Here is a 72089-nt window from a genome sequence, read left to right as displayed (position 1 = left end):
TTCCACTCATGGGCGTATAAATTGGGAAAACTAAAAATCAGCAAGACACAAGCACCCCAAAGTTTAGGGCTGCTCTGTTGACAAGAACCTCCACTTCGTTACACCTTAAATATCCCAGGAAAGAGAAAAATGGATAAAGAAGTTGTGGTCCTTATGTACAATGGAATATCACTCAGCCATGAAATCAACGTCATAAGGCTAGTAGCAGCATGATGAGTGGATTTAGGTACGACGATTCTAAGTGCAATAAATCACACAGAAAAAGACACTTATCATAAGATATCACTTATAGAGGGAATGTAAAAACCGCTACCCTTGAACTGAATTACAAAACAGAACAGAGTCACACGGTTAGAAAACACACTACGGCTGCCTAACGGGAAAGGTGAGGTGGGGTGATGCATAAAACAAGGGTTTCAAATTAGCTCAGATACCGTTCCATAAACCCAATATGTAATAGAGAAGACCTACTACTTGCTCAGGGAACTGGACTCAACACCCCCTATTCACCGCCCAAGAATATATCTGACTAGTAAGAATCTTAAAACCTATGTATTGATATCTCTCTGTAAGTGAGTCAAGTGGGTGTAAAGCTGCATAAACACAGCAGTGAAAAGCAGCTAAACCCCATTATAAAACTCAATTAATTTTAAAAACCCGTGAAACAAAGACAGTGAAAGAGAGAGAAATTCTTACAAAATTCGTTCAGGGGCTGTGATGCCACCTGGATTGACCATATCTAGACCCGCAGCTGATTGAGACATAAGGGTGGACACTCGTGGGGCTAAGAGGTTTGGTGAGGTTCGGTGAGCAAACGCAGACGCTTTAAAGTAATACTGCGTGGTACCCATCTAATGGGTCCCAAATCTCCAGGTTCAAGGGCATCTTCCTACATCAAAAACATGCATGAGAAACCCAGAAGATGGTCCACCGAGTGATCGGGAAAGGTTTCTAAAACGCACCTCATTTCTCATCTCCTTGTGCTCGGGTTCGCCATTCCAGCCGCTTTACTAGCAATCTCCCTCCTTGGAGAATCAGCACCTTTAACCTCCTGTTCCATACAGGTGGCAATTTGAACTGAGGATGAACGGGAAGACGGGGAACCAATGAGAGACTAGCTCTAGGTGTTGGGACAGGCACAGGTCACTCTATTTTCCCATCAGGAAGAAGAATTAACCACAGGCTCATTCTGCCGCCCGGAAGCAGAATAGGGCCTAAAGCAATCCTGCGCTTTTGCGGCCAGCTCCCAAGAGAGCGAGTTGAAAAATGGAGCTCAGGGGCACTGCAATTCACAAACCTGCAGACTTATAAATGATAACTCTCGTCTACAAATATATTGAGGGAAGGCAACAAAGAGGATTTGAAAGCAAGGCAGAATTGCAGGAAACAGATTACAGGAGGCAGATTCGAATCGCCTTTAAAGCACAAGAAAAGCGGCAAAACCTCGACAATGATGCCCTTGGCCAAAAAGGGCGTATGCGTTTTTTGATGAATATATTCAGGAAAAAACGCATACGCCCTTTTTGGCCAACCAAGCAACCTGGAAAGGCAAATCAGCGCTACACAGAAGTCTCGCTTCCCATCGGTCAAAAGGGCCATGCTGAATAAAGGGTCAAAACCAGAAATGCAGGACAGGCCACTGAGAAACGGGAGCCTTGCTACGCTGATGGGCGGGATATAAATTGCCAACAGCCACTCTGGAGAAGTGTACGGTGTGTCCTGAAACATTTACAAAACTCAGCTTAGAGAGCATAGGGCACTTCCACTCATGGGCGTATAAATTGGGGAAAACTAAAAATCAGCAAGACACAAGCACCCCAAAGTTTAGGGCTGCTCTGTTGACAAGAACCTCCACTTCGTTACACCTTAAATATCCCAGGAAAGAGAAAAATGGATAAAGAAGTTGTGGTCCTTATGTACAATGGAATATCACTCAGCCATGAAATCAACGTCATAAGGCTAGTAGCAGCATGATGAGTGGATTTAGGTACGACGATTCTAAGTGAAATATGTCACACAGAAAAAGACATTTATCATAAGATATCACTTATAGAGGGAATGTAAAAACCGCTACCCTTGAACTGAATTACAAAACAGAACAGAGTCACACGGTTAGAAAACACACTATGGCTGCCTAACGGGAAAGGTGAGGTGGGGTGATGCATAAAACAAGGGTTTCAAATTAGCTCAGATACCGTTCCATAAACCCAATATGTAATAGAGAAGACCTACTCCTTGCTCAGGGAACTGGACTCAACACCCCTATTCACCGCCCAAGAATATATCTGACTAGTAAGAATCTTAAAACCTATGTATTGATATCTCTCTGTAAGTGAGTCAAGTGGGTGTAAAGCTGCATAAACACAGCAGTGAAAAGCAGCTAAACCCCATTATAAAACTCAATTAATTTTAAAAACCCGTGAAACAAAGACAGTGAAAGAGAGAGAAATTCTTACAAAATTCGTTCAGGGCTGTGATGCCACCTGAATTGACCATATCTAGACCTGCAGCTGATTGAGACATAAGGGTGGACACTCTTGGGGCTGAGAGGTTTGGTGAGGTTGGGTGAGCAAATGCAGACGCTTTAAAGTAATACTGCGTGGTACCCATCCCATGGGTCCCAAATCTCCAGGTTCAAGGGCATCTTCCTACATCGAAAACATGCATGAGAAACCCAGAAGACGGTCCATCGAGTGATCGGGAAAGGTTTCTAAAACGCACCTCATTTCTCATCTACTTGTGCTCGGGTTCGCCATTCCAGCCGCTTTACTAGCAATCTCCCTCCTTGGAGAATCAGCACCTTTAACCTCCTGTTCCATACATGTGGCAATTTGAACGGAGGATGAACGGGAAGACGGGGAACCAATGAGAGACTAGCTCTAGGTGTTGGGACAGGCACAGGTCACTCTATTTTCCCATCAGGAAGAAGAATTAACCACAGGCTCAGTCTGCCTCCCGGAAGCAGAATAGGGCCTAAAGCAATCCTGCGCTTTTGCGGCCAGCTCCCAAGAGAGCGAGTTGAAAAATGGAGCTCAGGGGCACTGCAATTCACAAACCTGCAGACTTATAAATGATAACTCTCGTCTACAAATATATTGAGGGAAGGCAACTAAGAGGATTTGAAAGCAAGGCAGAATTGCAGGAAACAGATTTTAGGAGGCAGATTCGAATCGCCTTTAAAGCACAAGAAAGCGGCAAAACCTCGACAATGATGCCCTTGGCCAAAAAGGGCGTATGCGTTTTTTCTGAATATATTCAGGAAAAAACGCATACGCCCTTTTTGGCCAACCAAGCAACCTGGAAAGGCAAATCAGCGCTACACAGAAGTCTCGCTTCCCATCGGTCAAAAGGGCCATGCTGAATAAAGTGTCAAAACCAGAAATGCAGGACAGGCCACGGAGAAACGGGAGCCTTGCTACGCTGATGGGCGGGATGTAAATTGCCAACAGCCACTCTGGAGAAGTGTACGGTGTGTCCTGAAACATTTACAAAACTCAGCTTAGAGAGCATAGGGCACTTCCACTCATGGGCGTATAAATTGGGAAAACTAAAAATCAGCAAGACACAAGCACCCCAAAGTTTAGGGCTGCTCTGTTGACAAGAACCTCCACTTCGTTACACCTTAAATATCCCAGGAAAGAGAAAAATGGATAAAGAAGTTGTGGTCCTTATGTACAATGGAATATCACTCAGCCATGAAATCAACGTCATAAGGCTAGTAGCAGCATGATGAGTGGATTTAGGTACGACGATTCTAAGTGCAATAAGTCACACAGAAAAAGACACTTATCATAAGATATCACTTATAGAGGGAATGTAAAAACCGCTACCCTTGAACTGAATTACAAAACAGAACAGAGTCACACGGTTAGAAAACACACTACGGCTGCCTAACGGGAAAGGTGAGGTGGGGTGATGCATAAAACAAGGGTTTCAAATTAGCTCAGATACCGTTCCATAAACCCAATATGTAATAGAGAAGACCTACTCCTTGCTCAGGGAACTGGACTCAACACCCCCTATTCACCGCCCAAGAATATATCTGACTAGTAAGAATCTTAAAACCTATGTATTGATATCTCTCTGTAAGTGAGTCAAGTGGGTGTAAAGCTGCATAAACACAGCAGTGAAAAGCAGCTAAACCCCATTATAAAACTCAATTAATTTTAAAAACCCGTGAAACAAAGACAGTGAAAGAGAGAGAAATTCTTACAAAATTCGTTCAGGGGCTGTGATGCCACCTGGATTGACCATATCTAGACCCGCAGCTGATTGAGACATAAGGGTGGACACTCGTGGGGCTAAGAGGTTTGGTGAGGTTCGGTGAGCAAACGCAGACGCTTTAAAGTAATACTGCGTGGTACCCATCTAATGGGTCCCAAATCTCCAGGTTCAAGGGCATCTTCCTACATCAAAAACATGCATGAGAAACCCAGAAGATGGTCCACCGAGTGATCGGGAAAGGTTTCTAAAACGCACCTCATTTCTCATCTCCTTGTGCTCGGGTTCGCCATTCCAGCCGCTTTACTAGCAATCTCCCTCCTTGGAGAATCAGCACCTTTAACCTCCTGTTCCATACAGGTGGCAATTTGAACTGAGGATGAACGGGAAGACGGGGAACCAATGAGAGACTAGCTCTAGGTGTTGGGACAGGCACAGGTCACTCTATTTTCCCATCAGGAAGAAGAATTAACCACAGGCTCATTCTGCCGCCCGGAAGCAGAATAGGGCCTAAAGCAATCCTGCGCTTTTGCGGCCAGCTCCCAAGAGAGCGAGTTGAAAAATGGAGCTCAGGGGCACTGCAATTCACAAACATGCAGACTTATAAATGATAACTCTCGTCTACAAATATATTGAGGGAAGGCAACAAAGAGGATTTGAAAGCAAGGCAGAATTGCAGGAAACAGATTACAGGATGCAGATTCGAATCGCCTTTAAAGCACAAGAAAAGCGGCAAAACCTCGACAATGATGCCCTTGGCCAAAAAGGGCGTATGCGTTTTTTGATGAATATATTCAGGAAAAAACGCATACGCCCTTTTTGGCCAACCAAGCAACCTGGAAAGGCAAATCAGCGCTACACAGAAGTCTCGCTTCCCATCGGTCAAAAGGGCCATGCTGAATAAAGGGTCAAAACCAGAAATGCAGGACAGGCCACTGAGAAACGGGAGCCTTGCTACGCTGATGGGCGGGATATAAATTGCCAACAGCCACTCTGGAGAAGTGTACGGTGTGTCCTGAAACATTTACAAAACTCAGCTTAGAGAGCATAGGGCACTTCCACTCATGGGCGTATAAATTGGGAAAACTAAAAATCAGCAAGACACAAGCACCCCAAAGTTTAGGGCTGCTCTGTTGACAAGAACCTCCACTTCGTTACACCTTAAATATCCCAGGAAAGAGAAAAATGGATAAAGAAGTTGTGGTCCTTATGTACAATGGAATATCACTCAGCCATGAAATCAACGTCATAAGGCTAGTAGCAGCATGATGAGTGGATTTAGGTACGACGATTCTAAGTGAAATATGTCACACAGAAAAAGACATTTATCATAAGATATCACTTATAGAGGGAATGTAAAAACCGCTACCCTTGAACTGAATTACAAAACAGAACAGAGTCACACGGTTAGAAAACACACTATGGCTGCCTAACGGGAAAGGTGAGGTGGGGTGATGCATAAAACAAGGGTTTCAAATTAGCTCAGATACCGTTCCATAAACCCAATATGTAATAGAGAAGACCTACTCCTTGCTCAGGGAACTGGACTCAACACCCCCTATTCACCGCCCAAGAATATATCTGACTAGTAAGAATCTTAAAACCTATGTATTGATATCTCTCTGTAAGTGAGTCAAGTGGGTGTAAAGCTGCATAAACACAGCAGTGAAAAGCAGCTAAACCCCATTATAAAACTCAATTAATTTTAAAAACCCGTGAAACAAAGACAGTGAAAGAGAGAGAAATTCTTACAAAATTCGTTCAGGGGCTGTGATGCCACCTGAATTGACCATATCTAGACCTGCAGCTGATTGAGACATAAGGGTGGACACTCTTGGGGCTGAGAGGTTTGGTGAGGTTGGGTGAGCAAATGCAGACGCTTTAAAGTAATACTGCGTGGTACCCATCCCATGGGTCCCAAATCTCCAGGTTCAAGGGCATCTTCCTACATCGAAAACATGCATGAGAAACCCAGAAGACGGTCCATCGAGTGATCGGGAAAGGTTTCTAAAACGCACCTCATTTCTCATCTACTTGTGCTCGGGTTCGCCATTCCAGCCGCTTTACTAGCAATCTCCCTCCTTGGAGAATCAGCACCTTTAACCTCCTGTTCCATACATGTGGCAATTTGAACGGAGGATGAACGGGAAGACGGGGAACCAATGAGAGACTAGCTCTAGGTGTTGGGACAGGCACAGGTCACTCTATTTTCCCATCAGGAAGAAGAATTAACCACAGGCTCAGTCTGCCTCCCGGAAGCAGAATAGGGCCTAAAGCAATCCTGCGCTTTTGCGGCCAGCTCCCAAGAGAGCGAGTTGAAAAATGGAGCTCAGGGGCACTGCAATTCACAAACCTGCAGACTTATAAATGATAACTCTCGTCTACAAATATATTGAGGGAAGGCAACTAAGAGGATTTGAAAGCAAGGCAGAATTGCAGGAAACAGATTTTAGGAGGCAGATTCGAATCGCCTTTAAAGCACAAGAAAAGCGGCAAAACCTCGACAATGATGCCCTTGGCCAAAAAGGGCGTATGCGTTTTTTCCTGAATATATTCAGGAAAAAACGCATACGCCCTTTTTGGCCAACCAAGCAACCTGGAAAGGCAAATCAGCGCTACACAGAAGTCTCGCTTCCCATCGGTCAAAAGGGCCATGCTGAATAAAGTGTCAAAACCAGAAATGCAGGACAGGCCACGGAGAAACGGGAGCCTTGCTACGCTGATGGGCGGGATGTAAATTGCCAACAGCCACTCTGGAGAAGTGTACGGTGTGTCCTGAAACATTTACAAAACTCAGCTTAGAGAGCATAGGGCACTTCCACTCATGGGCGTATAAATTGGGAAAACTAAAAATCAGCAAGACACAAGCACCCCAAAGTTTAGGGCTGCTCTGTTGACAAGAACCTCCACTTCGTTACACCTTAAATATCCCAGGAAAGAGAAAAATGGATAAAGAAGTTGTGGTCCTTATGTACAATGGAATATCACTCAGCCATGAAATCAACGTCATAAGGCTAGTAGCAGCATGATGAGTGGATTTAGGTACGACGATTCTAAGTGCAATAAGTCACACAGAAAAAGACACTTATCATAAGATATCACTTATAGAGGGAATGTAAAAACCGCTACCCTTGAACTGAATTACAAAACAGAACAGAGTCACACGGTTAGAAAACACACTACGGCTGCCTAACGGGAAAGGTGAGGTGGGGTGATGCATAAAACAAGGGTTTCAAATTAGCTCAGATACCGTTCCATAAACCCAATATGTAATAGAGAAGACCTACTCCTTGCTCAGGGAACTGGACTCAACACCCCCTATTCACCGCCCAAGAATATATCTGACTAGTAAGAATCTTAAAACCTATGTATTGATATCTCTCTGTAAGTGAGTCAAGTGGGTGTAAAGCTGCATAAACACAGCAGTGAAAAGCAGCTAAACCCCATTATAAAACTCAATTAATTTTAAAAACCCGTGAAACAAAGACAGTGAAAGAGAGAGAAATTCTTACAAAATTCGTTCAGGGGCTGTGATGCCACCTGGATTGACCATATCTAGACCCGCAGCTGATTGAGACATAAGGGTGGACACTCTTGGGGCTGAGGGGTTTGGTGAGGTTGGGTGAGCAAACGCAGACGCTTTAAAGTAATACTGCCTGGTACCCATCCCATGGGTCCCAAATCTCCAGGTTCAAGGGCATCTTCCTACATCGAAAACATGCATGAGAAACGCAGAAGACGGTCCACCGAGTGATCGGGAAAGGTTTCTAAAACGCACCTCATTTCTCATCTCCTTGTGCTCGGGTTCGCCATTCCAGCCGCTTTACTAGCAATCTCCCTCCTTGGAGAATCAGCACCTTTAACCTCCTGTTCCATACAGGTGGCAATTTGAACTGAGGATGAACGGGAAGACGGGGAACCAATGAGAGACTAGCTCTAGGTGTTGGGACAGGCACAGGTCACTCTATTTTCCCATCAGGAAGAAGAATTAACCACAGGCTCAGTCTGCCGCCCGGAAGCAGAATAGGGCCTAAAGCAATCCTGCGCTTTTGCGGCCAGCTCCCAAGAGAGCGAGTTGAAAAATGGAGCTCAGGGGCACTGCAATTCACAAACCTGCAGACTTATAAATGATAACTCTCGTCTACAAATATATTGAGGGAAGGCAACAAAGAGGATTTGAAAGCAAGGCAGAATTGCAGGAAACAGATTACAGGAGGCAGATTCGAATCGCCTTTAAAGCACAAGAAAAGCGGCAAAACCTCGACAATGATGCCCTTGGCCAAAAAGGGCGTATGCGTTTTTTGATGAATATATTCAGGAAAAAACGCATACGCCCTTTTTGGCCAACCAAGCAACCTGGAAAGGCAAATCATTGCTACACAGAAGTCTCGCTTCCCATCGGTCAAAAGGGCCATGCTGAATAAAGGGTCAAAACCAGACATGCAGGACAGGCCACGGAGAAACGGGAGCCTTGCTACGCTGATGGGCGGGATGTAAATTGCCAACAGCCACTCTGGAGAAGTGTACGGTGTGTCCTGAAACATTTACAAAACTCAGCTTAGAGAGCATAGGGCACTTCCACTCATGGGCGTATAAATTGGGAAAACTAAAAATCAGCAAGACACAAGCACCCCAAAGTTTAGGGCTGCTCTGTTGACAAGAACCTCCACTTCGTTACACCTTAAATATCCCAGGAAAGAGAAAAATGGATAAAGAAGTTGTGGTCCTTATGTACAATGGAATATCACTCAGCCATGAAATCAACGTCATAAGGCTAGTAGCAGCATGATGAGTGGATTTAGGTACGACGATTCTAAGTCAAATAAGTCACACAGAAAAAGACACTTATCATAAGATATCACTTATAGAGGGAATGTAAAAACCGCTACCCTTGAACTGAATTACAAAACAGAACAGAGTCACACGGTTAGAAAACACACTATGGCTGCCTAACGGGAAAGGTGAGGTGGGGTGATGCATAAAACAAGGGTTTCAAATTAGCTCAGATACCGTTCCATAAACCGAATACGTAATTGACAAGACCTACTCCTTGCTCAGGGAACTGGACTCAACACCCCCTATTCACCGCCCAAGAATATATCTGACTAGTAAGAATCTTAAAACCTATGTATTGATATCTGTCTGTAAGTGAGTCAAGTGAGTGTAAAGCTGCATAAACACAGCAGTGAAAAGCAGCTAAACCCCATTATAAAACTCAATTAATTTTAAAAACCCGTGAAACAAAGACAGTGAAAGGGAGGGAAATTCTTACAAAATTCGTTCAGGGGCTGTGATGCCACCTGGATTGACCATATCTAGACCCGCAGCTGATTGAGACATAAGGGTGGACACTCTTGGGGCTGAGGGGTTTGGTGAGGTTGGGTGAGCAAACGCAGACGCTTTAAAGTAATACTGCCTGGTACCCATCCCATGGGTCCCAAATCTCCAGGTTCAAGGGCATCTTCCTACATCGAAAACATGCATGAGAAACCCAGAAGACGGTCCACCGAGTGATCGGGAAAGGTTTCTAAAACGCACCTCATTTCTCATCTCCTTGTGCTCGGGTTCGCCATTCCAGCCGCTTTACTAGCAATCTCCCTCCTTGGAGAATCAGCACCTTTAACCTCCTGTTCCATACAGGTGGCAATTTGAACTGAGGATGAACGGGAAGACGGGGAACCAATGAGAGACTAGCTCTAGGTGTTGGGACAGGCACAGGTCACTCTATTTTCCCATCAGGAAGAAGAATTAACCACAGGCTCAGTCTGCCTCCCGGAAGCAGAATAGGGCCTAAAGCAATCCTGTGCTTTTGCGGCCAGCTCCCAAGAGAGCGAGTTGAAAAATGGAGCTCAGGGGCACTGCAATTCACAAACCTGCAGACTTATAAATGATAACTCTCGTCTACAAATATATTGAGGGAAGGCAACTAAGAGGATTTGAAAGCAAGGCAGAATTGCAGGAAACAGATTTTAGGAGGCAGATTCGAATCGCCTTTAAAGCACAAGAAAAGCGGCAAAACCTCGACAATGATGCCCTTGGCCAAAAAGGGCGTATGCGTTTTTTCCTGAATATATTCAGGAAAAAACGCATACGCCCTTTTTGGCCAACCAAGCAACCTGGAAAGGCAAATCAGCGCTACACAGAAGTCTCGCTTCCCATCGGTCAAAAGGGCCATGCTGAATAAAGTGTCAAAACCAGAAATGCAGGACAGGCCACGGAGAAACGGGAGCCTTGCTACGCTGATGGGCGGGATGTAAATTGCCAACAGCCACTCTGGAGAAGTGTACGGTGTGTCCTGAAACATTTACAAAACTCAGCTTAGAGAGCATAGGGCACTTCCACTCATGGGCGTATAAATTGGGAAAACTAAAAATCAGCAAGACACAAGCACCCCAAAGTTTAGGGCTGCTCTGTTGACAAGAACCTCCACTTCGTTACACCTTAAATATCCCAGGAAAGAGAAAAATGGATAAAGAAGTTGTGGTCCTTATGTACAATGGAATATCACTCAGCCATGAAATCAACGTCATAAGGCTAGTAGCAGCATGATGAGTGGATTTAGGTACGACGATTCTAAGTGCAATAAGTCACACAGAAAAAGACACTTATCATAAGATATCACTTATAGAGGGAATGTAAAAACCGCTACCCTTGAACTGAATTACAAAACAGAACAGAGTCACACGGTTAGAAAACACACTACGGCTGCCTAACGGGAAAGGTGAGGTGGGGTGATGCATAAAACAAGGGTTTCAAATTAGCTCAGATACCGTTCCATAAACCCAATATGTAATAGAGAAGACCTACTCCTTGCTCAGGGAACTGGACTCAACACCCCCTATTCACCGCCCAAGAATATATCTGACTAGTAAGAATCTTAAAACCTATGTATTGATATCTCTCTGTAAGTGAGTCAAGTGGGTGTAAAGCTGCATAAACACAGCAGTGAAAAGCAGCTAAACCCCATTATAAAACTCAATTAATTTTAAAAACCCGTGAAACAAAGACAGTGAAAGAGAGAGAAATTCTTACAAAATTCGTTTAGGGGCTGTGATGCCACCTGGATTGACCATATCTAGACCCGCAGCTGATTGAGACATAAGGGTGGACACTCGTGGGGCTAAGGGGTTTGGTGAGGTTCGGTGAGCAAACGCAGACGCTTTAAAGTAATACTGCGTGGTACCCATCCAATGGGTCCCAAATCTCCAGGTTCAAGGGCATCTTCCTACATCGAAAACATGCATGAGAAACCCAGAAGATGGTCCACCGAGTGATCGGGAAAGGTTTCTAAAACGCACCTCATTTCTCATCTCCTTGTGCTCGGGTTCGCCATTCCAGCCGCTTTACTAGCAATCTCCCTCCTTGGAGAATCAGCACCTTTAACCTCCTGTTCCATACAGGTGGCAATTTGAACTGAGGATGAACGGGAAGACGGGGAACCAATGAGAGACTAGCTCTAGGTGTTGGGACAGGCACAGGTCACTCTATTTTCCCATCAGGAAGAAGAATTAACCACAGGCTCATTCTGCCGCCCGGAAGCAGAATAGGGCCTAAAGCAATCCTGCGCTTTTGCGGCCAGCTCCCAAGAGAGCGAGTTGAAAAATGGAGCTCAGGGGCACTGCAATTCACAAACCTGCAGACTTATAAATGATAACTCTCGTCTACAAATATATTGAGGGAAGGCAACAAAGAGGATTTGAAAGCAAGGCAGAATTGCAGGAAACAGATTTCAGGAGGCAGATTCGAATCGCCTTTAAAGCACAGGAAAAGCGGCAAAACCTCGACAATGATGCCCTTGGCCAAAAAGGGCGTATGCGTTTTTTGATGAATATATTCAGGAAAAAACGCATACGCCCTTTTTGGCCAACCAAGCAACCTGGAAAGGCAAATCAGCGCTACACAGAAGTCTCGCTTCCCATCGGTCAAAAGGGCCATGCTGAATAAAGGGTCAAAACCAGAAATGCAGGACAGGCCACGGAGAAACGGGAGCCTTGCTACGCTGATGGGCGGGATGTAAATTGCCAACAGCCACTCTGGAGAAGTGTACGGTGTGTCCTGAAACATTTACAAAACTCAGCTTAGAGAGCATAAGGCACTTCCACTCATGGGCGTATAAATTGGGAAAACTAAAAATCAGCAAGACACAAGCACCCCAAAGTTTAGGGCTGCTCTGTTGACAAGAACCTCCACTTCGTTACACCTTAAATATCCCAGGAAAGAGAAAAATGGATAAAGAAGTTGTGGTCCTTATGTACAATGGAATATCACTCAGCCATGAAATCAACGTCATAAGGCTAGTAGCAGCATGATGAGTGGATTTAGGTACGATGATTCTAAGTGAAATAAGTCACACAGAAAAAGACATTTATCATAAGATATCACTTATAGAGGGAATGTAAAAACCGCTACCCTTGAAATGAATTACAAAACAGAACAGAGTCACACGGTTAGAAAACACACTATGGCTGCCTAACGGGGAAGGTGAGGTGGGGTGATGCATAAAACAAGGGTTTCAAATTAGCTCAGATACCGTTCCATAAACCCAATATATAATAGAGAAGACCTACTCCTTGCTCAGGGAACTGGACTCAACACCCCTTATTCACCGCCCAAGAATATATCTGACTAGTAAGAATCTTAAAACCTATGTATTGATATCTCTCTGTAAGTGAGTCAAGTGGGTGTAAAGCTGCATAAACACAGCAGTGAAAAGCAGCTAAACCCCATTATAAAACTCAATTAATTTTAAAAACCCGTGAAACAAAGACAGTGAAAGAGAGAGAAATTCTTACAAAATTCGTTCAGGGGCTGTGATGCCACCTGGATTGACCATATCTAGACCTGCAGCTCATTGAGACATAAGGGTGGACACTCTTGGGGCTGAGAGGTTTGGTGAGGTTGGGTGAGCAAACGCAGACGCTTTAAAGTAATACTGCGTGGTACCCATCACATGGGTCCCAAATCTCCAGGTTCAAGGGCATCTTCCTACATCGAAAACATGCATGAGAAACCCAGAAGATGGTCCACCGAGTGATCGGGAAAGGTTTCTAAAACGCACCTCATTTCTCATCTCCTTGTGCTCGGGTTCGCCATTCCAGCCACTTTACTAGCAATCTCCCTCCTTGGAGAATCAGCACCTTTAACCTCCTGTTCCATACAGGGGGCAATTTGAACTGAGGATGAACGGGAAGACGGGGAACCAATGAGAGACTAGCTCTAGGTGTTGGGACAGGCACAGGTCACTCTATTTTCCCATCAGGAAGAAGAATTAACCACAGGCTCAGTCTGCCTCCCGGAAGCAGAATAGGGCCTAAAGCAATCCTGCGCTTTTGCGGCCAGCTCCCAAGAGAGCGAGTTGAAAAATGGAGCTCAGGGGAACTGCAATTCACAAACCTGCAGACTTATAAATGATAACTCTCGTCTACAAATATATTGAGGGAAGGCAACAAAGAGGATTTGAAAGCAAGGCAGAATTGCAGGAAACAGATTACAGGAGGCAGATTCGAATCGCCTTTAAAGCACAAGAAAAGCGGCAAAACCTCGACAATGATGCCCTTGGCCAAAAAGGGCGTATGCGTTTTTTGATGAATATATTCAGGAAAAAACGCATACGCCCTTTTTGGCCAACCAAGCAACCTGGAAAGGCAAATCAGCGCTACACAGAAGTCTCGCTTCCCATCGGTCAAAAGGGCCATGCTGAATAAAGGGTCAAAACCAGAAATGCAGGACAGGCCATGGAGAAACGGGAGCCTTGCTACGCTGATGGGCGGGATGTAAATTGCCAACAGCCACTCTGGAGAAGTGTACGGTGTGTCCTGAAACATTTACAAAACTCAGCTTAGAGAGCAAAAGGCACTTCCACTCATGGGCGTATAAATTGGGAAAACTAAAAATCAGCAAGACACAAGCACCCCAAAGTTTAGGGCTGCTCTGTTGACAAGAACCTCCACTTCGTTACACCTTAAATATCCCAGGAAAGAGAAAAATGGATAAAGAAGTTGTGGTCCTTATGTACAATGGAATATCACTCAGCCATGAAATCAACGTCATAAGGCTAGTAGCAGCATGATGAGTGGATTTAGGTACGACGATTCTAAGTGAAATATGTCACACAGAAAAAGACATTTATCATAAGATATCACTTATAGAGGGAATGTAAAAACCGCTACCTTTGAACTGAATTACAAAACAGAACAGAGTCACACGGTTAGAAAACACACTATGGCTGCCTAACGGGAAAGGTGAGGTGGGGTGATGCATAAAACAAGGGTTTCAAATTAGCTCAGATACCGTTCCATAAACCCAATATGTAATAGAGAAGACCTACTCCTTGCTCAGGGAACTGGACTCAACACCCCCTATTCACCGCCCAAGAATATATCTGACTAGTAAGAATCTTAAAACCTATGTATTGATATCTCTCTGTAAGTGAGTCAAGTGGGTGTAAAGCTGCATAAACACAGCAGTGAAAAGCAGCTAAACCCCATTATAAAACTCAATTAATTTTAAAAACCCGTGAAACAAAGACAGTGAAAGAGAGAGAAATTCTTACAAAATTCGTTCAGGGGCTGTGATGCCACCTGAATTGACCATATCTAGACCTGCAGCTGATTGAGACATAAGGGTGGACACTCTTGGGGCTGAGAGGTTTGGTGAGGTTGGGTGAGCAAATGCAGACGCTTTAAAGTAATACTGCTTGGTACCCATCCCATGGGTCCCAAATCTCCAGGTTCAAGGGCATCTTCCTACATCGAAAACATGCATGAGAAACCCAGAAGACGGTCCATCGAGTGATCGGGAAAGGTTTCTAAAACGCACCTCATTTCTCATCTACTTGTGCTCGGGTTCGCCATTCCAGCCGCTTTACTAGCAATCTCCCTCCTTGGAGAATCAGCACCTTTAACCTCCTGTTCCATACATGTGCCAATTTGAACGGAGGATGAACGGGAAGACGGGGAACCAATGAGAGACTAGCTCTAGGTGTTGGGACAGGCACAGGTCACTCTATTTTCCCATCAGGAAGAAGAATTAACCACAGGCTCAGTCTGCCTCCCGGAAGCAGAATAGGGCCTAAAGCAATCCTGCGCTTTTGCGGCCAGCTCCCAAGAGAGCGAGTTGAAAAATGGAGCTCAGGGGCACTGCAATTCACAAACCTGCAGACTTATAAATGATAACTCTCGTCTACAAATATATTGAGGGAAGGCAACTAAGAGGATTTGAAAGCAAGGCAGAATTGCAGGAAACAGATTTTAGGAGGCAGATTCGAATCGCCTTTAAAGCACAAGAAAAGCGGCAAAACCTCGACAATGATGCCCTTGGCCAAAAAGGGCGTATGCGTTTTTTCCTGAATATATTCAGGAAAAAACGCATACGCCCTTTTTGGCCAACCAAGCAACCTGGAAAGGCAAATCAGCGCTACACAGAAGTCTCGCTTCCCATCGGTCAAAAGGGCCATGCTGAATAAAGTGTCAAAACCAGAAATGCAGGACAGGCCACGGAGAAACGGGAGCCTTGCTACGCTGATGGGCGGGATGTAAATTGCCAACAGCCACTCTGGAGAAGTGTACGGTGTGTCCTGAAACATTTACAAAACTCAGCTTAGAGAGCATAGGGCACTTCCACTCATGGGCGTATAAATTGGGAAAACTAAAAATCAGCAAGACACAAGCACCCCAAAGTTTAGGGCTGCTCTGTTGACAAGAACCTCCACTTCGTTACACCTTAAATATCCCAGGAAAGAGAAAAATGGATAAAGAAGTTGTGGTCCTTATGTACAATGGAATATCACTCAGCCATGAAATCAACGTCATAAGGCTAGTAGCAGCATGATGAGTGGATTTAGGTACGACGATTCTAAGGGCAATAAGTCACACAGAAAAAGACACTTATCATAAGATATCACTTATAGAGGGAATGTAAAAACCGCTACCCTTGAACTGAATTACAAAACAGAACAGAGTCACACGGTTAGAAAACACACTACGGCTGCCTAACGGGAAAGGTGAGGTGGGGTGATGCATAAAACAAGGGTTTCAAATTAGCTCAGATACCGTTCCATAAACCCAATATGTAATAGAGAAGACCTACTCCTTGCTCAGGGAACTGGACTCAACACCCCCTATTCACCGCCCAAGAATATATCTGACTAGTAAGAATCTTAAAACCTATGTATTGATATCTCTCTGTAAGTGAGTCAAGTGGGTGTAAAGCTGCATAAACACAGCAGTGAAAAGCAGCTAAACCCCATTATAAAACTCAATTAATTTTAAAAACCCGTGAAACAAAGACAGTGAAAGAGAGAGAAATTCTTACAAAATTCGTTCAGGGGCTGTGATGCCACCTGGATTGACCATATCTAGACCCGCAGCTGATTGAGACATAAGGGTGGACACTCGTGGGGCTAAGGGGTTTGGTGAGGTTCGGTGAGCAAACGCAGACGCTTTAAAGTAATACTGCGTGGTACCCATCCAATGGGTCCCAAATCTCCAGGTTCAAGGGCATCTTCCTACATCGAAAACATGCATGAGAAACCCAGAAGATGGTCCACCGAGTGATCGGGAAAGGTTTCTAAAACGCACCTCATTTCTCATCTACTTGTGCTCGGGTTCGCCATTCCAGCCGCTTTACTAGCAATCTCCCTCCTTGGAGAATCAGCACCTTTAACCTCCTTTTCCATACAGGTGGCAATTTGAACTGAGGATGAACGGGAAGACGGGGAACCAATGAGAGACTAGCTCTAGGTGTTGGGACAGGCACAGGTCACTCTATTTTCCCATCAGGAAGAAGAATTAACCACAGGCTCATTCTGCTGCCCGGAAGCAGAATAGGGCCTAAAGCAATCCTGCGCTTTTGCGGCCAGCTCCCAAGAGAGCGAGTTGAAAAATGGAGCTCAGGGGCACTGCAATTCACAAACCTGCAGACTTATAAATGATAACTCTCGTCTACAAATATATTGAGGGAAGGCAACAAAGAGGATTTGAAAGCAAGGCAGAATTGCAGGAAACAGATTACAGGAGGCAGATTCGAATCGCCTTTAAAGCACAAGAAAAGCGGCAAAACCTCGACAATGATGCCCTTGGCCAAAAAGGGCGTATGCGTTTTTTCCTGAATATATTCAGGAAAAAACGCATACGCCCTTTTTGGCCAACCAAGCAACCTGGAAAGGCAAATCAGCGCTACACAGAAGTCTCGCTTCCCATCGGTCAAAAGGGCCATGCTGAATAAAGGGTCAAAACCAGAAATGCAGGACAGGCCACCGAGAAACGGGAGCCTTGCTACGCTGATGGGCGGGATATAAATTGCCAACAGCCACTCTGGAGAAGTGTACGGTGTGTCCTGAAACATTTAGAAAACTCAGCTTAGAGAGCATAGGGCACTTCCACTCATGGGCGTATAAATTGGGAAAACTAAAAATCAGCAAGACACAAGCACCCCAAAGTTTAGGGCTGCTCTGTTGACAAGAACCTCCACTTCGTTACACCTTAAATATCCCAGGAAAGAGAAAAATGGATAAAGAAGTTGTGGTCCTTATGTACAATGGAATATCACTCAGCCATGAAATCAACGTCATAAGGCTAGTAGCAGCATGATGAGTGGATTTAGGTACGACGATTCTAAGTGCAATAAGTCACACAGAAAAAGACACTTATCATAAGATATCACTTATAGAGGGAATGTAAAAACCGCTACCCTTGAACTGAATTACAAAACAGAACAGAGTCACACGGTTAGAAAACACACTATGGCTGCCTAACGGGAAAGGTGAGGTGGGGTGATGCATCAAACAAGGGTTTCAAAAGAGCTCAGATACCGTTCCATAAACCCAATACGTAATTGACAAGACCTACTCCTTGCTCAGGGAACTGGACTCAACACCCCCTATTCACCGCCCAAGAATATATCTGACTAGTAAGAATCTTAAAACCTATGTATTGATATCTCTCTGTAAGTGAGTCAAGTGGGTGTAAAGCTGCATAAACACAGCAGTGAAAAGCAGCTAAACCCCATTATAAAACTCAATTAATTTTAAAAACCCGTGAAACAAAGACAGTGAAAGAGAGAGAAATTCTTACAAAATTCGTTCAGGGGCTGTGATGCCACCTGAATTGACCATATCTAGACCTGCAGCTGATTGAGACATAAGGGTGGACACTCTTGGGGCTGAGAGGTTTGGTGAGGTTGGGTGAGCAAATGCAGACGCTTTAAAGTAATACTGCGTGGTACCCATCCCATGGGTCCCAAATCTCCAGGTTCAAGGGCATCTTCCTACATCGAAAACATGCATGAGAAACCCAGAAGACGGTCCATCGAGTGATCGGGAAAGGTTTCTAAAACGCACCTCATTTCTCATCTACTTGTGCTCGGGTTCGCCATTCCAGCCGCTTTACTAGCAATCTCCCTCCTTGGAGAATCAGCACCTTTAACCTCCTGTTCCATACAGGTGGCAATTTGAACGGAGGATGAACGGGAAGACGGGGAACCAATGAGAGACTAGCTCTAGGTGTTGGGACAGGCACAGGTCACTCTATTTTCCCATCAGGAAGAAGAATTAACCACAGGCTCAGTCTGCCTCCCGGAAGCAGAATAGGGCCTAAAGCAATCCTGCGCTTTTGCGGCCAGCTCCCAAGAGAGCGAGTTGAAAAATGGAGCTCAGGGGCACTGCAATTCACAAACCTGCAGACTTATAAATGATAACTCTCGTCTACAAATATATTGAGGGAAGGCAACTAAGAGGATTTGAAAGCAAGGCAGAATTGCAGGAAACAGATTTTAGGAGGCAGATTCGAATCGCCTTTAAAGCACAAGAAAAGCGGCAAAACCTCGACAATGATGCCCTTGGCCAAAAAGGGCGTATGCGTTTTTTCCTGAATATATTCAGGAAAAAACGCATACGCCCTTTTTGGCCAACCAAGCAACCTGGAAAGGCAAATCAGCGCTACACAGAAGTCTCGCTTCCCATCGGTCAAAAGGGCCATGCTGAATAAAGTGTCAAAACCAGAAATGCAGGACAGGCCACGGAGAAACGGGAGCCTTGCTACGCTGATGGGCGGGATGTAAATTGCCAACAGCCACTCTGGAGAAGTGTACGGTGTGTCCTGAAACATTTACAAAACTCAGCTTAGAGAGCATAGGGCACTTCCACTCATGGGCGTATAAATTGGGAAAACTAAAAATCAGCAAGACACAAGCACCCCAAAGTTTAGGGCTGCTCTGTTGACAAGAACCTCCACTTCGTTACACCTTAAATATCCCAGGAAAGAGAAAAATGGATAAAGAAGTTGTGGTCCTTATGTACAATGGAATATCACTCAGCCATGAAATCAACGTCATAAGGCTAGTAGCAGCATGATGAGTGGATTTAGGTACGACGATTCTAAGTGCAATAAATCACACAGAAAAAGACACTTATCATAAGATATCACTTATAGAGGGAATGTAAAAACCGCTACCCTTGAACTGAATTACAAAACAGAACAGAGTCACACGGTTAGAAAACACACTACGGCTGCCTAACGGGAAAGGTGAGGTGGGGTGATGCATAAAACAAGGGTTTCAAATTAGCTCAGATACCGTTCCATAAACCCAATATGTAATAGAGAAGACCTACTACTTGCTCAGGGAACTGGACTCAACACCCCCTATTCACCGCCCAAGAATATATCTGACTAGTAAGAATCTTAAAACCTATGTATTGATATCTCTCTGTAAGTGAGTCAAGTGGGTGTAAAGCTGCATAAACACAGCAGTGAAAAGCAGCTAAACCCCATTATAAAACTCAATTAATTTTAAAAACCCGTGAAACAAAGACAGTGAAAGAGAGAGAAATTCTTACAAAATTCGTTCAGGGGCTGTGATGCCACCTGGATTGACCATATCTAGACCCGCAGCTGATTGAGACATAAGGGTGGACACTCGTGGGGCTAAGAGGTTTGGTGAGGTTCGGTGAGCAAACGCAGACGCTTTAAAGTAATACTGCGTGGTACCCATCTAATGGGTCCCAAATCTCCAGGTTCAAGGGCATCTTCCTACATCAAAAACATGCATGAGAAACCCAGAAGATGGTCCACCGAGTGATCGGGAAAGGTTTCTAAAACGCACCTCATTTCTCATCTCCTTGTGCTCGGGTTCGCCATTCCAGCCGCTTTACTAGCAATCTCCCTCCTTGGAGAATCAGCACCTTTAACCTCCTGTTCCATACAGGTGGCAATTTGAACTGAGGATGAACGGGAAGACGGGGAACCAATGAGAGACTAGCTCTAGGTGTTGGGACAGGCACAGGTCACTCTATTTTCCCATCAGGAAGAAGAATTAACCACAGGCTCATTCTGCCGCCCGGAAGCAGAATAGGGCCTAAAGCAATCCTGCGCTTTTGCGGCCAGCTCCCAAGAGAGCGAGTTGAAAAATGGAGCTCAGGGGCACTGCAATTCACAAACCTGCAGACTTATAAATGATAACTCTCGTCTACAAATATATTGAGGGAAGGCAACAAAGAGGATTTGAAAGCAAGGCAGAATTGCAGGAAACAGATTACAGGAGGCAGATTCGAATCGCCTTTAAAGCACAAGAAAAGCGGCAAAACCTCGACAATGATGCCCTTGGCCAAAAAGGGCGTATGCGTTTTTTGATGAATATATTCAGGAAAAAACGCATACGCCCTTTTTGGCCAACCAAGCAACCTGGAAAGGCAAATCAGCGCTACACAGAAGTCTCGCTTCCCATCGGTCAAAAGGGCCATGCTGAATAAAGGGTCAAAACCAGAAATGCAGGACAGGCCACTGAGAAACGGGAGCCTTGCTACGCTGATGGGCGGGATATAAATTGCCAACAGCCACTCTGGAGAAGTGTACGGTGTGTCCTGAAACATTTACAAAACTCAGCTTAGAGAGCATAGGGCACTTCCACTCATGGGCGTATAAATTGGGAAAACTAAAAATCAGCAAGACACAAGCACCCCAAAGTTTAGGGCTGCTCTGTTGACAAGAACCTCCACTTCGTTACACCTTAAATATCCCAGGAAAGAGAAAAATGGATAAAGAAGTTGTGGTCCTTATGTACAATGGAATATCACTCAGCCATGAAATCAACGTCATAAGGCTAGTAGCAGCATGATGAGTGGATTTAGGTACGACGATTCTAAGTGAAATATGTCACACAGAAAAAGACATTTATCATAAGATATCACTTATAGAGGGAATGTAAAAACCGCTACCCTTGAACTGAATTACAAAACAGAACAGAGTCACACGGTTAGAAAACACACTATGGCTGCCTAACGGGAAAGGTGAGGTGGGGTGATGCATAAAACAAGGGTTTCAAATTAGCTCAGATACCGTTCCATAAACCCAATATGTAATAGAGAAGACCTACTCCTTGCTCAGGGAACTGGACTCAACACCCCCTATTCACCGCCCAAGAATATATCTGACTAGTAAGAATCTTAAAACCTATGTATTGATATCTCTCTGTAAGTGAGTCAAGTGGGTGTAAAGCTGCATAAACACAGCAGTGAAAAGCAGCTAAACCCCATTATAAAACTCAATTAATTTTAAAAACCCGTGAAACAAAGACAGTGAAAGAGAGAGAAATTCTTACAAAATTCGTTCAGGGGCTGTGATGCCACCTGAATTGACCATATCTAGACCTGCAGCTGATTGAGACATAAGGGTGGACACTCTTGGGGCTGAGAGGTTTGGTGAGGTTGGGTGAGCAAATGCAGACGCTTTAAAGTAATACTGCGTGGTACCCATCCCATGGGTCCCAAATCTCCAGGTTCAAGGGCATCTTCCTACATCGAAAACATGCATGAGAAACCCAGAAGACGGTCCATCGAGTGATCGGGAAAGGTTTCTAAAACGCACCTCATTTCTCATCTACTTGTGCTCGGGTTCGCCATTCCAGCCGCTTTACTAGCAATCTCCCTCCTTGGAGAATCAGCACCTTTAACCTCCTGTTCCATACATGTGGCAATTTGAACGGAGGATGAACGGGAAGACGGGGAACCAATGAGAGACTAGCTCTAGGTGTTGGGACAGGCACAGGTCACTCTATTTTCCCATCAGGAAGAAGAATTAACCACAGGCTCAGTCTGCCTCCCGGAAGCAGAATAGGGCCTAAAGCAATCCTGCGCTTTTGCGGCCAGCTCCCAAGAGAGCGAGTTGAAAAATGGAGCTCAGGGGCACTGCAATTCACAAACCTGCAGACTTATAAATGATAACTCTCGTCTACAAATATATTGAGGGAAGGCAACTAAGAGGATTTGAAAGCAAGGCAGAATTGCAGGAAACAGATTTTAGGAGGCAGATTCGAATCGCCTTTAAAGCACAAGAAAAGCGGCAAAACCTCGACAATGATGCCCTTGGCCAAAAAGGGCGTATGCGTTTTTTCCTGAATATATTCAGGAAAAAACGCATACGCCCTTTTTGGCCAACCAAGCAACCTGGAAAGGCAAATCAGCGCTACACAGAAGTCTCGCTTCCCATCGGTCAAAAGGGCCATGCTGAATAAAGTGTCAAAACCAGAAATGCAGGACAGGCCACGGAGAAACGGGAGCCTTGCTACGCTGATGGGCGGGATGTAAATTGCCAACAGCCACTCTGGAGAAGTGTACGGTGTGTCCTGAAACATTTACAAAACTCAGCTTAGAGAGCATAGGGCACTTCCACTCATGGGCGTATAAATTGGGAAAACTAAAAATCAGCAAGACACAAGCACCCCAAAGTTTAGGGCTGCTCTGTTGACAAGAACCTCCACTTCGTTACACCTTAAATATCCCAGGAAAGAGAAAAATGGATAAAGAAGTTGTGGTCCTTATGTACAATGGAATATCACTCAGCCATGAAATCAACGTCATAAGGCTAGTAGCAGCATGATGAGTGGATTTAGGTACGACGATTCTAAGTGCAATAAGTCACACAGAAAAAGACACTTATCATAAGATATCACTTATAGAGGGAATGTAAAAACCGCTACCCTTGAACTGAATTACAAAACAGAACAGAGTCACACGGTTAGAAAACACACTACGGCTGCCTAACGGGAAAGGTGAGGTGGGGTGATGCATAAAACAAGGGTTTCAAATTAGCTCAGATACCGTTCCATAAACCCAATATGTAATAGAGAAGACCTACTCCTTGCTCAGGGAACTGGACTCAACACCCCCTATTCACCGCCCAAGAATATATCTGACTAGTAAGAATCTTAAAACCTATGTATTGATATCTCTCTGTAAGTGAGTCAAGTGGGTGTAAAGCTGCATAAACACAGCAGTGAAAAGCAGCTAAACCCCATTATAAAACTCAATTAATTTTAAAAACCCGTGAAACAAAGACAGTGAAAGAGAGAGAAATTCTTACAAAATTCGTTCAGGGGCTGTGATGCCACCTGGATTGACCATATCTAGACCCGCAGCTGATTGAGACATAAGGGTGGACACTCGTGGGGCTAAGAGGTTTGGTGAGGTTCGGTGAGCAAACGCAGACGCTTTAAAGTAATACTGCGTGGTACCCATCTAATGGGTCCCAAATCTCCAGGTTCAAGGGCATCTTCCTACATCAAAAACATGCATGAGAAACCCAGAAGATGGTCCACCGAGTGATCGGGAAAGGTTTCTAAAACGCACCTCATTTCTCATCTCCTTGTGCTCGGGTTCGCCATTCCAGCCGCTTTACTAGCAATCTCCCTCCTTGGAGAATCAGCACCTTTAACCTCCTGTTCCATACAGGTGGCAATTTGAACTGAGGATGAACGGGAAGACGGGGAACCAATGAGAGACTAGCTCTAGGTGTTGGGACAGGCACAGGTCACTCTATTTTCCCATCAGGAAGAAGAATTAACCACAGGCTCATTCTGCCGCCCGGAAGCAGAATAGGGCCTAAAGCAATCCTGCGCTTTTGCGGCCAGCTCCCAAGAGAGCGAGTTGAAAAATGGAGCTCAGGGGCACTGCAATTCACAAACATGCAGACTTATAAATGATAACTCTCGTCTACAAATATATTGAGGGAAGGCAACAAAGAGGATTTGAAAGCAAGGCAGAATTGCAGGAAACAGATTACAGGATGCAGATTCGAATCGCCTTTAAAGCACAAGAAAAGCGGCAAAACCTCGACAATGATGCCCTTGGCCAAAAAGGGCGTATGCGTTTTTTGATGAATATATTCAGGAAAAAACGCATACGCCCTTTTTGGCCAACCAAGCAACCTGGAAAGGCAAATCAGCGCTACACAGAAGTCTCGCTTCCCATCGGTCAAAAGGGCCATGCTGAATAAAGGGTCAAAACCAGAAATGCAGGACAGGCCACTGAGAAACGGGAGCCTTGCTACGCTGATGGGCGGGATATAAATTGCCAACAGCCACTCTGGAGAAGTGTACGGTGTGTCCTGAAACATTTACAAAACTCAGCTTAGAGAGCATAGGGCACTTCCACTCATGGGCGTATAAATTGGGAAAACTAAAAATCAGCAAGACACAAGCACCCCAAAGTTTAGGGCTGCTCTGTTGACAAGAACCTCCACTTCGTTACACCTTAAATATCCCAGGAAAGAGAAAAATGGATAAAGAAGTTGTGGTCCTTATGTACAATGGAATATCACTCAGCCATGAAATCAACGTCATAAGGCTAGTAGCAGCATGATGAGTGGATTTAGGTACGACGATTCTAAGTGAAATATGTCACACAGAAAAAGACATTTATCATAAGATATCACTTATAGAGGGAATGTAAAAACCGCTACCCTTGAACTGAATTACAAAACAGAACAGAGTCACACGGTTAGAAAACACACTATGGCTGCCTAACGGGAAAGGTGAGGTGGGGTGATGCATAAAACAAGGGTTTCAAATTAGCTCAGATACCGTTCCATAAACCCAATATGTAATAGAGAAGACCTACTCCTTGCTCAGGGAACTGGACTCAACACCCCCTATTCACCGCCCAAGAATATATCTGACTAGTAAGAATCTTAAAACCTATGTATTGATATCTCTCTGTAAGTGAGTCAAGTGGGTGTAAAGCTGCATAAACACAGCAGTGAAAAGCAGCTAAACCCCATTATAAAACTCAATTAATTTTAAAAACCCGTGAAACAAAGACAGTGAAAGAGAGAGAAATTCTTACAAAATTCGTTCAGGGGCTGTGATGCCACCTGAATTGACCATATCTAGACCTGCAGCTGATTGAGACATAAGGGTGGACACTCTTGGGGCTGAGAGGTTTGGTGAGGTTGGGTGAGCAAATGCAGACGCTTTAAAGTAATACTGCGTGGTACCCATCCCATGGGTCCCAAATCTCCAGGTTCAAGGGCATCTTCCTACATCGAAAACATGCATGAGAAACCCAGAAGACGGTCCATCGAGTGATCGGGAAAGGTTTCTAAAACGCACCTCATTTCTCATCTACTTGTGCTCGGGTTCGCCATTCCAGCCGCTTTACTAGCAATCTCCCTCCTTGGAGAATCAGCACCTTTAACCTCCTGTTCCATACATGTGGCAATTTGAACGGAGGATGAACGGGAAGACGGGGAACCAATGAGAGACTAGCTCTAGGTGTTGGGACAGGCACAGGTCACTCTATTTTCCCATCAGGAAGAAGAATTAACCACAGGCTCAGTCTGCCTCCCGGAAGCAGAATAGGGCCTAAAGCAATCCTGCGCTTTTGCGGCCAGCTCCCAAGAGAGCGAGTTGAAAAATGGAGCTCAGGGGCACTGCAATTCACAAACCTGCAGACTTATAAATGATAACTCTCGTCTACAAATATATTGAGGGAAGGCAACTAAGAGGATTTGAAAGCAAGGCAGAATTGCAGGAAACAGATTTTAGGAGGCAGATTCGAATCGCCTTTAAAGCACAAGAAAAGCGGCAAAACCTCGACAATGATGCCCTTGGCCAAAAAGGGCGTATGCGTTTTTTCCTGAATATATTCAGGAAAAAACGCATACGCCCTTTTTGGCCAACCAAGCAACCTGGAAAGGCAAATCAGCGCTACACAGAAGTCTCGCTTCCCATCGGTCAAAAGGGCCATGCTGAATAAAGTGTCAAAACCAGAAATGCAGGACAGGCCACGGAGAAACGGGAGCCTTGCTACGCTGATGGGCGGGATGTAAATTGCCAACAGCCACTCTGGAGAAGTGTACGGTGTGTCCTGAAACATTTACAAAACTCAGCTTAGAGAGCATAGGGCACTTCCACTCATGGGCGTATAAATTGGGAAAACTAAAAATCAGCAAGACACAAGCACCCCAAAGTTTAGGGCTGCTCTGTTGACAAGAACCTCCACTTCGTTACACCTTAAATATCCCAGGAAAGAGAAAAATGGATAAAGAAGTTGTGGTCCTTATGTACAATGGAATATCACTCAGCCATGAAATCAACGTCATAAGGCTAGTAGCAGCATGATGAGTGGATTTAGGTACGACGATTCTAAGTGCAATAAGTCACACAGAAAAAGACACTTATCATAAGATATCACTTATAGAGGGAATGTAAAAACCGCTACCCTTGAACTGAATTACAAAACAGAACAGAGTCACACGGTTAGAAAACACACTACGGCTGCCTAACGGGAAAGGTGAGGTGGGGTGATGCATAAAACAAGGGTTTCAAATTAGCTCAGATACCGTTCCATAAACCCAATATGTAATAGAGAAGACCTACTCCTTGCTCAGGGAACTGGACTCAACACCCCCTATTCACCGCCCAAGAATATATCTGACTAGTAAGAATCTTAAAACCTATGTATTGATATCTCTCTGTAAGTGAGTCAAGTGGGTGTAAAGCTGCATAAACACAGCAGTGAAAAGCAGCTAAACCCCATTATAAAACTCAATTAATTTTAAAAACCCGTGAAACAAAGACAGTGAAAGAGAGAGAAATTCTTACAAAATTCGTTCAGGGGCTGTGATGCCACCTGGATTGACCATATCTAGACCCGCAGCTGATTGAGACATAAGGGTGGACACTCTTGGGGCTGAGGGGTTTGGTGAGGTTGGGTGAGCAAACGCAGACGCTTTAAAGTAATACTGCCTGGTACCCATCCCATGGGTCCCAAATCTCCAGGTTCAAGGGCATCTTCCTACATCGAAAACATGCATGAGAAACCCAGAAGACGGTCCACCGAGTGATCGGGAAAGGTTTCTAAAACGCACCTCATTTCTCATCTCCTTGTGCTCGGGTTCGCCATTCCAGCCGCTTTACTAGCAATCTCCCTCCTTGGAGAATCAGCACCTTTAACCTCCTGTTCCATACAGGTGGCAATTTGAACTGAGGATGAACGGGAAGACGGGGAACCAATGAGAGACTAGCTCTAGGTGTTGGGACAGGCACAGGTCACTCTATTTTCCCATCAGGAAGAAGAATTAACCACAGGCTCAGTCTGCCGCCCGGAAGCAGAATAGGGCCTAAAGCAATCCTGCGCTTTTGCGGCCAGCTCCCAAGAGAGCGAGTTGAAAAATGGAGCTCAGGGGCACTGCAATTCACAAACCTGCAGACTTATAAATGATAACTCTCGTCTACAAATATATTGAGGGAAGGCAACAAAGAGGATTTGAAAGCAAGGCAGAATTGCAGGAAACAGATTACAGGAGGCAGATTCGAATCGCCTTTAAAGCACAAGAAAAGCGGCAAAACCTCGACAATGATGCCCTTGGCCAAAAAGGGCGTATGCGTTTTTTGATGAATATATTCAGGAAAAAACGCATACGCCCTTTTTGGCCAACCAAGCAACCTGGAAAGGCAAATCATTGCTACACAGAAGTCTCGCTTCCCATCGGTCAAAAGGGCCATGCTGAATAAAGGGTCAAAACCAGACATGCAGGACAGGCCACGGAGAAACGGGAGCCTTGCTACGCTGATGGGCGGGATGTAAATTGCCAACAGCCACTCTGGAGAAGTGTACGGTGTGTCCTGAAACATTTACAAAACTCAGCTTAGAGAGCATAGGGCACTTCCACTCATGGGCGTATAAATTGGGAAAACTAAAAATCAGCAAGACACAAGCACCCCAAAGTTTAGGGCTGCTCTGTTGACAAGAACCTCCACTTCGTTACACCTTAAATATCCCAGGAAAGAGAAAAATGGATAAAGAAGTTGTGGTCCTTATGTACAATGGAATATCACTCAGCCATGAAATCAACGTCATAAGGCTAGTAGCAGCATGATGAGTGGATTTAGGTACGACGATTCTAAGTCAAATAAGTCACACAGAAAAAGACACTTATCATAAGATATCACTTATAGAGGGAATGTAAAAACCGCTACCCTTGAACTGAATTACAAAACAGAACAGAGTCACACGGTTAGAAAACACACTATGGCTGCCTAACGGGAAAGGTGAGGTGGGGTGATGCATAAAACAAGGGTTTCAAATTAGCTCAGATACCGTTCCATAAACCGAATACGTAATTGACAAGACCTACTCCTTGCTCAGGGAACTGGACTCAACACCCCCTATTCACCGCCCAAGAATATATCTGACTAGTAAGAATCTTAAAACCTATGTATTGATATCTGTCTGTAAGTGAGTCAAGTGAGTGTAAAGCTGCATAAACACAGCAGTGAAAAGCAGCTAAACCCCATTATAAAACTCAATTAATTTTAAAAACCCGTGAAACAAAGACAGTGAAAGGGAGGGAAATTCTTACAAAATTCGTTCAGGGGCTGTGATGCCACCTGGATTGACCATATCTAGACCCGCAGCTGATTGAGACATAAGGGTGGACACTCTTGGGGCTGAGGGGTTTGGTGAGGTTGGGTGAGCAAACGCAGACGCTTTAAAGTAATACTGCCTGGTACCCATCCCATGGGTCCCAAATCTCCAGGTTCAAGGGCATCTTCCTACATCGAAAACATGCATGAGAAACCCAGAAGACGGTCCACCGAGTGATCGGGAAAGGTTTCTAAAACGCACCTCATTTCTCATCTCCTTGTGCTCGGGTTCGCCATTCCAGCCGCTTTACTAGCAATCTCCCTCCTTGGAGAATCAGCACCTTTAACCTCCTGTTCCATACAGGTGGCAATTTGAACTGAGGATGAACGGGAAGACGGGGAACCAATGAGAGACTAGCTCTAGGTGTTGGGACAGGCACAGGTCACTCTATTTTCCCATCAGGAAGAAGAATTAACCACAGGCTCAGTCTGCCGCCCGGAAGCAGAATAGGGCCTAAAGCAATCCTGCGCTTTTGCGGCCAGCTCCCAAGAGAGCGAGTTGAAAAATGGAGCTCAGGGGCACTGCAATTCACAAACCTGCAGACTTATAAATGATAACTCTCGTCTACAAATATATTGAGGGAAGGCAACAAAGAGGATTTGAAAGCAAGGCAGAATTGCAGGAAACAGATTACAGGAGGCAGATTCGAATCGCCTTTAAAGCACAAGAAAAGCGGCAAAACCTCGACAATGATGCCCTTGGCCAAAAAGGGCGTATGCGTTTTTTGATGAATATATTCAGGAAAAAACGCATACGCCCTTTTTGGCCAACCAAGCAACCTGGAAAGGCAAATCATTGCTACACAGAAGTCTCGCTTCCCATCGGTCAAAAGGGCCATGCTGAATAAAGGGTCAAAACCAGACATGCAGGACAGGCCACGGAGAAACGGGAGCCTTGCTACGCTGATGGGCGGGATGTAAATTGCCAACAGCCACTCTGGAGAAGTGTACGGTGTGTCCTGAAACATTTACAAAACTCAGCTTAGAGAGCATAGGGCACTTCCACTCATGGGCGTATAAATTGGGAAAACTAAAAATCAGCAAGACACAAGCACCCCAAAGTTTAGGGCTGCTCTGTTGACAAGAACCTCCACTTCGTTACACCTTAAATATCCCAGGAAAGAGAAAAATGGATAAAGAAGTTGTGGTCCTTATGTACAATGGAATATCACTCAGCCATGAAATCAACGTCATAAGGCTAGTAGCAGCATGATGAGTGGATTTAGGTACGACGATTCTAAGTGCAATAAGTCACACAGAAAAAGACACTTATCATAAGATATCACTTATAGAGGGAATGTAAAAACCGCTACCCTTGAACTGAATTACAAAACAGAACAGAGTCACACGGTTAGAAAACACACTACGGCTGCCTAACGGGAAAGGTGAGGTGGGGTGATGCATAAAACAAGGGTTTCAAATTAGCTCAGATACCGTTCCATAAACCCAATATGTAATAGAGAAGACCTACTCCTTGCTCAGGGAACTGGACTCAACACCCCCTATTCACCGCCCAAGAATATATCTGACTAGTAAGAATCTTAAAACCTATGTATTGATATCTCTCTGTAAGTGAGTCAAGTGGGTGTAAAGCTGCATAAACACAGCAGTGAAAAGCAGCTAAACCCCATTATAAAACTCAATTAATTTTAAAAACCCGTGAAACAAAGACAGTGAAAGGGAGAGAAATTCTTACAAAATTCGTTCAGGGGCTGTGATGCCACCTGGATTGACCATATCTAGAACCGCAGCTGATTGAGACATAAGGGTGGACACTCGTGGGGCTGAGGGGTTTGGTGAGGTTCGGTGAGCAAACGCAGACGCTTTAAAGTAATACTGCGTGGTACCCATCCAATTTGTCCCAAATCTCCAGGTTCAAGGGCATCTTCCTACATCGAAAACATGCATGAGAAACCCAGAAGATGGTCCACCGAGTGATCGGGAAAGGTTTCTAAAACGCACCTCATTTCTCATCTCCTTGTGCTCGGGTTCGCCATTCCAGCCGCTTTACTAGCAATCTCCCTCCTTGGAGAATCAGCACCTTTAACCTCCTGTTCCATACAGGTGGCAATTTGAACTGAGGATGAACGGGAAGACGGGGAACCAATGAGAGACTAGCTCTAGGTGTTGGGACAGGCACAGGTCACTCTATTTTCCCATCAGGAAGAAGAATTAACCACAGGCTCATTCTGCCGCCCGGAAGCAGAATAGGGCCTAAAGCAATCCTGCGCTTTTGCGGCCAGCTCCCAAGAGAGCGAGTTGAAAAATGGAGCTCAGGGGCACTGCAATTCACAAACCTGCAGACTTATAAATGATAACTCTCGTCTACAAATATATTGAGGGAAGGCAACAAAGAGGATTTGAAAGCAAGGCAGAATTGCAGGAAACAGATTACAGGAGGCAGATTCGAATCGCCTTTAAAGCACAAGAAAAGCGGCAAAACCTCGACAATGATGCCCTTGGCCAAAAAGGGCGTATGCGTTTTTTGATGAATATATTCAGGAAAAAACGCATACGCCCTTTTTGGCCAACCAAGCAACCTGGAAAGGCAAATCAGCGCTACACAGAAGTCTCGCTTCCCATCGGTCAAAAGGGCCATGCTGAATAAAGGGTCAAAACCAGAAATGCAGGACAGGCCACTGAGAAACGGGAGCCTTGCTACGCTGATGGGCGGGATATAAATTGCCAACAGCCACTCTGGAGAAGTGTACGGTGTGTCCTGAAACATTTACAAAACTCAGCTTAGAGAGCATAGGGCACTTCCACTCATGGGCGTATAAATTGGGAAAACTAAAAATCAGCAAGACACAAGCACCCCAAAGTTTAGGGCTGCTCTGTTGACAAGAACCTCCACTTCGTTACACCTTAAATATCCCAGGAAAGAGAAAAATGGATAAAGAAGTTGTGGTCCTTATGTACAATGGAATATCACTCAGCCATGAAATCAACGTCATAAGGCTAGTAGCAGCATGATGAGTGGATTTAGGTACGACGATTCTAAGTGAAATATGTCACACAGAAAAAGACATTTATCATAAGATATCACTTATAGAGGGAATGTAAAAACCGCTACCCTTGAACTGAATTACAAAACAGAACAGAGTCACACGGTTAGAAAACACACTATGGCTGCCTAACGGGAAAGGTGAGGTGGGGTGATGCATAAAACAAGGGTTTCAAATTAGCTCAGATACCGTTCCATAAACCCAATATGTAATAGAGAAGACCTACTCCTTGCTCAGGGAACTGGACTCAACACCCCCTATTCACCGCCCAAGAATATATCTGACTAGTAAGAATCTTAAAACCTATGTATTGATATCTCTCTGTAAGTGAGTCAAGTGGGTGTAAAGCTGCATAAACACAGCAGTGAAAAGCAGCTAAACCCCATTATAAAACTCAATTAATTTTAAAAACCCGTGAAACAAAGACAGTGAAAGAGAGAGAAATTCTTACAAAATTCGTTCAGGGGCTGTGATGCCACCTGAATTGACCATATCTAGACCTACAGCTGATTGAGACATAAGGGTGGACACTCTTGGGGCTGAGAGGTTTGGTGAGGTTGGGTGAGCAAATGCAGACGCTTTAAAGTAATACTGCGTGGTACCCATCCCATGGGTCCCAAATCTCCAGGTTCAAGGGCATCTTCCTACATCGAAAACATGCATGAGAAACCCAGAAGACGGTCCATCGAGTGATCGGGAAAGGTTTCTAAAACGCACCTCATTTCTCATCTACTTGTGCTCGGGTTCGCCATTCCAGCCGCTTTACTAGCAATCTCCCTCCTTGGAGAATCAGCACCTTTAACCTCCTGTTCCATACATGTGGCAATTTGAACGGAGGATGAACGGGAAGACGGGGAACCAATGAGAGACTAGCTCTAGGTGTTGGGACAGGCACAGGTCACTCTATTTTCCCATCAGGAAGAAGAATTAACCACAGGCTCAGTCTGCCTCCCGGAAGCAGAATAGGGCCTAAAGCAATCCTGCGCTTTTGCGGCCAGCTCCCAAGAGAGCGAGTTGAAAAATGGAGCTCAGGGGCACTGCAATTCACAAACCTGCAGACTTATAAATGATAACTCTCGTCTACAAATATATTGAGGGAAGGCAACTAAGAGGATTTGAAAGCAAGGCAGAATTGCAGGAAACAGATTTTAGGAGGCAGATTCGAATCGCCTTTAAAGCACAAGAAAAGCGGCAAAACCTCGACAATGATGCCCTTGGCCAAAAAGGGCGTATGCGTTTTTTCCTGAATATATTCAGGAAAAAACGCATACGCCCTTTTTGGCCAACCAAGCAACCTGGAAAGGCAAATCAGCGCTACACAGAAGTCTCGCTTCCCATCGGTCAAAAGGGCCATGCTGAATAAAGTGTCAAAACCAGAAATGCAGGACAGGCCACGGAGAAACGGGAGCCTTGCTACGCTGATGGGCGGGATGTAAATTGCCAACAGCCACTCTGGAGAAGTGTACGGTGTGTCCTGAAACATTTACAAAACTCAGCTTAGAGAGCATAGGGCACTTCCACTCATGGGCGTATAAATTGGGAAAACTAAAAATCAGCAAGACACAAGCACCCCAAAGTTTAGGGCTGCTCTGTTGACAAGAACCTCCACTTCGTTACACCTTAAATATCCCAGGAAAGAGAAAAATGGATAAAGAAGTTGTGGTCCTTATGTACAATGGAATATCACTCAGCCATGAAATCAACGTCATAAGGCTAGTAGCAGCATGATGAGTGGATTTAGGTACGACGATTCTAAGTGCAATAAGTCACACAGAAAAAGACACTTATCATAAGATATCACTTATAGAGGGAATGTAAAAACCGCTACCCTTGAACTGAATTACAAAACAGAACAGAGTCACACGGTTAGAAAACACACTACGGCTGCCTAACGGGAAAGGTGAGGTGGGGTGATGCATAAAACAAGGGTTTCAAATTAGCTCAGATACCGTTCCATAAACCCAATATGTAATAGAGAAGACCTACTCCTTGCTCAGGGAACTGGACTCAACACCCCCTATTCACCGCCCAAGAATATATCTGACTAGTAAGAATCTTAAAACCTATGTATTGATATCTCTCTGTAAGTGAGTCAAGTGGGTGTAAAGCTGCATAAACACAGCAGTGAAAAGCAGCTAAACCCCATTATAAAACTCAATTAATTTTAAAAACCCGTGAAACAAAGACAGTGAAAGAGAGAGAAATTCTTACAAAATTCGTTCAGGGGCTGTGATGCCACCTGGATTGACCATATCTAGACCCGCAGCTGATTGAGACATAAGGGTGGACACTCGTGGGGCTAAGGGGTTTGGTGAGGTTCGGTGAGCAAACGCAGACGCTTTAAAGTAATACTGCGTGGTACCCATCCAATGGGTCCCAAATCTCCAGGTTCAAGGGCATCTTCCTACATCAAAAACATGCATGAGAAACCCAGAAGATGGTCCACCGAGTGATCGGGAAAGGTTTCTAAAACGCACCTCATTTCTCATCTCCTTGTGCTCGGGTTCGCCATTCCAGCCGCTTTACTAGCAATCTCCCTCCTTGGAGAATCAGCACCTTTAACCTCCTGTTCCATACAGGTGGCAATTTGAACTGAGGATGAACGGGAAGACGGGGAACCAATGAGAGACTAGCTCTAGGTGTTGGGACAGGCACAGGTCACTCTATTTTCCCATCAGGAAGAAGAATTAACCACAGGCTCATTCTGCCGCCCGGAAGCAGAATAGGGCCTAAAGCAATCCTGCGCTTTTGCGGCCAGCTCCCAAGAGAGCGAGTTGAAAAATGGAGCTCAGGGGCACTGCAATTCACAAACCTGCAGACTTATAAATGATAACTCTCGTCTACAAATATATTGAGGGAAGGCAACAAAGAGGATTTGAAAGCAAGGCAGAATTGCAGGAAACAGATTACAGGAGGCAGATTCGAATCGCCTTTAAAGCACAAGAAAAGCGGCAAAACCTCGACAATGATGCCCTTGGCCAAAAAGGGCGTATGCGTTTTTTGATGAATATATTCAGGAAAAAACGCATACGCCCTTTTCGGCCAACCAAGCAACCTGGAAAGGCAAATCAGCGCTACACAGAAGTCTCGCTTCCCATCGGTCAAAAGGGCCATGCTGAATAAAGGGTCAAAACCAGAAATGCAGGACAGGCCACTGAGAAACGGGAGCCTTGCTACGCTGATGGGCGGGATATAAATTGCCAACAGCCACTCTGGAGAAGTGTACGGTGTGTCCTGAAACATTTACAAAACTCAGCTTAGAGAGCATAGGGCACTTCCACTCATGGGCGTATAAATTGGGAAAACTAAAAATCAGCAAGACACAAGCACCCCAAAGTTTAGGGCTGCTCTGTTGACAAGAACCTCCACTTCGTTACACCTTAAATATCCCAGGAAAGAGAAAAATGGATAAAGAAGTTGTGGTCCTTATGTACAATGGAATATCACTCAGCCATGAAATCAACGTCATAAGGCTAGTAGCAGCATGATGAGTGGATTTAGGTACGACGATTCTAAGTGAAATATGTCACACAGAAAAAGACATTTATCATAAGATATCACTTATAGAGGGAATGTAAAAACCGCTACCCTTGAACTGAATTACAAAACAGAACAGAGTCACACGGTTAGAAAACACACTATGGCTGCCTAACGGGAAAGGTGAGGTGGGGTGATGCATAAAACAAGGGTTTCAAATTAGCTCAGATACCGTTCCATAAACCCAATATGTAATAGAGAAGACCTACTCCTTGCTCAGGGAACTGGACTCAACACCCCCTATTCACCGCCCAAGAATATATCTGACTAGTAAGAATCTTAAAACCTATGTATTGATATCTCTCTGTAAGTGAGTCAAGTGGGTGTAAAGCTGCATAAACACAGCAGTGAAAAGCAGCTAAACCCCATTATAAAACTCAATTAATTTTAAAAACCCGTGAAACAAAGACAGTGAAAGAGAGAGAAATTCTTACAAAATTCGTTCAGGGGCTGTGATGCCACCTGGATTGACCATATCTAGACCCGCAGCTGATTGAGACATAAGGGTGGACACTCTTGGGGCTGAGGGGTTTGGTGAGATTCGGTGAGCAAACGCAGACGCTTTAAATTAATACTGCGTGGTACCCATCCCATGGGTCCCAAATCTCCAGGTTCAAGGGCATCTTCCTACATCGAAAACATGCATGAGAAACCCAGAAGACGGTCCATCGAGTGATCGGGAAAGGTTTCTAAAACGCACCTCATTTCTCATCTACTTGTGCTCGGGTTCGCCATTCCAGCCGCTTTACTAGCAATCTCCCTCCTTGGAGAATCAGCACCTTTAACCTCCTGTTCCATACATGTGGCAATTTGAACGGAGGATGAACGGGAAGACGGGGAACCAATGAGAGACTAGCTCTAGGTGTTGGGACAGGCACAGGTCACTCTATTTTCCCATCAGGAAGAAGAATTAACCACAGGCTCAGTCTGCCTCCCGGAAGCAGAATAGGGCCTAAAGCAATCCTGCGCTTTTGCGGCCAGCTCCCAAGAGAGCGAGTTGAAAAATGGAGCTCAGGGGCACTGCAATTCACAAACCTGCAGACTTATAAATGATAACTCTCGTCTACAAATATATTGAGGGAAGGCAACTAAGAGGATTTGAAAGCAAGGCAGAATTGCAGGAAACAGATTTTAGGAGGCAGATTCGAATCGCCTTTAAAGCACAAGAAAAGCGGCAAAACCTCGACAATGATGCCCTTGGCCAAAAAGGGCGTATGCGTTTTTTCCTGAATATATTCAGGAAAAAACGCATACGCCCTTTTTGGCCAACCAAGCAACCTGGAAAGGCAAATCAGCGCTACACAGAAGTCTCGCTTCCCATCGGTCAAAAGGGCCATGCTGAATAAAGTGTCAAAACCAGAAATGCAGGACAGGCCACGGAGAAACGGGAGCCTTGCTACGCTGATGGGCGGGATGTAAATTGCCAACAGCCACTCTGGAGAAGTGTACGGTGTGTCCTGAAACATTTACAAAACTCAGCTTAGAGAGCATAGGGCACTTCCACTCATGGGCGTATAAATTGGGAAAACTAAAAATCAGCAAGACACAAGCACCCCAAAGTTTAGGGCTGCTCTGTTGACAAGAACCTCCACTTCGTTACACCTTAAATATCCCAGGAAAGAGAAAAATGGATAAAGAAGTTGTGGTCCTTATGTACAATGGAATATCACTCAGCCATGAAATCAACGTCATAAGGCTAGTAGCAGCATGATGAGTGGATTTAGGTACGACGATTCTAAGTGCAATAAGTCACACAGAAAAAGACACTTATCATAAGATATCACTTATAGAGGGAATGTAAAAACCGCTACCCTTGAACTGAATTACAAAACAGAACAGAGTCACACGGTTAGAAAACACACTACGGCTGCCTAACGGGAAAGGTGAGGTGGGGTGATGCATAAAACAAGGGTTTCAAATTAGCTCAGATACCGTTCCATAAACCCAATATGTAATAGAGAAGACCTACTCCTTGCTCAGGGAACTGGACTCAACACCCCCTATTCACCGCCCAAGAATATATCTGACTAGTAAGAATCTTAAAACCTATGTATTGATATCTCTCTGTAAGTGAGTCAAGTGGGTGTAAAGCTGCATAAACACAGCAGTGAAAAGCAGCTAAACCCCATTATAAAACTCAATTAATTTTAAAAACCCGTGAAACAAAGACAGTGAAAGAGAGAGAAATTCTTACAAAATTCGTTCAGGGGCTGTGATGCCACCTGGATTGACCATATCTAGACCCGCAGCTGATTGAGACATAAGGGTGGACACTCGTGGGGCTAAGGGGTTTGGTGAGGTTCGGTGAGCAAACGCAGACGCTTTAAAGTAATACTGCGTGGTACCCATCCAATGGGTCCCAAATCTCCAGGTTCAAGGGCATCTTCCTACATCAAAAACATGCATGAGAAACCCAGAAGATGGTCCACCGAGTGATCGGGAAAGGTTTCTAAAACGCACCTCATTTCTCATCTCCTTGTGCTCGGGTTCGCCATTCCAGCCGCTTTACTAGCAATCTCCCTCCTTGGAGAATCAGCACCTTTAACCTCCTGTTCCATACAGGTGGCAATTTGAACTGAGGATGAACGGGAAGACGGGGAACCAATGAGAGACTAGCTCTAGGTGTTGGGACAGGCACAGGTCACTCTATTTTCCCATCAGGAAGAAGAATTAACCACAGGCTCATTCTGCCGCCCGGAAGCAGAATAGGGCCTAAAGCAATCCTGCGCTTTTGCGGCCAGCTCCCAAGAGAGCGAGTTGAAAAATGGAGCTCAGGGGCACTGCAATTCACAAACCTGCAGACTTATAAATGATAACTCTCGTCTACAAATATATTGAGGGAAGGCAACAAAGAGGATTTGAAAGCAAGGCAGAATTGCAGGAAACAGATTACAGGAGGCAGATTCGAATCGCCTTTAAAGCACAAGAAAAGCGGCAAAACCTCGACAATGATGCCCTTGGCCAAAAAGGGCGTATGCGTTTTTTGATGAATATATTCAGGAAAAAACGCATACGCCCTTTTCGGCCAACCAAGCAACCTGGAAAGGCAAATCAGCGCTACACAGAAGTCTCGCTTCCCATCGGTCAAAAGGGCCATGCTGAATAAAGGGTCAAAACCAGAAATGCAGGACAGGCCACTGAGAAACGGGAGCCTTGCTACGCTGATGGGCGGGATATAAATTGCCAACAGCCACTCTGGAGAAGTGTACGGTGTGTCCTGAAACATTTACAAAACTCAGCTTAGAGAGCATAGGGCACTTCCACTCATGGGCGTATAAATTGGGAAAACTAAAAATCAGCAAGACACAAGCACCCCAAAGTTTAGGGCTGCTCTGTTGACAAGAACCTCCACTTCGTTACACCTTAAATATCCCAGGAAAGAGAAAAATGGATAAAGAAGTTGTGGTCCTTATGTACAATGGAATATCACTCAGCCATGAAATCAACGTCATAAGGCTAGTAGCAGCATGATGAGTGGATTTAGGTACGACGATTCTAAGTGAAATATGTCACACAGAAAAAGACATTTATCATAAGATATCACTTATAGAGGGAATGTAAAAACCGCTACCCTTGAACTGAATTACAAAACAGAACAGAGTCACACGGTTAGAAAACACACTATGGCTGCCTAACGGGAAAGGTGAGGTGGGGTGATGCATAAAACAAGGGTTTCAAATTAGCTCAGATACCGTTCCATAAACCCAATATGTAATAGAGAAGACCTACTCCTTGCTCAGGGAACTGGACTCAACACCCCCTATTCACCGCCCAAGAATATATCTGACTAGTAAGAATCTTAAAACCTATGTATTGATATCTCTCTGTAAGTGAGTCAAGTGGGTGTAAAGCTGCATAAACACAGCAGTGAAAAGCAGCTAAACCCCATTATAAAACTCAATTAATTTTAAAAACCCGTGAAACAAAGACAGTGAAAGAGAGAGAAATTCTTACAAAATTCGTTCAGGGGCTGTGATGCCACCTGAATTGACCATATCTAGACCTGCAGCTGATTGAGACATAAGGGTGGACACTCTTGGGGCTGAGAGGTTTGGTGAGGTTGGGTGAGCAAATGCAGACGCTTTAAAGTAATACTGCGTGGTACCCATCCCATGGGTCCCAAATCTCCAGGTTCAAGGGCATCTTCCTACATCGAAAACATGCATGAGAAACCCAGAAGACGGTCCATCGAGTGATCGGGAAAGGTTTCTAAAACGCACCTCATTTCTCATCTACTTGTGCTCGGGTTCGCCATTCCAGCCGCTTTACTAGCAATCTCCCTCCTTGGAGAATCAGCACCTTTAACCTCCTGTTCCATACATGTGGCAATTTGAACGGAGGATGAACGGGAAGACGGGGAACCAATGAGAGACTAGCTCTAGGTGTTGGGACAGGCACAGGTCACTCTATTTTCCCATCAGGAAGAAGAATTAACCACAGGCTCAGTCTGCCTCCCGGAAGCAGAATAGGGCCTAAAGCAATCCTGCGCTTTTGCGGCCAGCTCCCAAGAGAGCGAGTTGAAAAATGGAGCTCAGGGGCACTGCAATTCACAAACCTGCAGACTTATAAATGATAACTCTCGTCTACAAATATATTGAGGGAAGGCAACTAAGAGGATTTGAAAGCAAGGCAGAATTGCAGGAAACAGATTTTAGGAGGCAGATTCGAATCGCCTTTAAAGCACAAGAAAAGCGGCAAAACCTCGACAATGATGCCCTTGGCCAAAAAGGGCGTATGCGTTTTTTCCTGAATATATTCAGGAAAAAACGCATACGCCCTTTTTGGCCAACCAAGCAACCTGGAAAGGCAAATCAGCGCTACACAGAAGTCTCGCTTCCCATCGGTCAAAAGGGCCATGCTGAATAAAGTGTCAAAACCAGAAATGCAGGACAGGCCACGGAGAAACGGGAGCCTTGCTACGCTGATGGGCGGGATGTAAATTGCCAACAGCCACTCTGGAGAAGTGTACGGTGTGTCCTGAAACATTTACAAAACTCAGCTTAGAGAGCATAGGGCACTTCCACTCATGGGCGTATAAATTGGGAAAACTAAAAATCAGCAAGACACAAGCACCCCAAAGTTTAGGGCTGCTCTGTTGACAAGAACCTCCACTTCGTTACACCTTAAATATCCCAGGAAAGAGAAAAATGGATAAAGAAGTTGTGGTCCTTATGTACAATGGAATATCACTCAGCCATGAAATCAACGTCATAAGGCTAGTAGCAGCATGATGAGTGGATTTAGGTACGACGATTCTAAGTGCAATAAGTCACACAGAAAAAGACACTTATCATAAGATATCACTTATAGAGGGAATGTAAAAACCGCTACCCTTGAACTGAATTACAAAACAGAACAGAGTCACACGGTTAGAAAACACACTACGGCTGCCTAACGGGAAAGGTGAGGTGGGGTGATGCATAAAACAAGGGTTTCAAATTAGCTCAGATACCGTTCCATAAACCCAATATGTAATAGAGAAGACCTACTCCTTGCTCAGGGAACTGGACTCAACACCCCCTATTCACCGCCCAAGAATATATCTGACTAGTAAGAATCTTAAAACCTATGTATTGATATCTCTCTGTAAGTGAGTCAAGTGGGTGTAAAGCTGCATAAACACAGCAGTGAAAAGCAGCTAAACCCCATTATAAAACTCAATTAATTTTAAAAACCCGTGAAACAAAGACAGTGAAAGAGAGAGAAATTCTTACAAAATTCGTTCAGGGGCTGTGATGCCACCTGGATTGACCATATCTAGACCCGCAGCTGATTGAGACATAAGGGTGGACACTCGTGGGGCTAAGGGGTTTGGTGAGGTTCGGTGAGCAAACGCAGACGCTTTAAAGTAATACTGCGTGGTACCCATCCAATGGGTCCCAAATCTCCAGGTTCAAGGGCATCTTCCTACATCAAAAACATGCATGAGAAACCCAGAAGATGGTCCACCGAGTGATCGGGAAAGGTTTCTAAAACGCACCTCATTTCTCATCTCCTTGTGCTCGGGTTCGCCATTCCAGCCGCTTTACTAGCAATCTCCCTCCTTGGAGAATCAGCACCTTTAACCTCCTGTTCCATACAGGTGGCAATTTGAACTGAGGATGAACGGGAAGACGGGGAACCAATGAGAGACTAGCTCTAGGTGTTGGGACAGGCACAGGTCACTCTATTTTCCCATCAGGAAGAAGAATTAACCACAGGCTCATTCTGCCGCCCGGAAGCAGAATAGGGCCTAAAGCAATCCTGCGCTTTTGCGGCCAGCTCCCAAGAGAGCGAGTTGAAAAATGGAGCTCAGGGGCACTGCAATTCACAAACCTGCAGACTTATAAATGATAACTCTCGTCTACAAATATATTGAGGGAAGGCAACAAAGAGGATTTGAAAGCAAGGCAGAATTGCAGGAAACAGATTACAGGAGGCAGATTCGAATCGCCTTTAAAGCACAAGAAAAGCGGCAAAACCTCGACAATGATGCCCTTGGCCAAAAAGGGCGTATGCGTTTTTTGATGAATATATTCAGGAAAAAACGCATACGCCCTTTTCGGCCAACCAAGCAACCTGGAAAGGCAAATCAGCGCTACACAGAAGTCTCGCTTCCCATCGGTCAAAAGGGCCATGCTGAATAAAGGGTCAAAACCAGAAATGCAGGACAGGCCACTGAGAAACGGGAGCCTTGCTACGCTGATGGGCGGGATATAAATTGCCAACAGCCACTCTGGAGAAGTGTACGGTGTGTCCTGAAACATTTACAAAACTCAGCTTAGAGAGCATAGGGCACTTCCACTCATGGGCGTATAAATTGGGAAAACTAAAAATCAGCAAGACACAAGCACCCCAAAGTTTAGGGCTGCTCTGTTGACAAGAACCTCCACTTCGTTACACCTTAAATATCCCAGGAAAGAGAAAAATGGATAAAGAAGTTGTGGTCCTTATGTACAATGGAATATCACTCAGCCATGAAATCAACGTCATAAGGCTAGTAGCAGCATGATGAGTGGATTTAGGTACGACGATTCTAAGTGAAATATGTCACACAGAAAAAGACATTTATCATAAGATATCACTTATAGAGGGAATGTAAAAACCGCTACCCTTGAACTGAATTACAAAACAGAACAGAGTCACACGGTTAGAAAACACACTATGGCTGCCTAACGGGAAAGGTGAGGTGGGGTGATGCATAAAACAAGGGTTTCAAATTAGCTCAGATACCGTTCCATAAACCCAATATGTAATAGAGAAGACCTACTCCTTGCTCAGGGAACTGGACTCAACACCCCCTATTCACCGCCCAAGAATATATCTGACTAGTAAGAATCTTAAAACCTATGTATTGATATCTCTCTGTAAGTGAGTCAAGTGGGTGTAAAGCTGCATAAACACAGCAGTGAAAAGCAGCTAAACCCCATTATAAAACTCAATTAATTTTAAAAACCCGTGAAACAAAGACAGTGAAAGAGAGAGAAATTCTTACAAAATTCGTTCAGGGGCTGTGATGCCACCTGAATTGACCATATCTAGACCTGCAGCTGATTGAGACATAAGGGTGGACACTCTTGGGGCTGAGAGGTTTGGTGAGGTTGGGTGAGCAAATGCAGACGCTTTAAAGTAATACTGCGTGGTACCCATCCCATGGGTGCCAAATCTCCAGGTTCAAGGGCATCTTCCTACATCGAAAACATGCATGAGAAACCCAGAAGACGGTCCATCGAGTGATCGGGAAAGGTTTCTAAAACGCACCTCATTTCTCATCTACTTGTGCTCGGGTTCGCCATTCCAGCCGCTTTACTAGCAATCTCCCTCCTTGGAGAATCAGCACCTTTAACCTCCTGTTCCATACATGTGGCAATTTGAACGGAGGATGAACGGGAAGACGGGGAACCAATGAGAGACTAGCTCTAGGTGTTGGGACAGGCACAGGTCACTCTATTTTCCCATCAGGAAGAAGAATTAACCACAGGCTCAGTCTGCCTCCCGGAAGCAGAATAGGGCCTAAAGCAATCCTGCGCTTTTGCGGCCAGCTCCCAAGAGAGCGAGTTGAAAAATGGAGCTCAGGGGCACTGCAATTCACAAACCTGCAGACTTATAAATGATAACTCTCGTCTACAAATATATTGAGGGAAGGCAACTAAGAGGATTTGAAAGCAAGGCAGAATTGCAGGAAACAGATTTTAGGAGGCAGATTCGAATCGCCTTTAAAGCACAAGAAAAGCGGCAAAACCTCGACAATGATGCCCTTGGCCAAAAAGGGCGTATGCGTTTTTTCCTGAATATATTCAGGAAAAAACGCATACGCCCTTTTTGGCCAACCAAGCAACCTGGAAAGGCAAATCAGCGCTACACAGAAGTCTCGCTTCCCATCGGTCAAAAGGGCCATGCTGAATAAAGTGTCAAAACCAGAAATGCAGGACAGGCCACGGAGAAACGGGAGCCTTGCTACGCTGATGGGCGGGATGTAAATTGCCAACAGCCACTCTGGAGAAGTGTACGGTGTGTCCTGAAACATTTACAAAACTCAGCTTAGAGAGCATAGGGCACTTCCACTCATGGGCGTATAAATTGGGAAAACTAAAAATCAGCAAGACACAAGCACCCCAAAGTTTAGGGCTGCTCTGTTGACAAGAACCTCCACTTCGTTACACCTTAAATATCCCAGGAAAGAGAAAAATGGATAAAGAAGTTGTGGTCCTTATGTACAATGGAATATCACTCAGCCATGAAATCAACGTCATAAGGCTAGTAGCAGCATGATGAGTGGATTTAGGTACGACGATTCTAAGTGCAATAAGTCACACAGAAAAAGACACTTATCATAAGATATCACTTATAGAGGGAATGTAAAAACCGCTACCCTTGAACTGAATTACAAAACAGAACAGAGTCACACGGTTAGAAAACACACTACGGCTGCCTAACGGGAAAGGTGAGGTGGGGTGATGCATAAAACAAGGGTTTCAAATTAGCTCAGATACCGTTCCATAAACCCAATATGTAATAGAGAAGACCTACTCCTTGCTCAGGGAACTGGACTCAACACCCCCTATTCACCGCCCAAGAATATATCTGACTAGTAAGAATCTTAAAACCTATGTATTGATATCTCTCTGTAAGTGAGTCAAGTGGGTGTAAAGCTGAATAAACACAGCAGTGAAAAGCAGCTAAACCCCATTATAAAACTCAATTAATTTTAAAAACCCGTGAAACAAAGACAGTGAAAGAGAGAGAAACTCTTACAAAATTCGTTCAGGGGCTGTGATGCCACCTGGATTGACCATATCTAGACCCGCAGCTGATTGAGACATAAGGGTGGACACTCGTGGGGCTAAGGGGTTTGGTGAGGTTCGGTGAGCAAACGCAGACGCTTTAAAGTAATACTGCGTGGTACCCATCCAATTTGTCCCAAATCTCCAGGTTCAAGGGCATCTTCCTACATCGAAAACATGCATGAGAAACCCAGAAGATGGTCCACCGAGTGATCGGGAAAGGTTTCTAAAACGCACCTCATTTCTCATCTCCTTGTGCTCGGGTTCGCCATTCCAGCCGCTTTACTAGCAATCTCCCTCCTTGGAGAATCAGCACCTTTAACCTCCTGTTCCATACAGGTGGCAATTTGAACTGAGGATGAACGGGAAGACGGGGAACCAATGAGAGACTAGCTCTAGGTGTTGGGACAGGCACAGGTCACTCTATTTTCCCATCAGGAAGAAGAATTAACCACAGGCTCATTCTGCCGCCCGGAAGCAGAATAGGGCCTAAAGCAATCCTGCGCTTTTGCGGCCAGCTCCCAAGAGAGCGAGTTGAAAAATGGAGCTCAGGGGCACTGCAATTCACAAACCTGCAGACTTATAAATGATAACTCTCGTCTACAAATATATTGAGGGAAGGCAACAAAGAGGATTTGAAAGCAAGGCAGAATTGCAGGAAACAGATTTCAGGAGGCAGATTCGAATCGCCTTTAAAGCACAGGAAAAGCGGCAAAACCTCGACAATGATGCCCTTGGCCAAAAAGGGCGTATGCGTTTTTTGATGAATATATTCAGGAAAAAACGCATACGCCCTTTTTGGCCAACCAAGCAACCTGGAAAGGCAAATCAGCGCTACACAGAAGTCTCGTTTCCCATCGGTCAAAAGGGCCATGCTGAATAAAGGGTCAAAACCAGACATGCAGGACAGGCCACGGAGAAACGGGAGCCTTGCTACGCTGATGGGCGGGATGTAAATTGCCAACAGCCACTCTGGAGAAGTGTACGGTCTGTCCTGAAACATTTACAAAACTCAGCTTAGAGAGCATAAGGCACTTCCACTCATGGGCGTATAAATTGGGAAAACTAAAAATCAGCAAGACACAAGCACCCCAAAGTTTAGGGCTGCTCTGTTGACAAGAACCTCCACTTCGTTACACCTTAAATATCCCAGGAAAGAGAAAAATGGATAAAGAAGTTGTGGTCCTTATGTACAATGGAATATCACTCAGCCATGAAATCAACGTCATAAGGCTAGTAGCAGCATGATGAGTGGGTTTAGGTACGACGATTCTAAGTGAAATAAGTCACACAGAAAAAGACATTTATCATAAGATATCACTTATAGAGGGAATGTAAAAACCGCTACCCTTGAAATGAATTACAAAACAGAACAGAGTCACACGGTTAGAAAACACAGTATGGCTGCCTAACGGGGAAGGTGAGGTGGGGTGATGCATAAAACAAGGGTTTCAAATTAGCTCAGATACCGTTCCATAAACCCAATATATAATAGAGAAGACCTACTCCTTGCTCAGGGAACTGGACTCAACACCCCCTATTCACCGCCCAAGAATATATCTGACTAGTAAGAATCTTAAAACCTATGTATTGATATCTCTCTGTAAGTGAGTCAAGTGGGTGTAAAGCTGCATAAACACAGCAGTGAAAAGCAGCTAAACCCCATTATAAAACTCAATTAATTTTAAAAACCCGTGAAACAAAGACAGTGAAAGAGAGAGAAATTCTTACAAAATTCGTTCAGGGGCTGTGATGCCACCTGGATTGACCATATCTAGACCTGCAGCTGATTGAGACATAAGGGTGGACACTCTTGGGGCTGAGAGGTTTGGTGAGGTTGGGTGAGCAAACGCAGACGCTTTAAAGTAATACTGCGTGGTACCCATCCCATGGGTCCCAAATCTCCAGGTTCAAGGGCATCTTCCTACATCGAAAACATGCATGAGAAACCCAGAAGATGGTCCACCGAGTGATCGGGAAAGGTTTCTAAAACGCACCTCATTTCTCATCTCCTTGTGCTCGGGTTCGCCATTCCAGCCACTTTACTAGCAATCTCCCTCCTTGGAGAATCAGCACCTTTAACCTCCTGTTCCATACAGGTGGCAATTTGAACTGAGGATGAACGGGAAGACGGGGAACCAATGAGAGACTAGCTCTAGGTGTTGGGACAGGCACAGGTCACTCTATTTTCCCATCAGGAAGAAGAATTAACCACAGGCTCAGTCTGCCTCCCGGAAGCAGAATAGGGCCTAAAGCAATCCTGCGCTTTTGCGGCCAGCTCCCAAGAGAGCGAGTTGAAAAATGGAGCTCAGGGGCACTGCAATTCACAAACCTGCAGACTTATAAATGATAACTCTCGTCTACAAATATATTGAGGGAAGGCAACAAAGAGGATTTGAAAGCAAGGCAGAATTGCAGGAAACAGATTACAGGAGGCAGATTCGAATCGCCTTTAAAGCACAAGAAAAGCGGCAAAACCTCGACAATGATGCCCTTGGCCAAAAAGGGCGTATGCGTTTTTTGATGAATATATTCAGGTAAAAACGCATACGCCCTTTTTGGCCAACCAAGCAACCTGGAAAGGCAAATCAGCGCTACACAGAAGTCTCGCTTCCCATCGGTCAAAAGGGCCATGCTGAATAAAGGGTCAAAACCAGACATGCAGGACAGGCCACGGAGAAACGGGAGCCTTGCTACGCTGATGGGCGGGATGTAAATTGCCAACAGCCACTCTGGAGAAGTGTACGGTGTGTCCTGAAACATTTACAAAACTCAGCTTAGAGAGCATAGGGCACTTCCACTCATGGGCGTATAAATTGGGAAAACTAAAAATCAGCAAGACACAAGCACCCCAAAGTTTAGGGCTGCTCTGTTGACAAGAACCTCCACTTCGTTACACCTTAAATATCCCAGGAAAGAGAAAAATGGATAAAGAAGTTGTGGTCCTTATGTACAATGGAATATCACTCAGCCATGAAATCAACGTCATAAGGCTAGTAGCAGCATGATGAGTGGATTTAGGTACGACGATTCTAAGTGCAATAAGTCACACAGAAAAAGACACTTATCATAAGATATCACTTATAGAGGGAATGTAAAAACCGCTACCCTTGAACTGAATTACAAAACAGAACAGAGTCACACGGTTAGAAAACACACTACGGCTGCCTAACGGGAAAGGTGAGGTGGGGTGATGCATAAAACAAGGGTTTCAAATTAGCTCAGATACCGTTCCATAAACCCAATATGTAATAGAGAAGACATACTCCTTGCTCAGGGAACTGGACTCAACACCCCCTATTCACCGCCCAAGAATATATCTGACTAGTAAGAATCTTAAAACCTATGTATTGATATCTCTCTGTAAGTGAGTCAAGTGGGTGTAAAGCTGCATAAACACAGCAGTGAAAAGCAGCTAAACCCCATTATAAAACTCAATTAATTTTAAAAACCCGTGAAACAAAGACAGTGAAAGAGAGAGAAATTCTTACAAAATTCGTTCAGGGGCTGTGATGCCACCTGGATTGACCATATCTAGACCCGCAGCTGATTGAGACATAAGGGTGGACACTCGTGGGGCTAAGGGGTTTGGTGAGGTTCGGTGAGCAAACGCAGACGCTTTAAAGTAATACTGCGTGGTACCCATCCAATGGGTCCCAAATCTCCAGGTTCAAGGGCATCTTCCTACATCAAAAACATGCATGAGAAACCCAGAAGATGGTCCACCGAGTGATCGGGAAAGGTTTCTAAAACGCACCTCATTTCTCATCTCCTTGTGCTCGGGTTCGCCATTCCAGCCGCTTTACTAGCAATCTCCCTCCTTGGAGAATCAGCACCTTTAACCTCCTGTTCCATACAGGTGGCAATTTGAACTGAGGATGAACGGGAAGACGGGGAACCAATGAGAGACTAGCTCTAGGTGTTGGGACAGGCACAGGTCACTCTATTTTCCCATCAGGAAGAAGAATTAACCACAGGCTCATTCTGCCGCCCGGAAGCAGAATAGGGCCTAAAGCAATCCTGCGCTTTTGCGGCCAGCTCCCAAGAGAGCGAGTTGAAAAATGGAGCTCAGGGGCACTGCAATTCACAAACCTGCAGACTTATAAATGATAACTCTCGTCTACAAATATATTGAGGGAAGGCAACAAAGAGGATTTGAAAGCAAGGCAGAATTGCAGGAAACAGATTACAGGAGGCAGATTCGAATCGCCTTTAAAGCACAAGAAAAGCGGCAAAACCTCGACAATGATGCCCTTGGCCAAAAAGGGCGTATGCGTTTTTTGATGAACGTATTCAGGAAAAAACGCATACGCCCTTTTTGGCCAACCAAGCAACCTGGAAAGGCAAATCAGCGCTACACAGAAGTCTCGCTTCCCATCGGTCAAAAGGGCCATGCTGAATAAAGGGTCAAAACCAGAAATGCAGGACAGGCCACTGAGAAACGGGAGCCTTGCTACGCTGATGGGCGGGATATAAATTGCCAACAGCCACTCTGGAGAAGTGTACGGTGTGTCCTGAAACATTTACAAAACTCAGCTTAGAGAGCATAGGGCACTTCCACTCATGGGCGTATAAATTGGGAAAACTAAAAGTCAGCAAGACACAAGCACCCCAAAGTTTAGGGCTGCTCTGTTGACAAGAACCTCCACTTCGTTACACCTTAAATATCCCAGGAAAGAGAAAAATGGATAAAGAAGTTGTGGTCCTTATGTACAATGGAATATCACTCAGCCATGAAATCAACGTCATAAGGCTAGTAGCAGCATGATGAGTGGATTTAGGTACGACGATTCTAAGTGAAATATGTCACACAGAAAAAGACATTTATCATAAGATATCACTTATAGAGGGAATGTAAAAACCGCTACCCTTGAACTGAATTACAAAACAGAACAGAGTCACACGGTTAGAAAACACACTATGGCTGCCTAACGGGAAAGGTGAGGTGGGGTGATGCATAAAACAAGGGTTTCAAATTAGCTCAGATACCGTTCCATAAACCCAATATGTAATAGAGAAGACCTACTCCTTGCTCAGGGAACTGGACTCAACACCCCCTATTCACCGCCCAAGAATATATCTGACTAGTAAGAATCTTAAAACCTATGTATTGATATCTCTCTGTAAGTGAGTCAAGTGGGTGTAAAGCTGCATAAACACAGCAGTGAAAAGCAGCTAAACCCCATTATAAAACTCAATTAATTTTAAAAACCCGTGAAACAAAGACAGTGAAAGAGAGAGAAATTCTTACAAAATTCGTTCAGGGGCTGTGATGCCACCTGAATTGACCATATCTAGACCTGCAGCTGATTGAGACATAAGGGTGGACACTCTTGGGGCTGAGAGGTTTGGTGAGGTTGGGTGAGCAAATGCAGACGCTTTAAAGTAATACTGCGTGGTACCCATCCCATGGGTCCCAAATCTCCAGGTTCAAGGGCATCTTCCTACATCGAAAACATGCATGAGAAACCCAGAAGACGGTCCATCGAGTGATCGGGAAAGGTATCTAAAACGCACCTCATTTCTCATCTACTTGTGCTCGGGTTCGCCATTCCAGCCGCTTTACTAGCAATCTCCCTCCTTGGAGAATCAGCACCTTTAACCTCCTGTTCCATACATGTGCCAATTTGAACGGAGGATGAACGGGAAGACGGGGAACCAATGAGAGACTAGCTCTAGGTGTTGGGACAGGCACAGGTCACTCTATTTTCCCATCAGGAAGAAGAATTAACCACATGCTCAGTCTGCCTCCCGGAAGCAGAATAGGGCCTAAAGCAATCCTGCGCTTTTGCGGCCAGCTCCCAAGAGAGCGAGTTGAAAAATGGAGCTCAGGGGCACTGCAATTCACAAACCTGCAGACTTATAAATGATAACTCTCGTCTACAAATATATTGAGGGAAGGCAACTAAGAGGATTTGAAAGCAAGGCAGAATTGCAGGAAACAGATTTTAGGAGGCAGATTCGAATCGCCTTTAAAGCACAAGAAAAGCGGCAAAACCTCGACAATGATGCCCTTGGCCAAAAAGGGCGTATGCGTTTTTTCCTGAATATATTCAGGAAAAAACGCATACGCCCTTTTTGGCCAACCAAGCAACCTGGAAAGGCAAATCAGCGCTACACAGAAGTCTCGCTTCCCATCGGTCAAAAGGGCCATGCTGAATAAAGTGTCAAAACCAGAAATGCAGGACAGGCCACGGAGAAACGGGAGCCTTGCTACGCTGATGGGCGGGATGTAAATTGCCAACAGCCACTCTGGAGAAGTGTACGGTGTGTCCTGAAACATTTACAAAACTCAGCTTAGAGAGCATAGGGCACTTCCACTCATGGGCGTATAAATTGGGAAAACTAAAAATCAGCAAGACACAAGCACCCCAAAGTTTAGGGCTGCTCTGTTGACAAGAACCTCCACTTCGTTACACCTTAAATATCCCAGGAAAGAGAAAAATGGATAAAGAAGTTGTGGTCCTTATGTACAATGGAATATCACTCAGCCATGAAATCAACGTCATAAGGCTAGTAGCAGCATGATGAGTGGATTTAGGTACGACGATTCTAAGTGCAATAAGTCACACAGAAAAAGACACTTATCATAAGATATCACTTATAGAGGGAATGTAAAAACCGCTACCCTTGAACTGAATTACAAAACAGAACAGAGTCACACGGTTAGAAAACACACTACGGCTGCCTAACGGGAAAGGTGAGGTGGGGTGATGCATAAAACAAGGGTTTCAAATTAGCTCAGATACCGTTCCATAAACCCAATATGTAATAGAGAAGACCTACTCCTTGCTCAGGGAACTGGACTCAACACCCCCTATTCACCGCCCAAGAATATATCTGACTAGTAAGAATCTTAAAACCTATGTATTCATATCTCTCTGTAAGTGAGTCAAGTGGGTGTAAAGCTGCATAAACACAGCAGTGAAAAGCAGCTAAACCCCATTATAAAACTCAATTAATTTTAAAAACCCGTGAAACAAAGACAGTGAAAGAGAGAGAAATTCTTACAAAATTCGTTCAGGGGCTGTGATGCCACCTGGATTGACCATATCTAGACCCGCAGCTGATTGAGACATAAGGGTGGACACTCGTGGGGCTAAGGGGTTTGGTGAGGTTCGGTGAGCAAACGCAGACGCTTTAAAGTAATACTGCGTGGTACCCATCCAATGGGTCCCAAATCTCCAGGTTCAAGGGCATCTTCCTACATCGAAAACATGCATGAGAAACCCAGAAGATGGTCCACCGAGTGATCGGGAAAGGTTTCTAAAACGCACCTCATTTCTCATCTCCTTGTGCTCGGGTTCGCCATTCCAGCCGCTTTACTAGCAATCTCCCTCCTTGGAGAATCAGCACCTTTAACCTCCTGTTCCATACAGGTGGCAATTTGAACTGAGGATGAACGGGAAGACGGGGAACCAATGAGAGACTAGCTCTAGGTGTTGGGACAGGCACAGGTCACTCTATTTTCCCATCAGGAAGAAGAATTAACCACAGGCTCAGTCTGCCGCCCGGAAGCAGAATAGGGCCTAAAGCAATCCTGCGCTTTTGCGGCCAGCTCCCAAGAGAGCGAGTTGAAAAATGGAGCTCAGGGGCACTGCAATTCACAAACCTGCAGACTTATAAATGATAACTCTCGTCTACAAATATATTGAGGGAAGGCAACAAAGAGGATTTGAAAGCAAGGCAGAATTGCAGGAAACAGATTTCAGGAGGCAGATTCGAATCGCCTTTAAAGCACAGGAAAAGCGGCAAATCCTCGACAATGATGCCCTTGGCCCAAAAGGGCGTATGCGTTTTTTGATGAATATATTCAGGAAAAAACGCATACGCCCTTTTTGGCCAACCAAGCAACCTGGAAAGGCAAATCAGCGCTACACAGAAGTCTCGCTTCCCATCGGTCAAAAGGGCCATGCTGAATAAAGGGTCAAAACCAGACATGCAGGACAGGCCACGGAGAAACGGGAGCCTTGCTACGCTGATGGGCGGGATGTAAATTGCCAACAGCCACTCTGGAGAAGTGTACGGTGTGTCCTGAAACATTTACAAAACTCACCTTAGAGAGCATAAGGCACTTCCACTCATGGGCGTATAAATTGGGAAAACTAAAAATCAGCAAGACACAAGCACCCCAAAGTTTAGGGCTGCTCTGTTGACAAGAACCTCCACTTCGTTACACCTTAAATATCCCAGGAAAGAGAAAAATGGATAAAGAAGTTGTGGTCCTTATGTACAATGGAATATCACTCAGCCATGAAATCAACGTCATAAGGCTAGTAGCAGCATGATGAGTGGATTTAGGTACGACGATTCTAAGTGAAATAAGTCACACAGAAAAAGACATTTATCATAAGATATCACTTATAGAGGGAATGTAAAAACCGCTACCCTTGAAATGAATTACAAAACAGAACAGAGTCACACGGTTAGAAAACACACTATGGCTGCCTAACGGGGAAGGTGAGGTGGGGTGATGCATAAAACAAGGGTTTCAAATTAGCTCAGATACCGTTCCATAAACCCAATATATAATAGAGAAGACCTACTCCTTGCTCAGGGAACTGGACTCAACACCCCCTATTCACCGCCCAAGAATATATCTGACTAGTAAGAATCTTAAAACCTCTGTATTGATATCTCTCTGTAAGTGAGTCAAGTGGGTGTAAAGCTGCATAAACACAGCAGTGAAAAGCAGCTAAACCCCATTATAAAACTCAATTAATTTTAAAAACCCGTGAAAAAAAGACAGTGAAAGAGAGAGAAATTCTTACAAAATTCGTTCAGGGGCTGTGATGCCACCTGGATTGACCATATCTAGACCTGCAGCTGATTGAGACATAAGGGTGGACACTCTTGGGGCTGAGAGGTTTGGTGAGGTTGGGTGAGCAAACGCAGACGCTTTAAAGTAATACTGCGTGGTACCCATCCCATGGGTCCCAAATCTCCAGGTTCAAGGGCATCTTCCTACATCGAAAACATGCATGAGAAACCCAGAAGACGGTCCACCGAGTGATCGGGAAAGGTTTCTAAAACGCACCTCATTTCTCCTCTCCTTGTGCTCGGGTTCGCCATTCCAGCCACTTTACTAGCAATCTCCCTCCTTGGAGAATCAGCACCTTTAACCTCCTGTTCCATACAGGTGGCAATTTGAACTGAGGATGAACGGGAAGACGGGGAACCAATGAGAGACTAGCTCTAGGTGTTGGGACAGGCACAGGTCACTCTATTTTCCCATCAGGAAGAAGAATTAACCACAGGCTCAGTCTGCCGCCCGGAAGCAGAATAGGGCCTAAAGCAATCCTGCGCTTTTGCGGCCAGCTCCCAAGAGAGCGAGTTGAAAAATGGAGCTCAGGGGCACTGCAATTCACAAACCTGCAGACTTATAAATGATAACTCTCGTCTACAAATATATTGAGGGAAGGCAACAAAGAGGATTTGAAAGCAAGGCAGAATTGCAGGAAACAGATTACAGGAGGCAGATTCGAATCGCCTTTAAAGCACAAGAAAAGCGGCAAAACCTCGACAATGATGCCCTTGGCCAAAAAGGGCGTATGCGTTTTTTGATGAATATATTCAGGTAAAAACGCATACGCCCTTTTTGGCCAACCAAGCAACCTGGAAAGGCAAATCAGCGCTACACAGAAGTCTCGCTTCCCATCGGTCAAAAGGGCCATGCTGAATAAAGGGTCAAAACCAGACATGCAGGACAGGCCACGGAGAAACGGGAGCCTTGCTACGCTGATGGGCGGGATGTAAATTGCCAACAGCCACTCTGGAGAAGTGTACGGTGTGTCCTGAAACATTTACAAAACTCAGCTTAGAGAGCATAGGGCACTTCCACTCATGGGCGTATAAATTGGGAAAACTAAAAATCAGCAAGACACAAGCACCCCAAAGTTTAGGGCTGCTCTGTTGACAAGAACCTCCACTTCGTTACACCTTAAATATCCCAGGAAAGAGAAAAATGGATAAAGAAGTTGTGGTCCTTATGTACAATGGAATATCACTCAGCCATGAAATCAACGTCATAAGGCTAGTAGCAGCATGATGAGTGGATTTAGGTACGACGATTCTAAGTGCAATAAGTCACACAGAAAAAGACACTTATCATAAGATATCACTTATAGAGGGAATGTAAAAACCGCTACCCTTGAACTGAATTACAAAACAGAACAGAGTCACACGGTTAGAAAACACACTACGGCTGCCTAACGGGAAAGGTGAGGTGGGGTGATGCATAAAACAAGGGTTTCAAATTAGCTCAGATACCGTTCCATAAACCCAATATGTAATAGAGAAGACCTACTCCTTGCTCAGGGAACTGGACTCAACACCCCCTATTCACCGCCCAAGAATATATCTGACTAGTAAGAATCTTAAAACCTATGTATTGATATCTCTCTGTAAGTGAGTCAAGTGGGTGTAAAGCTGCATAAACACAGCAGTGAAAAGCAGCTAAACCCCATTATAAAACTCAATTAATTTTAAAAACCCGTGAAACAAAGACAGTGAAAGAGAGAGAAATTCTTACAAAATTCGTTCAGGGGCTGTGATGCCACCTGGATTGACCATATCTAGACCCGCAGCTGATTGAGACATAAGGGTGGACACTCGTGGGGCTAAGGGGTTTGGTGAGGTTCGGTGAGCAAACGCAGACGCTTTAAAGTAATACTGCGTGGTACCCATCCAATGGGTCCCAAATCTCCAGGTTCAAGGGCATCTTCCTACATCGAAAACATGCATGAGAAACCCAGAAGATGGTCCACCGAGTGATCGGGAAAGGTTTCTAAAACGCACCTCATTTCTCATCTCCTTGTGCTCGGGTTCGCCATTCCAGCCGCTTTACTAGCAATCTCCCTCCTTGGAGAATCAGCACCTTTAACCTCCTGTTCCATACAGGTGGCAATTTGAACTGAGGATGAACGGGAAGACGGGGAACCAATGAGAGACTAGCTCTAGGTGTTGGGACAGGCACAGGTCACTCTATTTTCCCATCAGGAAGAAGAATTAACCACAGGCTCAGTCTGCCGCCCGGAAGCAGAATAGGGCCTAAAGCAATCCTGCGCTTTTGCGGCCAGCTCCCAAGAGAGCGAGTTGAAAAATGGAGCTCAGGGGTACTGCAATTCACAAACCTGCAGACTTATAAATGATAACTCTCGTCTACAAATATATTGAGGGAAGGCAACAAAGAGGATTTGAAAGCAAGGCAGAATTGCAGGAAACAGATTTCAGGAGGCAGATTCGAATCGCCTTTAAAGCACAGGAAAAGCGGCAAATCCTCGACAATGATGCCCTTGGCCCAAAAGGGCGTATGCGTTTTTTGATGAATATATTCAGGAAAAAACGCATACGCCCTTTTTGGCCAACCAAGCAACCTGGAAAGGCAAATCAGCGCTACACAGAAGTCTCGCTTCCCATCGGTCAAAAGGGCCATGCTGAATAAAGGGTCAAAACCAGACATGCAGGACAGGCCACGGAGAAACGGGAGCCTTGCTACGCTGATGGGCGGGATGTAAATTGCCAACAGCCACTCTGGAGAAGTGTACGGTGTGTCCTGAAACATTTACAAAACTCACCTTAGAGAGCATAAGGCACTTCCACTCATGGGCGTATAAATTGGGAAAACTAAAAATCAGCAAGACACAAGCACCCCAAAGTTTAGGGCTGCTCTGTTGACAAGAACCTCCACTTCGTTACACCTTAAATATCCCAGGAAAGAGAAAAATGGATAAAGAAGTTGTGGTCCTTATGTACAATGGAATATCACTCAGCCATGAAATCAACGTCATAAGGCTAGTAGCAGCATGATGAGTGGATTTAGGTACGACGATTCTAAGTGAAATAAGTCACACAGAAAAAGACATTTATCATAAGATATCACTTATAGAGGGAATGTAAAAACCGCTACCCTTGAAATGAATTACAAAACAGAACAGAGTCACACGGTTAGAAAACACACTATGGCTGCCTAACGGGGAAGGTGAGGTGGGGTGATGCATAAAACAAGGGTTTCAAATTAGCTCAGATACCGTTCCATAAACCCAATATATAATAGAGAAGACCTACTCCTTGCTCAGGGAACTGGACTCAACACCCCCTATTCACCGCCCAAGAATATATCTGACTAGTAAGAATCTTAAAACCTCTGTATTGATATCTCTCTGTAAGTGAGTCAAGTGGGTGTAAAGCTGCATAAACACAGCAGTGAAAAGCAGCTAAACCCCATTATAAAACTCAATTAATTTTAAAAACCCGTGAAACAAAGACAGTGAAAGAGAGAGAAATTCTTACAAAATTCGTTCAGGGGCTGTGATGCCACCTGGATTGACCATATCTAGACCTGCAGCTGATTGAGACATAAGGGTGGACACTCTTGGGGCTGAGAGGTTTGGTGAGGTTGGGTGAGCAAACGCAGACGCTTTAAAGTAATACTGCGTGGTACCCATCCCATGGGTCCCAAATCTCCAGGTTCAAGGGCATCTTCCTACATCGAAAACATGCATGAGAAACCCAGAAGACGGTCCACCGAGTGATCGGGAAAGGTTTCTAAAACGCACCTCATTTCTCCTCTCCTTGTGCTCGGGTTCGCCATTCCAGCCACTTTACTAGCAATCTCCCTCCTTGGAGAATCAGCACCTTTAACCTCCTGTTCCATACAGGTGGCAATTTGAACTGAGGATGAACGGGAAGACGGGGAACCAATGAGAGACTAGCTCTAGGTGTTGGGACAGGCACAGGTCACTCTATTTTCCCATCAGGAAGAAGAATTAACCACAGGCTCAGTCTGCCTCCCGGAAGCAGAATAGGGCCTAAAGCAATCCTGCGCTTTTGCGGCCAGCTCCCAAGAGAGCGAGTTGAAAAATGGAGCTCAGGGGCACTGCAATTCACAAACCTGCAGACTTATAAATGATAACTCTCGTCTACAAATATATTGAGGGAAGGCAACAAAGAGGATTTGAAAGCAAGGCAGAATTGCAGGAAACAGATTACAGGAGGCAGATTCGAATCGCCTTTAAAGCACAAGAAAAGCGGCAAAACCTCGACAATGATGCCCTTGGCCAAAAAGGGCGTATGCGTTTTTTGATGAATATATTCAGGTAAAAACGCATACGCCCTTTTTGGCCAACCAAGCAACCTGGAAAGGCAAATCAGCGCTACACAGAAGTCTCGCTTCCCATCGGTCAAAAGGGCCATGCTGAATAAAGGGTCAAAACCAGACATGCAGGACAGGCCACGGAGAAACGGGAGCCTTGCTACGCTGATGGGCGGGATGTAAATTGCCAACAGCCACTCTGGAGAAGTGTACGGTGTGTCCTGAAACATTTACAAAACTCAGCTTAGAGAGCATAGGGCACTTCCACTCATGGGCGTATAAATTGGGAAAACTAAAAATCAGCAAGACACAAGCACCCCAAAGTTTAGGGCTGCTCTGTTGACAAGAACCTCCACTTCGTTACACCTTAAATATCCCAGGAAAGAGAAAAATGGATAAAGAAGTTGTGGTCCTTATGTACAATGGAATATCACTCAGCCATGAAATCAACGTCATAAGGCTAGTAGCAGCATGATGAGTGGATTTAGGTACGACGATTCTAAGTGCAATAAGTCACACAGAAAAAGACACTTATCATAAGATATCACTTATAGAGGGAATGTAAAAACCGCTACCCTTGAACTGAATTACAAAACAGAACAGAGTCACACGGTTAGAAAACACACTACGGCTGCCTAACGGGAAAGGTGAGGTGGGGTGATGCATAAAACAAGGGTTTCAAATTAGCTCAGATACCGTTCCATAAACCCAATATGTAATAGAGAAGACCTACTCCTTGCTCAGGGAACTGGACTCAACACCCCCTATTCACCGCCCAAGAATATATCTGACTAGTAAGAATCTTAAAACCTATGTATTGATATCTCTCTGTAAGTGAGTCAAGTGGGTGTAAAGCTGCATAAACACAGCAGTGAAAAGCAGCTAAACCCCATTATAAAACTCAATTAATTTTAAAAACCCGTGAAACAAAGACAGTGAAAGAGAGAGAAATTCTTACAAAATTCGTTCAGGGGCTGTGATGCCACCTGGATTGACCATATCTAGACCCGCAGCTGATTGAGACATAAGGGTGGACACTCGTGGGGCTAAGGGGTTTGGTGAGGTTCGGTGAGCAAACGCAGACGCTTTAAAGTAATACTGCGTGGTACCCATCCAATGGGTCCCAAATCTCCAGGTTCAAGGGCATCTTCCTACATCAAAAACATGCATGAGAAACCCAGAAGATGGTCCACCGAGTGATCGGGAAAGGTTTCTAAAACGCACCTCATTTCTCATCTCCTTGTGCTCGGGTTCGCCATTCCAGCCGCTTTACTAGCAATCTCCCTCCTTGGAGAATCAGCACCTTTAACCTCCTGTTCCATACAGGTGGCAATTTGAACTGAGGATGAACGGGAAGACGGGGAACCAATGAGAGACTAGCTCTAGGTGTTGGGACAGGCACAGGTCACTCTATTTTCCCATCAGGAAGAAGAATTAACCACAGGCTCATTCTGCCGCCCGGAAGCAGAATAGGGCCTAAAGCAATCCTGCGCTTTTGCGGCCAGCTCCCAAGAGAGCGAGTTGAAAAATGGAGCTCAGGGGCACTGCAATTCACAAACCTGCAGACTTATAAATGATAACTCTCGTCTACAAATATATTGAGGGAAGGCAACAAAGAGGATTTGAAAGCAAGGCAGAATTGCAGGAAACAGATTACAGGAGGCAGATTCGAATCGCCTTTAAAGCACAAGAAAAGCGGCAAAACCTCGACAATGATGCCCTTGGCCAAAAAGGGCGTATGCGTTTTTTGATGAACGTATTCAGGAAAAAACGCATACGCCCTTTTTGGCCAACCAAGCAACCTGGAAAGGCAAATCAGCGCTACACAGAAGTCTCGCTTCCCATCGGTCAAAAGGGCCATGCTGAATAAAGGGTCAAAACCAGAAATGCAGGACAGGCCACTGAGAAACGGGAGCCTTGCTACGCTGATGGGCGGGATATAAATTGCCAACAGCCACTCTGGAGAAGTGTACGGTGTGTCCTGAAACATTTACAAAACTCAGCTTAGAGAGCATAGGGCACTTCCACTCATGGGCGTATAAATTGGGAAAACTAAAAATCAGCAAGACACAAGCACCCCAAAGTTTAGGGCTGCTCTGTTGACAAGAACCTCCACTTCGTTACACCTTAAATATCCCAGGAAAGAGAAAAATGGATAAAGAAGTTGTGGTCCTTATGTACAATGGAATATCACTCAGCCATGAAATCAACGTCATAAGGCTAGTAGCAGCATGATGAGTGGATTTAGGTACGACGATTCTAAGTGAAATATGTCACACAGAAAAAGACATTTATCATAAGATATCACTTATAGAGGGAATGTAAAAACCGCTACCCTTGAACTGAATTACAAAACAGAACAGAGTCACACGGTTAGAAAACACACTATGGCTGCCTAACGGGAAAGGTGAGGTGGGGTGATGCATAAAACAAGGGTTTCAAATTAGCTCAGATACCGTTCCATAAACCCAATATGTAATAGAGAAGACCTACTCCTTGCTCAGGGAACTGGACTCAACACCCCCTATTCACCGCCCAAGAATATATCTGACTAGTAAGAATCTTAAAACCTATGTATTGATATCTCTCTGTAAGTGAGTCAAGTGGGTGTAAAGCTGCATAAACACAGCAGTGAAAAGCAGCTAAACCCCATTATAAAACTCAATTAATTTTAAAAACCCGTGAAACAAAGACAGTGAAAGAGAGAGAAATTCTTACAAAATTCGTTCAGGGGCTGTGATGCCACCTGAATTGACCATATCTAGACCTGCAGCTGATTGAGACATAAGGGTGGACACTCTTGGGGCTGAGAGGTTTGGTGAGGTTGGGTGAGCAAATGCAGACGCTTTAAAGTAATACTGCGTGGTACCCATCCCATGGGTCCCAAATCTCCAGGTTCAAGGGCATCTTCCTACATCGAAAACATGCATGAGAAACCCAGAAGACGGTCCATCGAGTGATCGGGAAAGGTTTCTAAAACGCACCTCATTTCTCATCTACTTGTGCTCGGGTTCGCCATTCCAGCCGCTTTACTAGCAATCTCCCTCCTTGGAGAATCAGCACCTTTAACCTCCTGTTCCATACATGTGCCAATTTGAACGGAGGATGAACGGGAAGACGGGGAACCAATGAGAGACTAGCTCTAGGTGTTGGGACAGGCACAGGTCACTCTATTTTCCCATCAGGAAGAAGAATTAACCACATGCTCAGTCTGCCTCCCGGAAGCAGAATAGGGCCTAAAGCAATCCTGCGCTTTTGCGGCCAGCTCCCAAGAGAGCGAGTTGAAAAATGGAGCTCAGGGGCACTGCAATTCACAAACCTGCAGACTTATAAATGATAACTCTCGTCTACAAATATATTGAGGGAAGGCAACTAAGAGGATTTGAAAGCAAGGCAGAATTGCAGGAAACAGATTTTAGGAGGCAGATTCGAATCGCCTTTAAAGCACAAGAAAAGCGGCAAAACCTCGACAATGATGCCCTTGGTCAAAAAGGGCGTATGCGTTTTTTCCTGAATATATTCAGGAAAAAACGCATACGCCCTTTTTGGCCAACCAAGCAACCTGGAAAGGCAAATCAGCGCTACACAGAAGTCTCGCTTCCCATCGGTCAAAAGGGCCATGCTGAATAAAGTGTCAAAACCAGAAATGCAGGACAGGCCACGGAGAAACGGGAGCCTTGCTACGCTGATGGGCGGGATGTAAATTGCCAACAGCCACTCTGGAGAAGTCTACGGTGTGTCCTGAAACATTTACAAAACTCAGCTTAGAGAGCATAGGGCACTTCCACTCATGGGCGTATAAATTGGGAAAACTAAAAATCAGCAAGACACAAGCACCCCAAAGTTTAGGGCTGCTCTGTTGACAAGAACCTCCACTTCGTTACACCTTAAATATCCCAGGAAAGAGAAAAATGGATAAAGAAGTTGTGGTCCTTATGTACAATGGAATATCACTCAGCCATGAAATCAACGTCATAAGGCTAGTAGCAGCATGATGAGTGGATTTAGGTACGACGATTCTAAGTGCAATAAGTCACACAGAAAAAGACACTTATCATAAGATATCACTTATAGAGGGAATGTAAAAACCGCTACCCTTGAACTGAATTACAAAACAGAACAGAGTCACACGGTTAGAAAACACACTACGGCTGCCTAACGGGAAAGGTGAGGTGGGGTGATGCATAAAACAAGGGTTTCAAATTAGCTCAGATACCGTTCCATAAACCCAATATGTAATAGAGAAGACCTACTCCTTGCTCAGGGAACTGGACTCAACACCCCCTATTCACCGCTCAAGAATATATCTGACTAGTAAGAATCTTAAAACCTATGTATTCATATCTCTCTGTAAGTGAGTCAAGTGGGTGTAAAGCTGCATAAACACAGCAGTGAAAAGCAGCTAAACCCCATTATAAAACTCAATTAATTTTAAAAACCCGTGAAACAAAGACAGTGAAAGAGAGAGAAATTCTTACAAAATTCGTTCAGGGGCTGTGATGCCACCTGGATTGACCATATCTAGACCCGCAGCTGATTGAGACATAAGGGTGGACACTCGTGGGGCTAAGGGGTTTGGTGAGGTTCGGTGAGCAAACGCAGACGCTTTAAAGTAATACTGCGTGGTACCCATCCAATGGGTCCCAAATCTCCAGGTTCAAGGGCATCTTCCTACATCGAAAACATGCATGAGAAACCCAGAAGATGGTCCACCGAGTGATCGGGAAAGGTTTCTAAAACGCACCTCATTTCTCATCTCCTTGTGCTCGGGTTCGCCATTCCAGCCGCTTTACTAGCAATCTCCCTCCTTGGAGAATCAGCACCTTTAACCTCCTGTTCCATACAGGTGGCAATTTGAACTGAGGATGAACGGGAAGACGGGGAACCAATGAGAGACTAGCTCTAGGTGTTGGGACAGGCACAGGTCACTCTATTTTCCCATCAGGAAGAAGAATTAACCACAGGCTCAGTCTGCCGCCCGGAAGCAGAATAGGGCCTAAAGCAATCCTGCGCTTTTGCGGCCAGCTCCCAAGAGAGCGAGTTGAAAAATGGAGCTCAGGGGCACTGCAATTCACAAACCTGCAGACTTATAAATGATAACTCTCGTCTACAAATATATTGAGGGAAGGCAACAAAGAGGATTTGAAAGCAAGGCAGAATTGCAGGAAACAGATTTCAGGAGGCAGATTCGAATCGCCTTTAAAGCACAGGAAAAGCGGCAAATCCTCGACAATGATGCCCTTGGCCCAAAAGGGCGTATGCGTTTTTTGATGAATATATTCAGGAAAAAACGCATACGCCCTTTTTGGCCAACCAAGCAACCTGGAAAGGCAAATCAGCGCTACACAGAAGTCTCGCTTCCCATCGGTCAAAAGGGCCATGCTGAATAAAGGGTCAAAACCAGACATGCAGGACAGGCCACGGAGAAACGGGAGCCTTGCTACGCTGATGGGCGGGATGTAAATTGCCAACAGCCACTCTGGAGAAGTGTACGGTGTGTCCTGAAACATTTACAAAACTCACCTTAGAGAGCATAAGGCACTTCCACTCATGGGCGTATAAATTGGGAAAACTAAAAATCAGCAAGACACAAGCACCCCAAAGTTTAGGGCTGCTCTGTTGACAAGAACCTCCACTTCGTTACACCTTAAATATCCCAGGAAAGAGAAAAATGGATAAAGAAGTTGTGGTCCTTATGTACAATGGAATATCACTCAGCCATGAAATCAACGTCATAAGGCTAGTAGCAGCATGATGAGTGGATTTAGGTACGACGATTCTAAGTGAAATAAGTCACACAGAAAAAGACATTTATCATAAGATATCACTTATAGAGGGAATGTAAAAACCGCTACCCTTGAAATGAATTACAAAACAGAACAGAGTCACACGGTTAGAAAACACACTATGGCTGCCTAACGGGGAAGGTGAGGTGGGGTGATGCATAAAACAAGGGTTTCAAATTAGCTCAGATACCGTTCCATAAACCCAATATATAATAGAGAAGACCTACTCCTTGCTCAGGGAACTGGACTCAACACCCCCTATTCACCGCCCAAGAATATATCTGACTAGTAAGAATCTTAAAACCTCTGTATTGATATCTCTCTGTAAGTGAGTCAAGTGGGTGTAAAGCTGCATAAACACAGCAGTGAAAAGCAGCTAAACCCCATTATAAAACTCAATTAATTTTAAAAACCCGTGAAAAAAAGACAGTGAAAGAGAGAGAAATTCTTACAAAATTCGTTCAGGGGCTGTGATGCCACCTGGATTGACCATATCTAGACCTGCAGCTGATTGAGACATAAGGGTGGACACTCTTGGGGCTGAGAGGTTTGGTGAGGTTGGGTGAGCAAACGCAGACGCTTTAAAGTAATACTGCGTGGTACCCATCCCATGGGTCCCAAATCTCCAGGTTCAAGGGCATCTTCCTACATCGAAAACATGCATGAGAAACCCAGAAGACGGTCCACCGAGTGATCGGGAAAGGTTTCTAAAACGCACCTCATTTCTCCTCTCCTTGTGCTCGGGTTCGCCATTCCAGCCACTTTACTAGCAATCTCCCTCCTTGGAGAATCAGCACCTTTAACCTCCTGTTCCATACAGGTGGCAATTTGAACTGAGGATGAACGGGAAGACGGGGAACCAATGAGAGACTAGCTCTAGGTGTTGGGACAGGCACAGGTCACTCTATTTTCCCATCAGGAAGAAGATTTAACCACAGGCTCAGTCTGCCTCCCGGAAGCAGAATAGGGCCTAAAGCAATCCTGCGCTTTTGCGGCCAGCTCCCAAGAGAGCGAGTTGAAAAATGGAGCTCAGGGGCACTGCAATTCACAAACCTGCAGACTTATAAATGATAACTCTCGTCTACAAATATATTGAGGGAAGGCAACAAAGAGGATTTGAAAGCAAGGCAGAATTGCAGGAAACAGATTTCGGGAGGCAGATTCGAATCGCCTTTAAAGCACAGGAAAAGCGGCAAAACCTCGACAATGATGCCCTTGGCCAAAAAGGGCGTATGCGTTTTTTCCTGAATATATTCAGGAAAAAACGCATACGCCCTTTTTGGCCAACCAAGCAACCTGGAAAGGCAAATCAGCGCTAAACAGAAGTCTCGCTTCCCATCGGTCAAAAGGGCCATGCTGAATAAAGTGTCAAAACCAGAAATGCAGGACAGGCCACGGAGAAACGGGAGCCTTGCTACGCTGATGGGCGGGATGTAAATTGCCAACAGCCACTCTGGAGAAGTGTACGGTGTGTCCTGAAACATTTACAAAACTCAGCTTAGAGAGCATAGGGCACTTCCACTCATGGGCGTATAAATTGGGAAAACTAAAAATCAGCAAGACACAAGCACCCCAAAGTTTAGGGCTGCTCTGTTGACAAGAACCTCCACTTCGTTACACCTTAAATATCCCAGGAAAGAGAAAAATGGATAAAGAAGTTGTGGTCCTTATGTACAATGGAATATCACTCAGCCATGAAATCAACGTCATAAGGCTAGTAGCAGCATGATGAGTGGATTTAGGTACGACGATTCTAAGTGCAATAAGTCACACAGAAAAAGACACTTATCATAAGATATCACTTATAGAGGGAATGTAAAAACCGCTACCCTTGAACTGAATTACAAAACAGAACAGAGTCACACGGTTAGAAAACACACTATGGCTGCCTAACGGGAAAGGTGAGGTGGGGTGATGCATAAAACAAGGGTTTCAAAAGAGCTCAGATACCGTTCCATAAACCCAATACGTAATTGACAAGACCTACTCCTTGCTCAGGGAACTGGACTCAACACCCCCTATTCACCGCCCAAGAATATATCTGACTAGTAAGAATCTTAAAACCTATGTATTGATATCTCTCTGGAAGTGAGTCAAGTGGGTGTAAAGCTGCATAAACACAGCAGTGAAAAGCAGCTAAACCCCATTATAAAACTCAATTAATTTTAAAAACCCGTGAAATAAAGACAGTGAAAGGGAGAGAAATTCTTACAAAATTCGTTCAGGTGCTGTGATGCCACCTGGATTGACCATATCTAGAACCGCAGCTGATTGAGACATAAGGGTGGACACTCTTGGGGCTGAGGGGTTTGGAGAGGTTCGGTGAGCAAACGCAGACGCTTTAAAGTAATACTGCGTGGTACCCATCCCATGGGTCCCAAATCTCCAAGTTCAAGGGCATCTTCCTACATCGAAAACATGCATGAGAAACCCAGAAGATGGTCCACCGAGTGATCGGGAAAGGTTTCTAAAACGCACCTCATTTCTCATCTCCTTATGCTCGGGTTCGCCATTCCAGCCGCTTTACTAGCAATCTGCCTCCTTGGAGAATCAGCACCTTTAACCTCCTGTTCCATACAGTTGGCAATTTGAACTGAGGATGAACGGGAAGACGGGGAACCAATGAGAGACTAGCTCTAGGTGTTGGGACAGGCACAGGTCACTCTATTTTCCCATCAGGATGAAGAATTACCCACAGGCTCAGTCTGCCGCCCGGAAGCAGAATAGGGCCTAAAGCAATCCTGCGCTTTTGCGGCCAGCTCCCAAGAGAGCGAGTTGAAAAATGGAGCTCAGGGGCACTGCAATTCACAAACCTGCAGACTTATAAATGATAACTCTCGTCTACAAATATATTGAGGGAAGGCAACAAAGAGGATTTGAAAGCAAGGCAGAATTGCAGGAAACAGATTTCAGGAGGCAGATTCGAATCGCCTTTAAAGCACAGGAAAAGCGGCAAAACCTCGACAATGATACCCTTGGCCAAAATGGGCGTATGCGTTTTTTCCTGAATATATTCAGGAAAAAACGCATACGCCCTTTTTGGCCAACCAAGCAACCTGGAAAGGCAAATCAGCGCTACACAGAAGTCTCGCTTCCCATCGGTCAAAAGGGCCATGCTGAATAAAGTGTCAAAACCAGAAATGCAGGACAGGCCACGGAGAAACGGGAGCCTTGCTACGCTGATGGGCGGGATGTAAATTGCCAACAGCCACTCTGGAGAAGTGTACGGTGTGTCCTGAAACATTTAGAAAACTCAGCTTAGAGAGCATAGGGCACTTCCACTCATGGGCGTATAAATTGGGAAAACTAAAAATCAGCAAGACACAAGCACCCCAAAGTTTAGGGCTGCTCTGTTGACAAGAACCTCCACTTCGTTACACCTTAAATATCCCAGGAAAGAGAAAAATGGATAAAGAAGTTGTGGTCCTTATGTACAATGGAATATCACTCAGCCATGAAATCAACGTCATAAGGCTAGTAGCAGCATGATGAGTGGATTTAGGTACGACGATTCTAAGTCAAATAAGTCACACAGAAAAAGACACTTATCATAAGATATCACTTATAGAGGGAATGTAAAAACCGCTACCCTTGAACTGAATTACAAAACAGAACAGAGTCACACGGTTAGAAAACACACTATGGCTGCCTAACGGGAAAGGTGAGGTGGGGTGATGCATAAAACAAGGGTTTCAAATTAGCTCAGATACCGTTCCATAAACCGAATACGTAATTGACAAGACCTACTCCTTGCTCAGGGAACTGGACTCAACACCCCCTATTCACCGCCCAAGAATATATCTGACTAGTAAGAATCTTAAAACCTATGTATTGATATCTCTCTGTAAGTGAGTCAAGTGAGTGTAAAGCTGCATAAACACAGCAGTGAAAAGCAGCTAAACCCCATTATAAAACTCAATTAATTTTAAAAACCCGTGAAACAAAGACAGTGAAAGGGAGGGAAATTCTTACAAAATTCGTTCAGGGGCTGTGATGCCACCTGGATTGACCATATCTAGACCCGCAGCTGATTGAGACATAAGGGTGGACACTCTTGGGGCTGAGGGGTTTGGTGAGGTTGGGTGAGCAAACGCAGACGCTTTAAAGTAATACTGCCTGGTACCAATCCCATGGGTCCCAAATCTCCAGGTTCAAGGGCATCTTCCTACATCGAAAACATGCATGAGAAACCCAGAAGACGGTCCACCGAGTGATCGGGAAAGGTTTCTAAAACGCACCTCATTTCTCATCTCCTTGTGCTCGGGTTCGCCATTCCAGCCGCTTTACTAGCAATCTCCCTCCTTGGAGAATCAGCACCTTTAACCTCCTGTTCCATACAGGTGGCAATTTGAACTGAGGATGAACGGGAAGACGGGGAACCAATGAGAGACTAGCTCTAGGTGTTGGGACAGGCACAGGTCACTCTATTTTCCCATCAGGAAGAAGAATTAACCACAGGCTCAGTCTGCCGCCCGGAAGCAGAATAGGGCCTAAAGCAATCCTGCGCTTTTGCGGCCAGCTCCCAAGAGAGCGAGTTGAAAAATGGAGCTCAGGGGCACTGCAATTCACAAACCTGCAGACTTATAAATGATAACTCTCGTCTACAAATATATTGAGGGAAGGCAACAAAGAGGATTTGAAAGCAAGGCAGAATTGCAGGAAACAGATTACAGGAGGCAGATTCGAATCGCCTTTAAAGCACAAGAAAAGCGGCAAAACCTCGACAATGATGCCCTTGGCCAAAAAGGGCGTATGCGTTTTTTGATGAATATATTCAGGAAAAAACGCATACGCCCTTTTTGGCCAACCAAGCAACCTGGAAAGGCAAATCATTGCTACACAGAAGTCTCGCTTCCCATCGGTCAAAAGGGCCATGCTGAATAAAGGGTCAAAACCAGAAATGCAGGACAGGCCACGGAGAAACGGGAGCCTTGCTACGCTGATGGGCGGGATGTAAATTGCCAACAGCCACTCTGGAGAAGTGTACGGTGTGTCCTGAAACATTTAGAAAACTCAGCTTAGAGAGCATAGGGCACTTCCACTCATGGGCGTATAAATTGGGAAAACTAAAAATCAGCAAGACACAAGCACCCCAAAGTTTAGGGCTGCTCTGTTGACAAGAACCTCCACTTCGTTACACCTTAAATATCCCAGGAAAGAGAAAAATGGATAAAGAAGTTGTGGTCCTTATGTACAATGGAATATCACTCAGCCATGAAATCAACGTCATAAGGCTAGTAGCAGCATGATGAGTGGATTTAGGTACGACGATTCTAAGTGCAATAAGTCACACAGAAAAAGACACTTATCATAAGATATCACTTATAGAGGGAATGTAAAAACCGCTACCCTTGAACTGAATTACAAAACAGAACAGAGTCACACGGTTAGAAAACACACTATGGCTGCCTAACGGGAAAGGTGAGGTGGGGTGATGCATAAAACAAGGGTTTCAAAAGAGCTCAGATACCGTTCCATAAACCCAATACGTAATTGACAAGACCTACTCCTTGCTCAGGGAACTGGACTCAACACCCCCTATTCACCGCCCAAGAATATATCTGACTAGTAAGAATCTTAAAACCTATGTATTGATATCTCTCTGGAAGTGAGTCAAGTGGGTGTAAAGCTGCATAAACACAGCAGTGAAAAGCAGCTAAACCCCATTATAAAACTCAATTAATTTTAAAAACCCGTGAAATAAAGACAGTGAAAGGGAGAGAAATTCTTACAAAATTCGTTCAGGTGCTGTGATGCCACCTGGATTGACCATATCTAGAACCGCAGCTGATTGAGACATAAGGGTGGACACTCTTGGGGCTGAGGGGTTTGGAGAGGTTCGGTGAGCAAACGCAGACGCTTTAAAGTAATACTGCGTGGTACCCATCCCATGGGTCCCAAATCTCCAAGTTCAAGGGCATCTTCCTACATCGAAAACATGCATGAGAAACCCAGAAGATGGTCCACCGAGTGATCGGGAAAGGTTTCTAAAACGCACCTCATTTCTCATCTCCTTATGCTCGGGTTCGCCATTCCAGCCGCTTTACTAGCAATCTGCCTCCTTGGAGAATCAGCACCTTTAACCTCCTGTTCCATACAGTTGGCAATTTGAACTGAGGATGAACGGGAAGACGGGGAACCAATGAGAGACTAGCTCTAGGTGTTGGGACAGGCACAGGTCACTCTATTTTCCCATCAGGATGAAGAATTACCCACAGGCTCAGTCTGCCGCCCGGAAGCAGAATAGGGCCTAAAGCAATCCTGCGCTTTTGCGGCCAGCTCCCAAGAGAGCGAGTTGAAAAATGGAGCTCAGGGGCACTGCAATTCACAAACCTGCAGACTTATAAATGATAACTCTCGTCTACAAATATATTGAGGGAAGGCAACAAAGAGGATTTGAAAGCAAGGCAGAATTGCAGGAAACAGATTTCAGGAGGCAGATTCGAATCGCCTTTAAAGCACAGGAAAAGCGGCAAAACCTCGACAATGATACCCTTGGCCAAAATGGGCGTATGCGTTTTTTCCTGAATATATTCAGGAAAAAACGCATACGCCCTTTTTGGCCAACCAAGCAACCTGGAAAGGCAAATCAGCGCTACACAGAAGTCTCGCTTCCCATCGGTCAAAAGGGCCATGCTGAATAAAGTGTCAAAACCAGAAATGCAGGACAGGCCACGGAGAAACGGGAGCCTTGCTACGCTGATGGGCGGGATGTAAATTGCCAACAGCCACTCTGGAGAAGTGTACGGTGTGTCCTGAAACATTTAGAAAACTCAGCTTAGAGAGCATAGGGCACTTCCACTCATGGGCGTATAAATTGGGAAAACTAAAAATCAGCAAGACACAAGCACCCCAAAGTTTAGGGCTGCTCTGTTGACAAGAACCTCCACTTCGTTACACCTTAAATATCCCAGGAAAGAGAAAAATGGATAAAGAAGTTGTGGTCCTTATGTACAATGGAATATCACTCAGCCATGAAATCAACGTCATAAGGCTAGTAGCAGCATGATGAGTGGATTTAGGTACGACGATTCTAAGTCAAATAAGTCACACAGAAAAAGACACTTATCATAAGATATCACTTATAGAGGGAATGTAAAAACCGCTACCCTTGAACTGAATTACAAAACAGAACAGAGTCACACGGTTAGAAAACACACTATGGCTGCCTAACGGGAAAGGTGAGGTGGGGTGATGCATAAAACAAGGGTTTCAAATTAGCTCAGATACCGTTCCATAAACCGAATACGTAATTGACAAGACCTACTCCTTGCTCAGGGAACTGGACTCAACACCCCCTATTCACCGCCCAAGAATATATCTGACTAGTAAGAATCTTAAAACCTATGTATTGATATCTCTCTGTAAGTGAGTCAAGTGAGTGTAAAGCTGCATAAACACAGCAGTGAAAAGCAGCTAAACCCCATTATAAAACTCAATTAATTTTAAAAACCCGTGAAACAAAGACAGTGAAAGGGAGGGAAATTCTTACAAAATTCGTTCAGGGGCTGTGATGCCACCTGGATTGACCATATCTAGACCCGCAGCTGATTGAGACATAAGGGTGGACACTCTTGGGGCTGAGGGGTTTGGTGAGGTTGGGTGAGCAAACGCAGACGCTTTAAAGTAATACTGCCTGGTACCAATCCCATGGGTCCCAAATCTCCAGGTTCAAGGGCATCTTCCTACATCGAAAACATGCATGAGAAACCCAGAAGACGGTCCACCGAGTGATCGGGAAAGGTTTCTAAAACGCACCTCATTTCTCATCTCCTTGTGCTCGGGTTCGCCATTCCAGCCGCTTTACTAGCAATCTCCCTCCTTGGAGAATCAGCACCTTTAACCTCCTGTTCCATACAGGTGGCAATTTGAACTGAGGATGAACGGGAAGACGGGGAACCAATGAGAGACTAGCTCTAGGTGTTGGGACAGGCACAGGTCACTCTATTTTCCCATCAGGAAGAAGAATTAACCACAGGCTCAGTCTGCCGCCCGGAAGCAGAATAGGGCCTAAAGCAATCCTGCGCTTTTGCGGCCAGCTCCCAAGAGAGCGAGTTGAAAAATGGAGCTCAGGGGCACTGCAATTCACAAACCTGCAGACTTATAAATGATAACTCTCGTCTACAAATATATTGAGGGAAGGCAACAAAGAGGATTTGAAAGCAAGGCAGAATTGCAGGAAACAGATTACAGGAGGCAGATTCGAATCGCCTTTAAAGCACAAGAAAAGCGGCAAAACCTCGACAATGATGCCCTTGGCCAAAAAGGGCGTATGCGTTTTTTGATGAATATATTCAGGAAAAAACGCATACGCCCTTTTTGGCCAACCAAGCAACCTGGAAAGGCAAATCATTGCTACACAGAAGTCTCGCTTCCCATCGGTCAAAAGGGCCATGCTGAATAAAGGGTCAAAACCAGACATGCAGGACAGGCCACGGAGAAACGGGAGCCTTGCTACGCTGATGGGCGGGATGTAAATTGCCAACAG

This window comes from Eschrichtius robustus, chromosome 7, assembly GCF_028021215.1.
Source record: "Eschrichtius robustus isolate mEscRob2 chromosome 7, mEscRob2.pri, whole genome shotgun sequence".
Lineage (NCBI taxonomy): Eukaryota > Metazoa > Chordata > Mammalia > Artiodactyla > Eschrichtiidae > Eschrichtius > Eschrichtius robustus.
The sequence above is the reverse complement of the archived record's forward strand: the minus strand, read 5'-3'. Positions refer to the sequence as shown.